The following is a 72,089-nucleotide window of genomic DNA, read 5'->3' as shown; positions in this document are numbered from 1 at the left end:
TAAATACAGTCCCTTCGATAACAAGTCAACCCGCCTCCTTCCATTGCAGTCCCAGACCCGATTCTATCTCCCCACACATCCCCTCGCAGACGGGTTCAGCAGTTTACAAACACCTTATTCCAGCTGATTTGGAGAATCTCGTGTGTTGGTGTTTGAGTTGTGGCGCAGAATTTCTCCGCCAGTGTTACCGTCTCACAGAGACTCTCGCCCTGAATCTGTTAAAAAAAAATGAGCATGAACTGGGACTGGAGCCGAACACATCCCCAGTTACTGTGAGGCCCGGCCCGGACATCTCATTCTCTCTGTTTTATATCAGACGGTCTCCCACCTTCATGTTCAGCACTAGAGAGAGACAAACACACACTGTCAGTCTTACACTTCCAATCAGTGTGTCTATATCACACTTGCCAACAGTATCCAACATACGTATACAGCACCAGAGAGAGAGAGAACGACAGACATATACAGTATTTGTTCCAGACTGATCTGTAAAGTTGCGTTTTCTCCAGAAAGATCCCGTTGGAGAGACAAAAGATGCGGTCTCATCTCTCATTGTTATTGTACCAGAGACAGACACGCTTTTAATCCCACACTCAGGGACAGTGCAGAGAGTGACAAAAACAATGGGCGACATTTAACCCTCTTTTGCCTGTTCTACCATCTGCAGTTATGCAGCTCACGGCCTTTTGGTATAACTCTCATTGACCGAGAGTTTCACTCCGGTTAAGTTAATCTGTGACTTTTACTGTCAGATATGAATCCTATACGGTCCCAACAAACACACCGACTCACTCTTTCCTCGTATGTTTCTCCAGGATTGGTCTGAGAAATCCTCGCATCAGTTTTATCATTAAAGGGGCCACGAATGAACAGAATCCATAGGTTCATTTCAGAACCGCTCACTTTATATCTGAAAGACTCTTTACCATCAGAAGATTCTGAGAGAAACAGCAGGGATGGAAACATCCAGTTTAATAGTTAGAGATTGTAAAGTCAGTCTGATTTCCAGCGTTAGGCACTGGTGGAATCCCATCTGTTTCCCATTCTGGTGCCTGTTCCTGCACTGCCTGTGGACCCCATTCCCTCTGACCTTTCCCCCAGACCCACTTCCTTTGCTCAGACTCGGAAAAATTCCAATTGGGGAAAGTTTCCATCGATTTTTGTATTGGGAATTAAACCAGATATCTGCGCATGCGTGACTCAGCCCCGCCCCCAGCGCTGGTCGTTGGTGAGCAGAAGAGCGCATGCGCGCTGCCCTCCCCCAGCTCGGCCTGTGGGCGCCATTCCCTCAGTGAGCGGAAGAAGATGGTTTAAAACAGCCGGGAATGGAGAGATCACGGCCCCCGGGGGAAGGGAGCAAAGAGCAGCCTCGTTACAGCAGCTCATCGCTTCGGGACCGTGTCCGCAGATGGGCTCAGAGATCGGCATTGAGTCCGGGGGAAGGGCAGGGGGAGTCCGGGGGCTGTTTGTAAGAGGCGGAGTGGATCAGGAACTGGTCCCGGAACATGGAGTGAGCGGGGGAAGGGAGAGGTCATTCTCGGGCTGTGTGTGCACAGGGTGTGTCCAGGGTAAGGGAGACAGAATGGGAAGAACCTGCTATTTAAAATCATTGCTGATTTCTCTCCCCAAACCAGTAGTGAATGTTCCTGGTTTCGTTCCAGTCTCACCCTGTTTATTGTTATTGGACAGTGAAGATTGGAAACAGAGCCGGACAGTAAGGATGTGGGGAGTTATACAAAGAGCGTCTATTGCAGGCATCAGGTGAGAAGTGTGAAGGACACATTTTAAACAGCGGCTGTTTGCTTTCAGTTGAACGGTTAGTCCCATGGGAGAGGGGATTAGAAACCTGACCTGTACAAAGGTCCCTGCCCCATCGGGTAGTCCCATTCATGGATCAGTGCAGGAGTTGAGTTTTGTCTCGATGTCACGAAATTGTTTTAAAATCGCCCAACACACCGGGTGTGCAGAAGCTGAGTGCTGCAGTACTGCAGTGGAGTCAAACACTGACACCGTTTGTATCACTGGTTTTCATTTGTGGATATTCAAAATAATTATTAACAGAGACATTAAACTGATCACTTCTGTATTTTCTACCTCACCTGTTCTTGAGTTACAAGATATATGTTTCTTTTTACAGTCAAACCCTTGAAGGATCCAGAATGAATGTGAAGTTTCCTCCATCCGAGGCAAAGGAACAGTGCAGCCAGCTCCTTCTCACACACAGTAAGTACATTATCACTCACAGAGCACAGAGACACAGACAGGTCATCAGTTCCACAGTCTCAGACAGCAGAAGTATTCAGTCCCACACTGATCCCAAGTTCCAGAGACACATTTTCAATCCAACAGTCAAACAGTGCAGGTGAGGCAGACACTGTTCCATTTCCCCCTCACTCAGTCCCGCTGACAGAGAGATACAAAAATCCCAGTCCAAAATCATGCTTTCAGATTGTCAATTTCAACAAAGGACAACTTTAGCCATGCGTTAAATCTCAGTTACCCCAAGATTCCGATTGTATGCTAGCCCAAAACTCTCTCACACACACGTGAGTTTAATACATGAAGTATCCATTCGAATTGTGTACCATTCGAATACAAATTGCAAGTCCAAAACTCATGTGCAGTATCAGATTGAGAAATGCTGTGACAGTGTAACCTGAGAAACACATTAGATACCAGTTTATAATAAACTCATAGTATGAGATTTAAAGATAAAGTGTCAATTCTGTGAGCGCACATTACACACGAGTCCAAAAATCTTATAATAAAACTTATAGATGCAGTATCAATTCCTTCAGTGCAGACTGATCTACACATTATATACCAATTCAAAAATGTCACCATATCAGGTTGAAAGATATATTATCATTCACAACAATACTGACAGAGATACAGATTTAATAGTAGTCCAAAATCATACAAATTATCTGATTAAAACCTCCAGCATCAAATCCTAAAGTGTATCCATATTTACCAATTAAATAATGAGAAAAACTACTTTAACATTAAGATATTAAAGCTACAGTATTGAATACCATAATGTAATCTGAGAGAATAATTATGGACAGATACAGAATGAATCTCACACTCAGATACAGTACAGAGACACACAAACACAGAATGAATCTCACATACCGTACCAGAGACTGACAGATGCAGAAGGAATCCCAAGCACACATACAGTACTAGAGGTTCCCAGACACAGAGTGAATCCCACACTCAAGTATGGAACCAGAGATGACAGAAACAGAATGAATCCCAAACGGGCTGACAGTACCAAGGACTGACAGATACTGAGTTCATCCCACACTCACATACAATACCAAGGACTGACAGATATGAGTTCATCCCATACTCTCATAAAGCACCAGAGACTGACAGATGCAGAAAGAATCCAACACTCACATACAGTACCAGAGACTGACCAATACAGAATGAATCCCTCACTCACAATCAGTACCAGATGCTGACAGATACAGAATGAATCCCACAGTCACAAAGAGAATCAGGAACTGACAGTCACAGAATGAATCTCACAATCACACTACTGCAGACTGAGTTACATTTTACATACCAGTTCAAAGATATCATCGTGTCAGATTGAAAGATATAGTATAAATTCCATTAGTGCAGACTGAGCTACATATTAGATATATTAGTAAATACTCATAGAGTATTATACTGAAATAAACAGTATCAATACCATTGGTTCAGATTGAGCTACACATTACATACGAGTCCAAAAACCTCATAAATGATCAGACTGGAAGATACCGTATCAATTCTATTAGCACTGCCTGACCTGTACATTACATACCAGACTGAAAATCCCATACAATATTAGACTGAAAGATACATTATCAATTCCATCAGTGCAGACTGAGCCACACATAATATAGCAGTCCAAGCATCTCATACCCTATCAGACTCAAAGATACAATATCAATTCCATAGCACGTACTGAGCTCCATGTTACTCACCAGTCCAAAAATCACAGAGAATATCAGATCGAAAGATTCAGTATCACTTCCATTATTGAAGACTGAGCTACACATCTCATTCCAGTCCAAAAATCTCATACAGTGTCAGACTGATAGATACAGTATTAATTCCTTTAGTGCAGGCTGAGCTACATATTACATACCAGTGCATAAATCTCATACAATAACAGATTGAGATACAGAATTAATCCCATTATTGCAGACTGAGCTAAACATTACATCCCAATCCAATAATTTCACTGTGAACAGATTGAAAGGTACATAATCTCTTAACTCTATTGTGAATGATAAAAATGTAATACTACTCCAAAACTCACACATGTTTGATTAAAGAAAATCGAAAAGTGTATCTATATTTACAAATTAAACACGAGATGAAGAACTGTATATAAATTAAAGTATTAAAGATACAGTTTCAAATTCGATACTGTAAACTGAAATAAGAATACAGAATGAATTCAGACTTGCACATAGTCTCAGAGACTGAATTACAGAATTAATCCCACGCTCAGATAATGTAGCAGAGAATGGCAGATCCAGAATGAATCCCACACACACACGGTACCAGAGACTGACAGATAATGAATCCCACACTCACACACAGGAGCAGAGACTGACAGATACAGAATGAATCCCACACTCACTCACAATACCTGAGACTGACAGATACGGAATGAATCCCACACTCAAACACAGGAGCAGAGACTGACAGATACAGAATGAATCCCACACTCACACACAGTACCAGAGACTGACAGACACAGAATGAATCCCACACTCACACACAGTACCAGAGACTGACAGATACTGAATGAATCCCACACACACACAGTACCAGAGACTGACAGATACAGAATGAATCCCACACTCACAGACTGTACTGGAGACTACAGATACAGTATGAATGTCACAGTCACATTACTGCAGACTGAGTTACACTTTACAGACCAGTCCAAAGATCTCATAGTGGTAGATTTAAAGATACAGTATCAATTCTATTGGTGCAGACTAAGCTACATATTAGATATATTGGTAAATACTCGTGTGATACTGAAATAAACATTATCAATACCATTGGTACAGACTGAGCTATACATTACATACGAGCCCAAAATTCACAAATGACCAGACTGGAAGATATAATTTAAATTCTATTAGCACCGCCTGAGCTCAACATTATATATCAGTCCAACAATCTCACAATTTTAGACTGAAAGATACAGAATCGATTCAATTAGTGCAGACTGAGCCACACATTATACAGCAGTCCAAGAATCTCATCCCGTATCAGACTCAAAGATACAATATCAATTCCAGTAACACAGACTGATCTGTATGTTACTCATCAGTCCAAAAATTTCATACAGTATCAGACTGATAGATACAGTATCAATTCCTTTAGTGCAGGATGAGCTACATATTACATACCAGTCCAAAAATCACCTCCAGTGTTAGACTCAGATACAGAATTATTGCAGAATGAAATACACATTACATACCAGTCCAGTAATTTCACTGTGAACAGATTGAAAGGTACATTATCATTCACAATCGAGTTCAGAGATTAAGATGTAATACTACTCCAAAACTCACACACGTCGTTTGATTAAAGAAAATCGAAAATGTATCCACATTAACAAACTAAATGCTCGATGAAGAACTGTATATAATTTAAAGTGTTAAAGATACAGTATCAAATACGATACTGCAAATTGAAATAAGAATACAGAATGAATCCAGACTTGCACATTGTCTCAGAGACTGAATTACAGAATGAATCCCAAACTGAGATAAAGTAGCAGAGAATGGCAGATACAGAATGTATCCCACAACAGACAGTACCAGAGACTGACAGATACAGAATGAATGCATCAATTATATATAGTACCTGGAGACTGACAGATGCAGAATATACCCCATGCTCACACTCAGTAACAGAGACTGACAGATACAGAATAAATCCCAGTCTCATATACAGTACCAGAGACTGACCTCTACTGGCGGTAAGCGAGAACTGTAATGAGGGAACAAATTCACATGATCTGTCATGGTTGCAGAAACAGGACAATGTGCAATGTGAGGAAAGTTTCTGTCTGTAACTTTTACTCTCGTATTTTTGCACTTTTTGACGGTGAAAAATGAAGACAATTGATTCATAATAAAGTTTTTGTTTCACTCATTCGATAGTTGTGAATTTGCCCCATTATATTTCACTGTATATTGCACAGTGTTTGTCTCTGATTTCTCAGGATGATTTACATTGCTCCTCTACCCCATTTAGACTCTTATTTTCCAAGCAGTATGTGGCCTCCTTATTCCCCCCAGCGAAATGCCCCACCTCACACCTTTCTATATTGAAATTCAATGGCCATTGACACGGCCGTTCTGCAAGCTGATTTTGTCCCAGTCTTCCTCAGTATAGACAGTATCCCCTCAATCAATTACAGAATTTAACACAGCATTACAAGTAGTGTTTGGTCCAACAAAATGTACTTACAGCTCGTCTCCATTCCCAGTTTTTCTAAATCCCACCCGTGCAATATAATGTGAAGAATGAGTTTATCTTCTGTCCCTCTCTCATCTGTAAACTTCAATGACCCGGGGTTTGGGGACATCTACTGGCCGGAAGCAGAACTGCAACAGTTCGGAACAAATTGCTGAAACCGGACAATGTGCAGTGTGAGCGTGTTTGTGATTTGTGGCAGGTATTAAATCTGATTTTTTTTTAAACCCGCCCATTAACATTTCTTGTTTGTTATTGAACAGTAAACAGAGCCGGACAGTAAGGATGTGGGGTGTTATACAAAGAGCATCTATTGCAGGCATCATGTGAGAAGATTGAAGGACACATTTTAAACAGTGGCTGTTTTGTTTCGGTTGAATGGTTCATCCCAAGGGAGAGGGGATTAGAAATCTGATATGTGCAAAGCTCCCCGCCCCATCGGGTCGTCCCATTGATGGATCAGTGCAGGGGGTGGGCCGTGTTTGGATGTCACTAAATTGTTGTAAAACAGCCCAACACACCTGGTGTGCAGAAGCTGAGTGCTGCAGTACTGCAGTGGAGTCAGACACTGACACTGTTTGTATCGCTGGTTTTCATTTGTGGATATTACAATGATTATTAACAGAGAGATTCAATTGATCACTTTTGTATTTTCTACCTCACCTGTTCTTGAATTACAAGAGATACTTTTTCTTCCAGAGGCAAATCCTTGAAGGACCCAGAATCAGTGTGATGTTTCCTCCACTCGAGGCACAAGGAACAGTGCAGCCAGCTCCTTCTCACACACAGTATGTACATTATCACTCACAGAGCACAGAGACACAGACAGGTCATCAGTCCCACAGTCTCAGACAAGCAGAAATATTTAATCCTACACTGATCCCAATCCAACAGTCAAACAGAGCAGGAGAGACAGACGGAATTTCCATTTCACAACAACTCAGTACCGATGACCGGTAGATAAATAATTCCCAGTCCAAAATCACACCCAGTATCAGATTGAAAGGCACTGTGTTAATCTCACATTAGTTCAGCCTTAGCTACAAATTAAATACCAGATAGAACTGACACATGGTACTGATCGATAGATACAGAATGAATTCCAATAGTGTACTCCGAGATTCAAATTAAATACCAGCCCACAACTCACACATTATGAGCTTAAAGATGCAGTATTCATGACAATATTGGACACTAAGATATAAATTAGATATCAGTTCAGATGTTGCCCATATTTGAATCACATATATGTCCAAAAATCTCATAGTGTCTGAATGAAATGTACAGTTTCAATTCCTTTACCGGAGACTGTGTTGCACATTAGATACAAGTCCAAAATTCTCATACAGTATCAGATTGAAAGATACAGTATCAATTCCATTAATGCAGACTGAGCTACACATCACATACCAGTCTAAAAATCTCTGTGTCAGATTGAAAGATACTGTTTCGATTTGATTAGTACAGACTGACCCACACGTTACATACCAGTATACAAATCTCACACAGTAACTGACTGAAAGATACAGTATCAATCCCATTAGTGCAGACTGAGCTGCACATTAGATACCAGTCCAGAAATCACATTCAGGGTCATGCTGAAAGATGCAGTTTGAATTCCATTTGTGCAGACTGAGCTACACAACAGACACCAGCCCAAAAATCTCAGTGTCAGATTGAAAGATACAGTATCAATTCCATTAGTGCAGATTGAGCTTCATATTATATATGGTCCAACATTCGAATACATTATCGTAATGAAAGATACAGTATCAATCCTATTCATGTTGACTAAGCTACACATTGCAAACCAGTCCAATAATCAGATCAACTCATGCTGAAAGGTACGGCATCAATACCATTATTGCAGACTGAGTTATTCCTTACACACAAGTCCAAATACAGCACACAGTGTCAGACTGAAAGATACAGTATCAATCCCATTAATGCAGACTGAACTACACATTAAATACCAGTCCAAAAATCACACAGTGTCAGCTTGAAAGATAAAGTATCAATTCCACTAGCCCAGACTGAGCTACACAATAAATACCCGTCCAATAATTTCACAGTAAGGTATTGAAATGTACATTATCATTTAAAATAGTATTCACAGAAATTAAGATATAATCCTACATCAAAACTCACAAACATTGTTTGATTAAAACAAAATCCAAAAGTGTATCCATAATTACAAATTAACGCTAGACAAAGGACCATGCATTAAAGACACAGTTTCATGCAACATACTGCAAACTGAAATAAAAATACAGAACGAATCCAGACTTGCACTTTGTCCCAGAGATTGAGTTACAGAATGAATCCTATGCTGAGATATAATACCAGAGACTGACTGTCGCAGAATGAATCCCACACTCACAGGCAGCACCAGAGTCTGACAGATTCAGAATGAATCCCACACTCACACACAGCACCTGAGACTGACAGATACAGAGTAAATCCTACATTCACACACAGTACCAAAGACTGACAAATTCAGAATTAATCCCTCACTCACACACAGTACCAGAGACTGACAGATACAGAGTAAATCCCACACTCACATAAAGTACCGGAGACTGACAGATATATTATGAATCTCACACTCACACACAGTACCTGAGTCTGACAGATACAGAGTTAATCCTAAATTCACACAGAGTACCAGAGACTGACAAATTCAGAATTATTCCCACAATCACACACAGTACCAGAGACTGACAGATACAGAGTAAATCCCACACTCACATACAGTACCGGAGACTGACAGATACAGAGTAAATCCCACACTCACATACAGTACTGGTGACTGACAGATATATTATGAATCTCACACTCACACACAGTACCTGAGTCTGACAGATACAGAGTTAATCCTAAATTCACACAGAGTACCAGAGACTGACAAATTCAGAATTATTCCCACAATCACACACAGTACCGGAGACTGACAGATACAGAGTAAATCCCACACTCACATACAGTACTGGAGACTGACAGATATATTATGAATTTCACACTCACACACAGTACCAGAGACTGAAGAGAGAGAATTAATCTCAAACTCAGAGACAGTACTGGAGACTGACAGATAAATAATAAATATACAGTCTGACATCTACTGGCCGGAAGTGAGAACTGTAACAGAGTGGAACAAATTCACATTGTCTGTCGTTGTGACAGATTCAGGACAAAGTGCAATGTGAGGAAATAGTTTCTCTCTGTAACTTCTACTCTCGTATTTTTTCATATTTTGACAGTGAAATATTAAGACAATTGATTCAGAATAAAGTTTTTGTTTCACTCATTCGATAGTTGTGAATTTGCCCCATTATATTTCACTCGACATTCCGCAATATTTCTGTCTGATTTCTCAGGACACGATTTAGATTAATACAAATAAACCGAACTGAAACAGAAATAAAAACTGAGCACAAAGCTGGAAGTTTTAATGGCGACCGTCAAAGGTGAAAGGGATAAAATAGAGAGAAAAAAATACCAAAAATGCTGGAAAGACTCAGCAGGTCCGGCAGCATCTGTGGAGAAGAGAAGCTCGGGTTAACGGGTCAGGACTATGACCCTTCTACAGATCAGAAAGATTAATCCGACATAATTTAAATAAGGAACGGGAATCAGCAGAGGGAAAAACTTCAGAAAATCAATTAATTTCACTGAATCCGGACAATTGTGTCCAATATCCACAGTACAGATCAGGGGAAATAATAATACAAAGGGACAGAGTTAAATTCAACATTATGGGGGAAATAAATGAGCTTTAAAAGTATTTTTTAATATAAATTACACCCGTTTATGTTTTGGAAGCACGATCCCTCTGAACATCATCAAATTCGGTTCCAGTCTTGGTGTTTCTGAATTAAGCGAACTGGGATTCAAACCTGTTGGAATTAACTGTTTGGAAGGCAGCTATACTCACCATTATAGCGCCTTAGTTCACTCAGAGGGAGAAATGGAGTGTTTCTGTGGAGTTTGGGTTTTGAGTTTCTGGTACTTTAATCACAGACAATAAATATTTCCCAAACAACAGCCCCTGAACAGACACAACAAGCTGGTGGAATTTCTCATTCATAAATATTAAATAAGAGGATGACAACAGAGAATAGGAAACGGTCAGGAAGATTTCACAAGAACAATTGGGGAAGCAAAGAGGAACTACGAAATTAAATTATCAAGGAATATCAAAAGAAACAGTAAATTATTCTACAGATGCATAAATAAAACAAGGAAAATCAGAATAGCTTCAGTGCCACAAAGGGATGCACAAAATAAACTCAGTGGTAACGTCAGTGAAATGCCAGAAATATTGAATGATTACTTTTCCTCAGTATTTACCCGGGAGATTAACAGGGTGAACATGATATTAGAGGAAGAGGTCAATAAATATATCAAGACATTTAAGTTAGAAAGGGTGGTTAAACTCCTGGTCCAGATGGATTGCATCTGCACATATTAAATGAAGCAAGGGAAAAGATAGCAGAGGCACTGTTACATATATAGAAAAAATCATCACAAAAAGGAATAGTGCCAGAGGACTGGATGACAGTTAATGTGATTCTTATAATTTAAAACAGGAGATAGAACAATTCCAGGGAACTATGGACCAGTTAACTAAAGGTCGGTGGTAGGAATGATCATGGAATCTTTTACTCAATGAAGCAATAGAAAAACATCTAGAAACCGAAAATATAATAAAGAATAGTCAGCATGGATTTCAGAAAGGGAAGGTTTAACAATTTGGCAGAAGGTTTGACAGTTTAAATTACAGTTCACCATAACTTATCTGCTTATCAATTCTATTCCTCTAGAAATAAACCCCAGTGCTGTGTTTGCTTTCTGTGGCCTCATCAACCTGTGTTGCTACTTTTAACGATTTGTCAATCTGTACCCCTAAATCACTTTGCTCTTCTACACCATTTAGACTCTTATTTTCCAAGCAGTGTTTGGCCTCCTTATTCCCCCGAGCAAAATGCACCAGCTCACAACTCTCTATTTGGTAACTAAATGTCCATTTCCTCCGCCTTTCAGCAAGCTTATTAAATCTTCTTGTATTTTGTTGCATTCTTCCTCAGTTTAGGCTATACCCCCAAAATTAATTACAAGCATTTAATACAGCATTCCAACTCATGTTTGGTCCAACAAAATGTTCTCCATTCCCAGTTTCTCCAAACCCCACCCGTGCAATATAATGTGAAGAATGAGTTTATCTTCTGTCCCTCTCTCATCTGTAAACTTCAATGACCCGGGGTTTGGGGACATCTACTGGCCGGAAGCAGAACTGCAACAGTTCGGAACAAATTGCTGAAACCGGACAATGTGCAGTGTGAGCGTGTTTGTGATTGGTGGCAGGGATTAAATCTGATTGGATATCTGAAGAAACCAATCAGAGAGTGAAAGTAAATGTTTTGTGTCCTCACGCCCAATCGTCCAATCACAATCATTGCCTTCCCCCATCCCTCATTACCATAGGGCTGTGCGGCTGCCCATTTAATCCGAGCTCGGAGCGGATTTGGGTCATTTCTGGGTCTGAAATTGAGTTTGAAAATGCCCGAGGACAAGAAAGCAGCTCCCAAGAAGGGCGCCAAGAAAACCTTGAGTAAAGCACCAGCCAAGGGCGGCAAGAAGCGGAGAAAGTCGAGGAAGGAGAGTTACTCCATCTACGTCTACAAAGTGATGAAGCAGGTTCACCCCGACACCGGCATCTCCTCCAAGGCCATGAGCATCATGAACTCCTTTGTGAACGATATTTTCGAGCGCATCGCGAGTGAGGCTTCCCGCCTGGCCAATTATAATAAACGGCGCACCATCAGCTCCCGGGAGATCCAGACCGCCGTGCGCCTGCTGCTGCCCGGGGAACTGGCCAAGCACGCCGTGTCGGAAGGGACAAAGGCGGTGACCAAGTACACCAGCTCCAAGTAAAGCTCCACAACGTACTGAAAAAAAACAACGGCTCTTTTAAGAGCCACCCACAACCTCTCTGAAGGAGCTGCATTTCCTATATATTTACTTAGGATTGTTTTAATACTGTAATATTATTCCAATCTTATTATGAAGTGATACTGTAACTGACCCGTTGAAATCCCTGACCCATAAACTGATCCGCTTCTTCCCATTTGCTTCGCTCTTAAAGCGTTACTATTCTATCCTCTCCCACTCCCTTCGTGTTTCATTTAAATGTAAGAATCCAATCTCCGAATGTTTCCTCGCTGATGTGAAAATCCTCATATTAACAGCAAACCCACCCCTTGCAGAAACACAGCGGAATAGGGGCAGAATGAGAGCTCCGGCCGGGTCCGTCTTTTCACAGAAACGCTCCCGGCTCTGTGAGAAGGGACCAATCTATAACGTGTCACTTTTATAAAGACTAAATTGAAACGTGTCCCTTCACGGGATGCTGTGAATGGGGATTTAGTCCCGAACGGTACAGTTTGAAAGCGATGTTAGAATGAGCCATAATTTAAAGCAGATTTTAAAATAGCGCCGGCGATTGGTGACGGGTAGCGCTGAATAAGACAAGATAAAAAGAACGGATTTAAAATCTTGTGCTCAGGGCGACATTGATCGAAATCCGGTCCTTTACTACACTGAAATTGGCGGGCTTTTTGAAATTCATCAAATTCCTGGTCTGACCGTTGAGGCCGGTAAATCCCGCCCTCTTCTGATTCCCAGCTATCTGATTGGTTAATGAAATAGGCAAATGAGGTGTATTAAAGAACAACCAATCAGATGATCATTCAGTCTATAAGAAGGGTAAATACGGAAATCATTCTTCATTCTTTGTGAAAGTGTTTGTGAGATTGTGGAAATGTCTGGAAGAGGAAAAACCGGCGGTAAAGCTCGGGCCAAGGCCAAGTCTCGCTCATCCCGGGCCGGACTGCAGTTCCCTGTGGGCCGTGTTCACAGGCACCTGCGAAAGGGGAACTGCGCTGAACGTGTGGGTGCCGGAGCCCCGGTCTATCTGGCTGCTGTGCTCGAGTATCTGACGGCTGAAATCCTCGAGCTGGCCGGCAACGCGGCCCGGGACAACAAGAAGACCCGCTTCATCCCCAGACACCTGCAGCTGGCCATCCGCAACGACGAGGAGCTCAACAAGCTGCTGGGACGGGTGACCATCGCTCAGGGTGGGGTGCTGCCTAATATCCAGGCCGTGCTGCTGCCGAAGAAAACCAGCACTGTGAGCTCCAAGAGCAAGTAAAGCGGCCAAGATTTAATCTGATAACCCAAAGGCTCTTTTCAGAGCCACCCACTGTATTTATGAAAGGGCTGGTTACTGTCTGTCAAACGACTTGATTCCGATTCGCGAAACTAACAATAACTTGTTAAACACAAATGATCCATATCGGTCTGTTGCAGTACTCGCTTCCGGACCGCAGATGTCGCCAACCTCCAATAGATTGAAATTTGCAGTTTGTCTGGTGAATGAGACAAAATACCAGAACCGTCAGAATTGTTAACTGGGTGGGTGGGATACAGAAATACCAGGGACGCTTGTTATTATTTACCGTCCCATCCTCGGACAAGTCTGCCTGGGTTTGTTATTTTACCCAGATGTATACAACAGATGCTGAATGATAAGTTGTTTATAGTGTCAGCGATTACTGAATAAAGAATGCGTGAAATTTGTGTTTGGATGTGAGTGAGGTATTTATTCTGTCCCTGTCCGTCTGACATCTGCTCGCTCCCCTTTATACATTTCCCCTTTAAGCAAATTGCTCACGGCCCTGCCATTTCAACCCAGGAGTTCACAGCTCTTTCCATCGCCGATTTGGTGGCTCTGAAAAGAGCCTTTGTTGCACTTGGTGCTGAAGCCGGGTCGGGTTTAGGCGCGCTCCCCGCGGATGCGGCGGGCCAGCTGGATGTCTTTGGGCATGATGGTGACTCGCTTGGCGTGGATGGCGCACAGGTTGGTGTCCTCAAACAGCCCCACCAGGTAAGCCTCGCTGGCCTCCTGCAGGGCCATGACGGCCGAGCTCTGGAAGCGCAGGTCTGTCTTGAAGTCCTGAGCGATCTCTCGCACCAGGCGCTGGAAGGGCAGTTTGCGGATCAGCAGCTCGGTGGATTTCTGGTAGCGGCGGATCTCCCTCAGAGCCACAGTGCCGGGTCTGTAGCGATGAGGCTTCTTCACTCCGCCCGTGGCTGGAGCGCTCTTCCTCGCCGCTTTGGTAGCCAACTGTTTGCGAGGAGCTTTCCCGCCGGTCGATTTACGCGCCGTCTGCTTGGTCCTGGCCATTTTCTGAACAGATCTCAACACAACCTGAGACACAAAGACTGTTAATACGGAGTGCGCTCTGGGGCCGCCTTATAAAGTGTCTAAGGGGATCCGCCCCTGGCCACTGATTGGCTTCAGTCCCACACCCAGTCAGGGAGGGACTGTGATTCGCAGGTTTGATCCGAGCTCCAACAGTCAGACCGAAACGGCGGGAGGTATTGGGCCCCAATTGGCTGAGCTGAAATTAATCTTCAATTTCAAAAAGCCCGCCAATTTCAGAGCATCAAATAACAGTTTCAAGAAAATCTCATTTCCCTCCAGCAATTTAAGAATCTCTCTCTTTATAATCTCCATTATTTCCTTCTCCTCAGCCCAAATCTCAGGCTGTTTCACATTCCGGTTCATTCTCTGATCTGTCTGTAAACGGGCGGGAATAAAGCCCCGGTCATTGCTTTCCGCAACCGGACAAAGTCCAGCTTCAATTTCAAAAATCCCGGCAGTTCCGGCCCGGTGAACCGCTCCTCAAACAGAAACTTCACATCGAACTGATAATTGAATGAGGGCAGGAAATAAAGAGCGAGCAGAGAGGACACAGCGGGAGAGGGAGTGAGGAGGGATTTTACTCTGAGCGGAGAATGTAATGTCTGATGAAAGACTCTGTATCCCCGCCTGTTCATTTATACCGTGAAACGGGAATTCCGCTCCTTCTCTCGGGATGGCCGAGAACCCCGGCCGTTGTTTCTGATCTCCCTGTACCGAGTGTTGGGGAATCTCCCCATACTAATTAAATATCGGAAACTGATTCCCCATCCCGAGATCTTTCCTCTCCCCGTTCCCAGGTCAGTGCTCTCTCTGTGAGGCGGTGGGCGGCTCTTAGAAGAGCCTTTGTTTTGTGTTCGGTTTGAAAGGGTCGAGTTGTTCAGCCGCCGAATCCATAGAGAGTGCGGCCCTGCCGTTTCAGAGCGTACACCACATCCATGGCAGTGACCGTCTTGCGCTTGGCGTGTTCAGTGTAGGTGACCGCGTCCCTGATCACATTCTCCAGGAAAACCTTCAGCACCCCGCGGGTTTCCTCGTAGATCAGACCCGAGATCCGCTTGACACCGCCACGGCGAGCCAGGCGGCGGATGGCTGGTTTGGTGATCCCCTGGATGTTATCACGAAGCACTTTACGGTGCCGCTTGGCTCCGCCTTTACCCAGTCCTTTGCCTCCTTTACCTCTGCCAGACATGATGATTCTTCACTCAAATCGCTGCTGAATGAAAAACGAACTTCTGCTGCTTCCGTTTTTATGCAGCCTGCCCGACCTGACTGAAACAGACACAGGGAGGGGAGGAGACAGAGTGAGATATTAAACAGAGAGGGGAGGAGACAGAGTGAGATATTAAACAGGGAGGGGAGGAGACAGAGTGAGATATTAAACAGGGAGGGGAGGAGACAGAGTGAGATATTAAACAGGGAGGGGAGGAGAGATTCAGAGTGACGGACAGAGCCGCAAGCGGCCACTGATCTTCCAGCTCCACCTCCAGCTTTCTCCACCCGCCAATTTCAAACCGTTTATCGATAATAGAACCGAAACACAGCGCTCCGCACAAACCCTGACAGACTCGGGCTTCATATTCAAGGATTCCCAGAAACCCGGAGCTTTTAAATGAGCCCCGTTACAATTAACAGTCAGTAATATTCCTGCCTAAATACAGTCCCTTCTATAACAAGTCAACCCGCCTCGTTCCATTTCCGTCCCAGACCCGATTCGATCTCCCCACACATCCCCTCCCAGACGGGTTCAGCAGTTTACAAACACTTTATTCCAGCTGATTTGAAGAATCTCATGTGTTGGGGTTTGAATTGTGATAGCGGCGGATCTCCGCCAGTTTTACGCTGTCACCGACTCTCGCCCTGAATCTGTGAGAATAAATGAACTGGGACTGGAGCCGAACACACGCCAGTTCCAGTGAGGCCCGGCCCGGACATCCCATTCTCTCTATTTTATTTCAGACAGTGGGGGTGTGGCGGGAATAGCGAATGTCAGCGAGTCACCAGGACCCTGGGTTTATTTGAAATGATTTCTATCTGAAATCTGAGCCCGGCCCCGGGACAGGAATCATCTGATTCCGGGATCAGCTCTTTTCTGAGAGACGTGGGTGGCTCTGAGAAGAGCCGTTGGGTTCAGATGGTCACAAGTTGCACTTGATTTTTTACTTCTTTTTGCCCGCTGCTTTCTTAGGCTTTGCTGACTTCGGCTTGGGCTTGGCCCTCGGTTTTTCCACCTTCTTCGCCTTCGCCTTCACTGTCTTGGGGGTCTTGGGCTTCTTCGCCGCCGCTTTCTTCTTAATTGGTGATTTCGCCGCCTTTTTCGTGGTCGATTTCTTGACCGCTGGTTTCTTGGCCGTTAATTTCTTGCCGGCTGTTTTTTTGGCCGCTGGTTTCTTTCCGGGAGATTTCTTGGTCACTTGTTTCTTCACCTTCTTTACCACTTTTGCCTGGGTTTCCTTCTTAGCGACTCTGAAGGAGCCCGAGGCGCCCGTGCCCTTGATCTGCACCAGGGAGCCTTTTTCCACATTTCTCTTGATACTTAATTTGATCTGGGACCGGAGCTTCTCCACATCCAGGCCTTTGGTCGCCAGAACCTTCTTTATCGCGGCCAGGGATATCCCCTTGCGATCCTTGCAATCCCCCACAATCTTAAGGATCTGTTCTCCCAACGGGGGACCGGTGGTCTTGGGTCGGGGAACCGCCTTCTTCTTCTTGGGAACCTTGGGTGGAGCGGCGGCGGCGGCAGGAGGAGCCGCTTCTGCGGCTGCAGTGTCTGTCATGTCCGGGAATCTGTCGAAAATCTCTCTGACAGTCAGAGCTGGGTCAGAAATGAAACGAGAGGCGGCGGCACAGAGCAACTTAAAGGCACAGAGCGGACGGGGCGGAGACACCCTGCTGTCAGCTCCCGACCCCTCCAGCCTCTCTGTGTTTCTCTCTCCTCTTAAACTCCCCGATTCCAATTCAAATCGGGCACTCCAGAGTCCCAGACTAGCCCCTTCCTATCTCTAACACCGGGATGTTTGCTGTCGATAAACTTTCACCGGAATTAAAAGCACCAGTTTCGATTTAAACCCGTTTCATTGCTGCACTGATCGCGCTCTCTCACCCGATCGCTGACATGATCTCCGTTTTTCGGCTGAAATCTTGAATTGATCTGAAACTTTCCCTTAAATTTCCACTTCGGAGCTCGGCAGGGGAGGAGGGCGATCCTTTGACAGGGATTTTTTTAAAAAATTACTCCAAATAGACTTGGAAATCCGGCGATGAGACCGGCCACACAAACACAGTGACATTAATCTAACCCGCCCGCCCCTTTAACACACTCTCTCTGACACAATGTTCACATCTTCACATTCACAGGACAAACTGTTCGCCAGATTGACAATTCCCGGGACAGGCTTTCCTCCCCGCTCGGCCTGTGCTGCAGATTCTCAGGGGTTCGTTGTCGTTTCCCAGCTCAGTAACTGTTAAACACTCTGAGGCCGGCGCTCCTCACAGTGTCTGGTCCCCAGATTCAGGGGCAGGAGCCAATCACAGCTGTGGATGTGATAATCCACACCTGGTTTTACATTATTATATTGTTCGACACAGAAATATGTTTGATTAAGATGAAAATACAAATTATCCGCTCTGGGCTCCTCCAATCTCTCTGTGTCTCTCTCTCCTCCGAAACTGACTGACAGACAATCGTAACTGGTGTCCTATCCGTCCCGTTCTCAATCCCCTGAGACGGCTAGTTACTGAATATATTCAACACTAACAGGCAGTCCAGTGTCAGACAGTTACAGGCTGTTTCTCTCCAACTTTCCTTACTGGACTGGAGACAGGTAAATGCACCGTCAGACCGGCGCATACATAATAGAAGGGACAGTGACCGTCTGACCAACAGAACCGGAGGTCTGTTCACAGACACAGAATGAGTCTTTACCTTACAACAGGGTATCTATATTACGCTCATTAACAGTATCCTGCTTTCATGTACAGCACTGGAGAGAGAGAGAAAGACAGACCGACAGACAAACAGAGAGACATACACACAGACACAGTATCAGTCTCGCACTTCCTATCAGTATGTCCGTTTCACGCTCAGGAACAGTATCCCACCTTCATGTACAGCGCTAGAGACAGCGACACAGAGAGGCACAATATCAGTCTCACATTCCCACCAGTGTGTCCGTTTCACACTCAGAATGGGAAGAACCTGCTATTTAAAATCATTGCTGCTTTCTCCCCCAAAACCAATAGTGAATGTTCCTGGTTTAGTTCCAGTCTCACTCTGTGGTTGGACAGTGAAGAGTGGAAACAGAGCCGGACAGTCAGGATGTGGGGAGTTATACAAAGAGCATCTATTGAAGGCACCAGGTGAGAAGTGTGAAGGATACATTTTAAACAGCGGCTGTTGGGTTTCGGTTGAAAGGTTAGTCCCATGGGAGAGGGGATCAGAAACCTGACCTGTACAAAGGTCCCTGCCCTCTCACACTCACATACAGTTCCACGGACTGAGAAATACAGAATGAATCCCACACTCACACACAGTACCAGAGAGTGAGAGATACAGAATGAATCCCACACTCACACACAGTACCAGAGACTGACAGATACAGAATGAATCCCACACTCATACACAGGACCTGAGACTGACAGATACAGAATGAATCCCACACTCACACACAGTACCAGAGAGTGAGAGATACAGAATGAATCCCACACTCACACACAGGACCAGAGACTGAGATTCAGAATTGCTGCTTTACTCGGTCATCATCCTTTGAATCTATTGGGGAAATTGAAAGAAAGTCAGTGAAACTGCCCCATTTTGATGTTTGTCTCTGTAGAATTTACGACCCAATAAAGTGAACACGGGCCAGGGGTCCGTTCAATTCCCCTTTTGCTTTGCTCTTGCTCTCATTCAGATTTACACCGCCCCCGGTTTTCCCGTTAACCACCACTTTCAGGGCTAAGAATCAGAATTCAGTTCCTTCCTCTTTCTCACTGCGGAGCCAGTCTCTGAAATAATTAATTACTGATGTTAATATCCCGCATATTAGCAGCACGTTCCCCGCAGTGTAACAATCCAGAATGAACGCCTCGGGGAAAAGAATAGGCTCATTTTCAGGCTTCGTCAATGATTCCGTTTTCAGGACACACGGCTCCTGTTCAGTCCCTGCAACGGAATCAATCGATAACCTGTAATTTGTTACTTTTACAGGTAGAAGTGAAATTTGTCCATATCAGCAATCTATGAATGGGGTTTTATTCCGCAAGTTATGGACAATGTGTTTTTAAACAGCGCTAGGAATCTGGGACGTGTAATACGGAATAACATTATTACAAAGAGATTTTAAGTCTTTGTCTGAAAATGACATATCCGGAGTAATTCACTTATTTCATTCACTGAAATTGGCGGCCTTTTTCAAATTTTAAAAAATCGGTCAATTCTGGCCAATAATTTGCTCTGTTTTCGTATTGACGTCTCTCCGATTGGTTAAGGAAATTAGTTTTCAAGCAAAGCAACCAATGAGAAGTAGCCTCAGTTTGGAGTGGGCTTTGAGAGTTGGGCCTGTGGTAATTCCAGGTCCCCAATGACTGAGCTCAAACGGTTCAATTTCACAAACCCTCTCAGTATCAGTGTCAGAAACAACCGTCAGAGTGAAAATCCATATCACAAGCTGGGCCCTTATCACAGCGGATCAGCTTAACCAGTTCTCCAATGGAAACCCCCGGTCCCACATCACAACATCTGACTGATAAATAGAACCAAAACAGAGCGAATGGAGTGAAGGAGCATTTCACTGAGGGGGGAAATGCAGGTCCGGGTAAACTCACTTGTAACGTTCCCTGGACAATTCAGTGCACTCAATAAGGGAAATTTTCCTCTCAGTAACCGGTGCAGCACGCCGCCGATCCCACGTCACCGTACTGTGTGTTCCAGAAAACTCCTTAATTATAAAACTATTCCCCCGCCCCATATATCCCCGCACCACTTCCCAGGTCAGTGCTCTCTCTGTGAGGCGGTGGGTGGCTCTTAGAAGAGCCTTTGTTTTGTGTCCGGTTAGAAAAGGTCGAGTTGTTTAGCCGCCGAATCCATAGAGAGTGCGGCCCTGCCGTTTCAGAGCGTACACCACATCCATGGCAGTGACCGTCTTGCGCTTGGCGTGTTCAGTGTAGGTGACCGCGTCCCTGATCACATTTCCAGGAAAACCTTCAACACCCCGCGGGTTTCCTCGTAGATCAGACCCGAGATCCGCTTGACACCGCCACGGCGAGCCAGGCGGCGGATGGCTGGTTTGGTGATCCCCTGGATGTTATCACGAAGCACTTTCCGGTGCCGCTTGGCTCCACCTTTGCCCAGTCCTTTTCCTCCTTTACCTCTGCCAGACATGATGATTCTTCACTCAGATCGCTGGTGAATGAAAAACTCTCGCCTTTCTTCTCTATTTATAAAGCCCGCCCCGACCTGGTTGAGAAAGGCACATTATCGGAGAGGCCGGGGAGGAGTGTTTGAATGACAGACAGAGCATGAAGTGCGGGAGGGGAGGAGACTGGCTCAGAATGACGGACAAGCGGACGTGTAACTTCGAGCTCCGCCTCCAGGAATCAGTTACCGTCCTTTATAAAATTTTCACCAGCATCAAATGCGAAATACAAATTCAGACACAATCCTTACAGACTCCGGCTTGATATTCAAGGATTGCTGGGAAAAAAGGCGGAAAATACAATTTAAATTCAATAATTGAGGCACACTACAGTTCCAATACAATCACTATCATAACAGAATCAATCAGTGCCGCTCCGGGACCGTTGGAAGAGGGAGGTTTAGTTTTCAGATTTGTAGCTGACAGAAGGCGCCCAAAAGTTCAATCAACATAAATCGGTGTGGAAGGCACCCGATACCTTTCCGTGCTTGGGTCAGTGTGGGAATGGATAGATTCAGGCACCGGGATGGATGGAGACTGGTCCTGTTTGGGGACTGGATAGATTCAGAGACTGGGATGGACAGAGACAGTTCCTGTGTGAGTGCAATGAGTTTCATTAGAGCTGAGGTCATTGGGGACTGGATAGATTCTGGGAACGGAATGGATGGTGACACATCCTATGTGGGACTGGATAGTTTCAGGGACCTGGATGGATGGAGACTGGTCCTGTGTGGGTTTATTGAGTTGAATTCGAGCAGGAGTCAGTGTGAAACTGGATAGATTCAGGGACCGGGATGGAAAGACCCAGATCCTGTGTCGGGACTGGATAGATTCAGGGACCGGGATGGACAGAGACTTGCCCCGGGCCACTGTGTGAGCCGGAATCTTACCTTTCGCAACCTTGGCGTCCAATCTGACCCTGAGACGGGTATCCGACCACATATCGGAATATGGGGAAAGGGCGGGAAAGTGGAGTTGAGGTAAAAGTCAGATCAGCCATGATCTCATTAAATGGCAGAGCAAGCTCGAGCGGCCGAATGGCCTGCTGCTGCTCCTTTCTCTTATGGTCTTTTCCACTCCATCACCAAGGCCGCCTACTTCCACCTCCGAAGCATCGCGCGTCTCCGCCCCTGCCTCAGCTGATCTGGTGCAAAAACCCTCATCCATTCCCTTGTTACCTCCAGACTTGGCTATTCCAATGCTCTCCTGGTCAGCCTCCCATCTTCCGCCCTGTGCAAACTTGAACTCCTCCAAAACACCGTTGCCCTATTCTAATTCCCACCAAGTCCCGTTCACCCATCACCCATGTGCTCGCTGACTGACATTAGCTCCCATTCCTTTAACCGCTGTAGCGATGTAATATATTAACGTAGACCGGGGATAACTGTGGTCAATAGGTCAGTCTCTCCAGACAGTAACCAGCCCATTCATAGATACAGTGGGTGGCTCTGAAAAGAGCCTTTGGGTTGTCAGATTAAATCTTGGCCGCTTTATTTGCTCTTGGAGCTCACAGTGCTGGTTTTCTTCGGCAGCAGCACGGCCTGGATATTAGGCAGCACCCCGCCCTGAGCGATGGTCACCCGTCCCAGCAGCTTGTTGAGCTCCTCGTCGTTGCGGATGGCCAGCTGCAGGTGTCTGGGGATGATGCGGGTCTTCTTGTTGTCCCGGGCCGCGTTGCCGGCCAGCTCGAGGATTTCAGCCGTCAGATACTCGAGCACAGCAGCCAGATAGACCGGGGCTCCGGCACCCACACGTTCAGCGTAGTTGCCCTTTCGCAGGAGCCTGTGAACACGGCCCACAGGGAACTGCAGTCCGGCCCGGGATGAGCGAGACTTGGCCTTGGCCCGAGCTTTACCGCCGGTTTTTCCTCTTCCAGACATTTCCACAATCTCACAAACACTTTCACAAAGAATGAAGAAATCCTCCCGCACTCGCCCTTCTTATACCTTCTGGAGGAGAACAGTGGGGGAAATTGTGATTGGTCCATCTGTTCTCAATCGCATTGGTTGAACGCACAGACCAATCAGAGAGCTGTTTTATTCACCAATCAACAGCCGGCAATGAGAAAAGGCGGAAAATACCGAACTGAACCGTTTTTTTGAAATTTGAAAAGCCCGCCAATATATTTGTAACACAAGAAGCGGATTTAGTAAATAATGTCGCCTTAAGACAAAGGTTGAAGAATTTCTCTCCTTTTACTCTGTTTTTCCACATTTCCCGTCACAACTTCCAGAATCTTTTACAATCCGGTTAAAATCCGGCTTCATTCACCGTTCGCTTTCAATCGGGCGGGAATAAAGTCCCATTTTGTAACGGGACAGATTCCAGCTCAATCTTTGTAAAAGTAACAAACCACATATTGTGGATTGATCCCTGTTCACAGGAGCTGCAGCGCGATCGAAACCGGAGCCGAGACTCCTGGTGTAAGAAGTCGAACAGTGACAGATCCTTTAGACTATTCTGTACTCGGTGTGAAGTCCCTTTCAGGGTTGCTGCTTTACAAAGGATTGCGGTTCTGAAAGTGATATTCCCAAATAATGAACAAACAAACGTGAAAAGGAGAAAGAAATGACTGAAGTCTAATCCACCGCTTGAAAACGGCTCTGAAGGGGCAGATGCGGGGGAAGGGGTGGAAAATGAACGGGAATGAGAGGATCAGGGACACGTTTTTGGTTATTGGGACTAAATAAAAAAGCGACACACAGATTAAACCGGGCTGTGATTATGAGAATCTTCCAGATTTCAAGAGAAACTACAAAAACACAAGAGTTATAGAGAGACAGTTAGTATCAAACTATCTACAGTAAAATGATTCCATACAGAGGTGTCGGTACAGCGTCTTCAGAGAGACTGTGGGTGGCTCTTAAAAGAGCCTTTGTGTTTACTTTTTTTTCAGTACATTGTGGAGTTTTACTTGGAGCTGGTGTACTTGGTCACCGCCTTTGTCCCTTCCGACACGGCGTGCTTGGCCAGTTCCCCGGGCAGCAGCAGGCGCACGGCGGTCTGGATCTCCCGGGAGCTGATGGTGTGCCGTTTATTATAATGGGCCAGGCGGGAAGCCTCACCCGCGATGCGCTCGAAAATATCGTTCACAAAGGAGTTCATGATGCTCATGGCCTTGGAGGAGATGCCGGTGTCGGGGTGAACCTGCTTCATCACTTTGTAGACGTAGATGGAGTAACTCTCCTTCCTCGACTTTCTCCGCTTCTTGCCGCCCTTGGCTGGTGCTTTATTCAAGGTTTTCTTGGCGCCCTTCTTGGGAGCTGCTTTCTTGTCCTCAGGCATTTTCAACTGAATTTCAGACCCAGAAATGACCCAAATCCGCTCCGAGCTCGGATTAAATAGGCAGCCCCACAGCCCAATGGTAATGAGGGATGGGGGAAGGTAATGATTGTGATTGGGACTGATGTCACATTATTTTTCCTTTATCGATCTGATTGGATATCTGAAGAAACCAATCAGATTTAATACCTGCCACCAATCACAAACACGCTCACACTGCACATTGTCCGCTTTCAGCAATTTGTTCCGAACTGTTGCAGTTCTGCTTCCGGCCAGTAGATGTCCCCAAACCCCGGGTCATTGAAGTTTACAGATGAGAGAGGGACAGAAGATAAACTCATTCTTCACATTATATTGCACGAGTGGGATTTTCAAAAACTGGGAATGGAGAACATTTTATAGATAAAACATTAGTTGTAATGCTGTATTAAATGCTTGTAATGAATTTAGGGGGTATTATCTATACTGACTTTAATAAGCTTGCTGAAAGGCGGTGCAAATGGCCTTTGAATTTCCATATAGAAAGGTGTGAGGTGGTGCATTTTGCTCGGGGGAATAAGGAGGCCACATACTGTTTGGAAAATAAGAGTCGAAATGGAGTTGAAGTGTAAAGGGATTTAGGGGTACAGGTTGACAAATCTTTAAAAGTAGCAACACAGGTTGATAAGTCCATAAAAAGCAAACACAGAGGTTTGTTTCTGGAGGAGCAGAATTGAAAAGCAGATAAGTTATGTTGAACTATAATTTAAACTTTCAAACCTTCTGTCAAACTGTTAAACCTTCCCTTTCTGAAATCCGTGCTGACTATTCTTTGTTATATTTTCGGTTTCTCGATGTTTTTCTGTTGCAGTCATGATGTGGAGATGCCGGTGATAGACTGGGGTTGACAATTGTAAACAATTTTACAACACCAAGTTATGGTCCAGCAATTTTATTTCAAATTCACAAGCTTTCGGAGGCTTCCTCCTTCGTCATTTTCACATCGTTCACCTGACGAAGGAGGAAGCCTCCGAAAGCTTGTGAATTTAAAATAAAATTGCTGGACTATTACTTGGTGTTGTAAAATTGTTTACAATTTTTCTATTGCAGCATTGAGTAAAAGATTCCATGATCATTCCTACCACCGGCCTTTAGTTAACTGGTCTATAGTTCCCTGGACTTGTTCTATCTCCTGTTTTAAAATATAAGAATCACATTAACTGTCATCCAGTCCTCTGGCACTATTCCTTTTTGTGATGATTTTTTCTATATATGTAACAGTGCCTCTGCTATCTCTTCCCTTGCTTCATTTAATATGCACGGATGCAATCCATCTGGACCAGGAGTTTAACCACCCTTTCTAACTTAAATGTCTTGATATCTTTATTGACCTCTTCCTCTAATATCATGTTCACCCTGTTAATCTCCCGGGTAAATACTGAGGCAAAGTAATAATTCAATATTTCTGGCATTTCACTGACGTTACCTGTGAGTTTATCTTGTGCATCCCTTAGTGGCCCTCAGATATTCTGATTTTCCTTTTGTTATTTTTGTGCCTGTGGAATAATTTACTATTTCTTTTTGTATTCCTTGATAATTTGATTTCGTAGTTCCTGTTTGCTTCCCTAATTGTTTTTGTGACTTCTTCCTAACCTCTTTCCATTCGCTTTTGCCATCACCTTATTTAATATCAAAGAATGAGAAATTCCATCAGCTTGTTGTGTCTGTTCAGGGGCTGATGTTTGGGAACTATTTATTGTCTGTGATGAAAGTGCCAGAAACCAAAAGGGAGCAATTCAGTCCGAAACTCCACAGAAACACTCTATTTCTCCCTCCGAGTGAACTAAGGCGCTATAATGGTGAGCAGAGCTGCCTTCCAAACAGTTAATTCCAACAGGTTTGAATCACAGTTCGCTGAATTCAGAAACACCAAGACTGGAACCGAATTTGATGATGTTCAGAGCGATAGTGTTTCCAAAACACAAACGGGTCAAATTTACATAAAAATACTTTTAAAATTCATTTATTTCTCCCATAACGTTGAATTTAACTCTGATCCTTTGTATTATTATGTGCCCTGATCTGTACAGTGGATACGGAACACAATTGCCCGGATTCAGTGAAATTAATTGATTTTCTGAAGTCTTTCCCTCTGCTGATTCCCGTTCCTTATTTCAATTATGTCGGATTAACCTTTCTGATCTATAGAAGGGTCATAGTCCTGAACCGTTAACCCGAGCTTCCCTTCTCCACAGATGCTGCCATACCTGCTGAGTCTTTCCAGCATTTTCGGTTTTAATTTTTTCTATATTTTATCCCTTTCACTTTTGACGGTCGCCGTTGAAACTTGCAGATTTGCCCTCAGTTTTTATTTGTGTTTCAGTTCGGTTTATTTGAATTAATATAAATCGAGTCCTGAGAAATCAGACAGAAATCTTGTGCAATCATAGAATCATAGAAGTTACAACATGGAAACAGGCCCTTCGGCCCAACATGTCCATGTCGCCCAGTTTATACCACTAAGCTAGTCCCAATTGCCTGCACTTGGCCCATATCCCTCTATACCCATCTTACCCATGGAACTGTCCAAATGCTTTTTAAAAGACAACATTGTACCCGCCTCTACTACTGCCTCTGGCAGCTCGTTCCAGACACTCACCACCCTTTGAGTGAAAAAATTGCACCTCTGGACCCTTTTGTATCTCTCCCCTCTCACCTTAAATCTGTGCCCCCTCGTTATGTAGAGTGAAACACAATGGGGCAACTTTCGAATGAGCAAAACAAAAACTTTATTATGAATCAATTGTCTAATTTTTCACGGACAAAATATGAAAAAGTACGAGAGTAGAAGTTACAGAGAGAAACTATTTCCTCACATTACACATTGTCCTGAATCTGGAACGACGAAAGATAATGTGAATTTGTTCCACTCTGTCACAGTTCTCACTTATGGCCAGTAGATGTCAGACTGCATGTGAGTGTGGGATTAATTCTCTGTCTGTCAGTCTCTGTTACTGTATGTGAGTGTGATATTCATTCTGTATCCGTCAGTCTCCAGTACAGTCTGTGAGTGTGGGATTCATTCTGTATCTGTCAATCTGTGGTACTGTATGTGAGTTTGATATTCATTCTGTATCCGTCAGTCTCCAGTACAGTCTGTGAGTGTGGGATTCATTCTGTATCTCTCAGTCTCTGGTACTGTATGTGAGTGTGGGATTCATTCTGTGACTGTCAATCTCTGGGAATGTGTGTGAGTGTGGGATTCATTCTGTATCTGTCAATCTCTGGTGCTATCTGTGAGTGTGGGATTCATTCTTTGACTGTCAGTCTCTGGTATTTTATCTCAGTTTGGATTCATTCTGTAACTCAGTCTCTGGTCAAAGTGCAAGTCTGGATTCGTTCTGTATTCTTATTTCAGGCTACAGTATGGTGTTTCAAACTGTATCTTTAAGTCATTAATGTATGCAAATCTTTCATCTAGCATTAATTTGTAAATATGGATACAGTTTCGGATTTTATTTTAATCAAACAACGTGTGTGAGTTTTGTTGTCGGATTACATTTTAATCTCTGTGAAGATAATGTACATTTCAATCTTTTACTGTGAAATTATTGGACTGGTATTTATTGTGTAGCTCAGTCTGGGCTAGTGGAATTGATATTGTATCTTTCAGTCTGACACTATGAGATTTTTCGACTGGTATGAAATGTGTGGTTCAGACTGTACTAATGGAATTGACACTCTAACTTTCAGTCAGACACTGCGAGAGATTTTTGGACTGGTTTCTGATGTGTTGCTGAGTCTACACTAATAGGATTCACACTGTCTGTTTCAGTATGATGATGTATGTGAATTTTGGACGGTATATAATGTGTAGCTCAGTCTGCACTAATGGAATTCATACTGTACCTTTCAGTCTGACACTGCGCAATATATTTAGACTGGTTTGTAAGGTATAGTTCAGTCTGCACTAATGGAATTGATACTGTATCTTCCAGTCTGACACTTTGTGAGATTTTTGTACTGGTATGTAACGTGTCGGTCAGTCTGTACTAATCAAATCGATACTATATATTTCAGTATGATACTGTATGTGATTTTTGGACAGGTATCTAATGTGAACCTCTGTCTGCAGTAAAGGAATTGATATTGTATCTTCCAGTACGATACCTTATGCGAATTTTGGACTGGTATATAATGTGTAGCCCCATCTGCACTAATGGGATTGATAGTGTATCTTTCAACCTGACACTGACATTTTTGGACTGGTATGTGATGTGTAGCTCAGTCTGCAATAATGGGATTGATACAGTGTCTTTCAATCTGATACTGTATGAGAATTTTCGACTGGTATCTAATGTGTACCTCAGCCTGCAGTAAAGGAATTGACACTGTATCTTTCAATCTGACACCATGAGATTTTTGGACTGGTATGTAATGCGCAACTCAGTCTGCAGTAATGTGATTGTGAGATTCATTCTGTATCTGTCAGTCTCTGGTACTGTTTGTGAGTGTGAGATTCATTCTGTATCTGTCAGTCTCTGGTACTGTTTGTGAGTGTGAGATTCATTCTGTATCTGTCAGTCTCTGGTACTGTATGTGAGTGTGAGCTTCATTCGGTATCTGTCAGTCTCTGGTACTGTTTGTGAGTGTGAGATTCATTCTTTATCTGTCAGCCCCTGGTACTGTGCATGAGTGAGATTCATTCTGTTCCTGGTATGGTGTGTGAGTGTGGGATTCATTCGATATCTGTCAGTCCCTGATACTGTGCGTGAGTGAGATTCATTCTGTTCGTGGTACTGTATGTGAGTGTAGGATTCATTCTATATCTGTCAGTCTCTGGTACTGACTGTGAGCTTGGTGTATATTCTGCATCTGTGAGTCTCAGGGGTACTATATATAAGTGATGGATTCATTCTGTATCTGTCAGTCTCTGGTGCTGTATGTGAATGTGGGATTCATTCTGTATCTGCCATTCTCTGCAACTTTATCTCAGTGTGGGATTCATTCTGTAATTCAGCCTCTGAGACAATGTGCAAGTCTGAATTCATTCTGTATTCTTATTTCAGTTTACAGTATCTTATTTGAAACTGTATCTTTAATACTTTAAATTATATATAGTTCTCTGTTGATTATTTAATTTGTAAATATGGATTTCTTTTGATTTTCCTTAATCAAAGAATGTGTGTGAGTTTTGGAGTAGTATTACATATTAATCTCTAAACTCTATTGTGAATGACAATGTACCTTTCAATCTGTTCATGGTGAAATTACTGGACTGGTATGTAATGTGTAGTTCAGTCTGCAATAATGGGACTAATTCTGTATCGGAGTCGAACACTGTGTGAGATTTTTGGACTGGTAAGCAATATGTAGCTCATCCTGAACTGAAGGAATTGATACTCTATCTATCAGTCTGATACTGTATGAGATTTTTGGACTGGAATGTGACGTGTAGCTCAGTCTTCAATAATGGAAGTGATACTGAATCTTTCAATCTGATTCTCTGAGATTTTAGGACTGGTGAGTAACATGTAGCTCAGTCTGTGCTGATGGAATTGATGTTGTATCTTTGAGTCTGATAGGATATGAGATTGTTGGACTGCTATATAATGTGTGGCTCAGTCTGCACTAATGAAATCGATACTGTATCTTTCAGTCTAATGTTGTATGGGATTTTCAGTCTTGTATGTATTGTACAGCTCAGGTGGTACTAATAGAATAGAAACTGTATCTTCCTGTCTGCTGATTTATGAGGTTTTTGGACTGGTATATAATGTGTAGCTCAGTCTGTACCAATGGTATTGATACTATTTATTTCAGTATAATACTGAGTATTTACCAATATATCTAATATGTCGCTCAGTCTGCACTAATGGAATTTATACTGTATCTTTCAATCTGGCACCAGGAGATCTTTGGACTGGTCTGTAAAGTGTAACTCAGTCTGCAGTAATGTGACTGTGATATTCATTCTGTATCTGTCAGTTTCTGCTACTGTATGTGAGTGAAATTCATTCTGTTCCTGGTACTCTATGTGAGTGTGGGAATCATTCTGTATCTGTCAGTCTCTGGTATTGTGTGTGGATGAGGGATTCCTTCTGTATCTGTCAGTCTCTGGTATTGTGTGTGGGTGTGGGATTCATTCTGTATCTGTCAGTCTCTAGTATTGTGTGTGGGTGAGACATTCATTCTGTATCGAACAATTTCTGATGCTGTGGATCAGTGAGAGAAATTCTGTATCTGTCAGTCTGTGCGATAATGTGTGAGTGTGGGATTCATTTTGAATCTGTCAGTCTCTGGTAGATTGTATGAGTTTGGGATTCATTCCATATATCAGTCTCTGGCACTCTATCGGAGTGTGAGATTCATTCTTTATCTGTATCTAATTTGAATCTCCGTTTACAGTATGGTGTTCAAATCTGTATCTTTAAAACCTTAATGTATGAATATTATTTCCCAGTCTTTAATTAGTAGATAATGATATATTTTAAAATGTAATGCTGTCGGATATAATCAGATAATGTGGGCATCTATTTTTGGACTACTATTAAATCTGTATCGATGGGAAAACAATTGTGAATTTGTGCATCTTCCAAACTGATATGGTGACATTTTTGAACTTGTATATAATGTGGAGCTCAGTCTGAATGAATAGAATACTGTATATTTCAGTCTGAATCTGTAACAGTTTTGTTATCGTGGTTTCTAATGTGTAGCTCAGTCTGCACTAATGGAATTGACACTGTATCTTTCAATCTGACACTGTGAGATTTTTGGACTGGTACGTAATGTGCAACCAAGCCTGCATTGATGGAATTGATACGTTATCTTTCAATCTGTGACTGTGAGATTTTTGCTCTGGTAAGTAATTTGTAACTCAGCCTGCACGAATATAGGTGACTGTGAGATTCACTTTGCATCTCTCAGTCTCTGGTACTGCATGTGAGTTTGGGATTCATGCTGTATCTGTCACTCTCTGGTACTGAATTTGAGTGTGGGATTCAGTCTGTATATACATTCTCGAGTACTGTGTGTGGGTGTTGAATTATTTCCATATAAGCAGTTTCTCATAATGTATGTGAGTGCGGGATTGATTCTGTATCTGTCAATCTCTGGTACTGTGTGTGAGTGTGGGATTCATTCTGTATCTTTCATTCTCTGGTGCTGTGTGTGAGTGTGGGATTCATTCTGTATCTGTCATTCTCTGGTGCTGTGTGTGAGTGTGAGATTCATTCTGTATCTGTCACTCTCTGGTACTGTGTGTGAGTGTGGGATTCATTCTGTATCTGCAATTCTCACGTACTGTGTGTGAGTGTGGGATTCATTCTGTATCTGCAGTTCTCAGGTACTGTGTGTGAGTGTGAGATTCATTCTGTATCTGCAGTTCTCAGGTACTGTGTGTGAGTGTGGCATTCATTCTGTATCTGCAGTTCTCAGGTACTGTGTGTGAGTGTGGCATTCATTCTGTATCTGTCAGTCTCTGGTACAGTGTGTGAGTGTGGGATTCATTCTGTATCTGTCAGTCTCTGGTACTGTATGGCCAGTGTGGGATTCATTCTGTATCTGTCATCTCTTGTACCGTACTTCAGTGTGGGATTGAATTTATGTCTGGCAACCTCTCGTACTGTATGTGAGTGTGGGATTCATTCTGTGTCTGTGTGTCTCTGTACTGTATCTGAGTGTGAGATTCATTCTGTATCTGTATGGAATTATTCTCTCAGATTACATTATGGCGTTCAATACTGTAGCTTTAATGTCTTAATGTTTGAATAGTTTTTCACATTATTTAATTGGTCAAAATGGATACACTTTAGGATTTGATGCTGGAGGTTTCAATCAGATAATTTGTGTGCTTTTTGGACTAGTATTAAATGTGTATTTCTGTGATTACTATTGTGAATGATAATGAATCTTTCAAAATGATATTGTGAATTGGTATGTAATGTGTAGATCAGTCTGCACTAAAGGAATTGATACTGTAACTTTAAACTTTGTTTCATAAGATTTTTGGACTCGTGTGTAATGTGTATCTCAGTCTGGATGAACAGAATTGATACTGTATCTTTTAATCTCATACGACCAGTGTATTATAAACTGGTATCTAATTTGTTTCTCAGGTTACACTGTCACAGCATTTCTCAATCTGATACTGTACGTGAGTTTTGCACTAGCAATTTGTATTCGAATGGTACACTATTTGAATGGATACTGCATGTATTAAACTCACATGTGTGTGAGAGTTCTGGGCTCGAATTCAATAGGAATCTCGAGGAACGTTATTGGGATTCATTCTGTACCTTTCAATCGGGTACCATGTGTGATTTCTATCTGGTATTTAATTCATGGCTAATGTTGCCCCTTTTTGAGATAGACAATCTGAGAGTGTGATTTTGGACTTGGATTTTTGTATCTCCCTGTCAGCGGGACTGAGTTCGGGGGAAATGGAACAGTGTCTGCCTCACCTGTTCTGTTTGACTATGGATTGAAAATGTGTCTCTGGAACTTGGGATCATTGTGGGACTGAGTACTTCTGCTGTCTGAGACTGTGGAACTGATGACCTGTCTGTGACTCCGTGCTCTGTGTGTGATAATGCACTTACTGTGTGTGAGAAGGAGCTGACTGCACTGTTCCTTGTGCCTCGGGTGGAGGAAACATCACATTTATTCTGGCTCCTTCAAGGGTTTGCCTGTAGAAAGAAACGTATGTCTGGTAACTCAAGAACAGGTGACGAAGAAAATACAGAAGTGATCAGTTTAATATCTGTTAATAATTATTTTGAATATCCATAAATGTAAATCAGCGATTCAAACAGTGTCAGTGTCTGACTCCACTGTAGTACTGCAGCACCCAGCTTCTGCACACCAGGTGTGTTGGGCTGTTTTACAACAATGTATTGACATCCAGACACAACCCAACACCTCCACTAACAAATGAATGGGACTACCCGATGGGGCTGGGACGTTTGCACAGGTCAGGATTCTAATCCCCTCTCCCATGGGACTAACCGTTCAAATGAAACCAAACAGCCGCTGTTTAAAATGTGTCCTTCACACTTCTCACCTGATGCCTGCAATTGATGCTCTTTGTATAACTCCCCACATCCTTACTGTCCGGCTCTGTTTCCACTGTTCACTGTCCAATAACAATAAACAGGGTGAGACTGGAACTAAACCAGGAACATTCACTACTGGTTTGGGGAGAGAAAGCAGCAATGATTTTAAATAGCAGGTTCTTCCCATTCTCTCTCCCTTACCCTGGACACACCCTGGACACACACAGCCCGAGAATGACCTCTCCCTTCCCCCGCTCACTCCATGTTCCGGGACCAGTTCCTGATCCACTCCGCCTCTTACAAACAGCCCCCGGACTCCCCCTGACCTTCCCCCGGACTCAATGCCGATCTCTGAGCCCATCTGCGGACACGGTCCCGAAGCGATGAGCTGCTGTAACGAGGCTGCTCTTTGCTCCCTTCCCCCGGGGGCCGTGATCTCTCCATTCCCGGCTGTTTTAAACCATCTTCTTCCGCTCACTGAGGGAATGGCGCCCACAGGCCGAGCTGGGGGAGGGCAGCGCGCATGCGCTCTTCTGCTCACCAACAATCAGCGCTGGGGGCGGGGCTGAGTCACGCATGCGCAGATATCTGGTTTAATTCCCAATACAAAAATCGATGGAAACTTTCCCCAATTGGAATTTTTCAGAGTCTGAGCAAAGGAAGTGGGTCTGGGGGAAAGGTCAGAGGGAATGGGGTCCACAGGCAGTGCAGGAACAGGCACCAGAATGGGAAACAGATGGGATTCCACCAGTGCCTAACGCTGGAATCCAGACTGACTTTACAATCTCTAACTATTAAACTGGATGTTTCCATCCCTGCTGTTTCTCTCGGTATCTTTTGATGGTAAAGAGTCTTTCAGAGATAAAGTGGGCGGTTCTGAAATGAACCTATGGATTCTGTTCATTCTTGGCCCCTTTCCTGATAAAACTGATGCGAGGATTTCTCAGACCAATCCTGGAGAAACATCCGAGGTAAGAGTGAGTCGGTGTGTTTGTTGGGACCGTATAGCATTCATATCTGACAGTAAAAGTCACAGATTAACTTAACCGGAGTGAAACTCTCGGTCAATGAGAGTTATACCAAAAGGCCCTGAGCTGCAGAACTGCAGATGGTAGAACAGGCAAAAGAGGGTTAAATGTCGCCCATTGTTTTTGTCACTCTCTGCAATGTCCCTGAGTGTGGGATTAAAAGCGTGTCTGTCTCTGGTACAATGACAGTGAGAGATGAGACCGCATCTTTTGTCTCTCCAACGGGATCTTTCTGGATAAAACGCAACTTTACAGATCAGTCTGGAACAAATACTGTTTATGTCTGTCGTTCTCTCTCTCTCTGGAGCTGTATACGTATGTTGGATACTGTTGGCAAGTGTGATATAGACACACTGATTGGAAGTGTAAGACTGACAGTGTGTGTTTGTCTCTCTCTAGTGCTGAACATGAAGGTGGGAGACCGTCTGATATAAAACAGAGAGAATGAGATGTCCGGGCCGGGCCTCACAGTAACTGGGGATGTGTTCGGCTCCAGTCCCAGTTCATGCTCATTTTTTTTTAACAGATTCAGGGCGAGAGTCTCTGTGAGACGGTAACACTGGCGGAGAAATTCTGCGCCACAACTCAAACACCAACACACGAGATTCTCCAAATCAGCTGGAATAAGGTGTTTGTAAACTGCTGAACCCGTCTGCGAGGGGATGTGTGGGGAGATAGAATCGGGTCTGGGACTGCAATGGAAGGAGGCGGGTTGACTTGTTATCGAAGGGACTGTATTTAGGCAGGAATATTACTGACTGTTAATTGTAACGGGGTTTATTTAAAAGCTCCAGGCTTCTGGGAATCCGTGGAACTAAATTGCTACCGGGTTTGGATGTTCCAGTTTTATTTTTAATCGTCTGTAATGTAATAAGGAAAACACTTCACTAAACAAGCCCACGGGAGGGCTGTTTTGGGAAATAGAAAAGCAATGATCGATACAGTAGTTCTTCTGATGTTTGGGTTGAGGCACTTTGTTGTTACATTTTGCTGCGCCTGAATTTTGGGTGCTTGATGCTGATACCGAGTGCCTGAAGTGGGACACAGTCCCTTCCCAGCAATGGAGATCCTGACCATGATGGGAGCAATCGTTCTAACTGAACACAAATGATTTACGGTGTTGTTCTGGGTAAATGGTCCATTCTAACCCCTTCATCCTATGATCACCGTCTAATAGTCAAAGGCCGCCATATTGGATCATTGCAATGTTCCAAACCACATCTTATTTCAGGTTGCACAAAACTCGGTGCTGTTGCTTTAATTGTGGGGACCAACTCATTCCCATCCATCCTCCATATCCGCTCTCAAGTCTCTCAACCCTTCCGGGTTTGTCCTTCTGTGAGTTGGAGCAAGTGATTCTGTCGCCGTTCCTTGCAGCTCTCATGCCTCAAAGTAGCACTTCTTCGAAAATGGATACAACCGGCTTTTTACTGCTGTTTGGTGAGTCGTGAAACAATTTTATACCAATTCCCGGTCTGAGTGGGCAACTGTAAGCGGGAGAGTGCGACTGAACCCGGCGGTGTCCGAACTCCGGTATCTCATTGGATGAAAGCAACTCATAATTTGGCGTGGAGCCCTCGACATTGGAAAGCATTCAGAGCGGTTGCTTGCTTGTGCTGAATTCTCTGCGGGTAACGGTGAGGGGAGTGTAACGGAGAGGGGACAATCTCTCTTCATATCGGTATTAAAGTATCTCGGATCTAGTTTTTCTTTGACAATTGAATCTTTGAGAATCTGTCTGTTAAAACCTACAGCTTTGACCAACTGTTGGTCACCTGACCTAACATCTCATTTAGCGGCTCGGTGTCACATTTTGTTTGATAACGCTCCCATGAGGCGCCTTGAGACGGGGTGAAAAGGGGAGATATTGGTCTCCCGATTGCCCAGTTACTGTCTACAGTGTAGGAGTAAGATGTATATAAAAGGAAAATTCAACAATCAACATCCACTGAGTTTGCTGATCTCCATCAAGGGGCGGGGAGGGGGGGTGCGGGGTGGGGATGAGTGATAGCAGCGATACCAGTGGGCTCAGTGCCCCAAAGCCATTGAATGAAATATCGGCCAAGTGTCGCCTTATCGCATCTTATTGCATCTCGGACGAGCCCTGCTATTTCTGGCGGGGCAGTGGGACTAGCTGGATTGCTCATGTATGGAGCCGGCGCGGACTCGATGGGCCGAATGACCTCCTGCCGTGCTGTAACCTTCTCTGATTCCATGATTCTATGATACCATATGTTCCATGCTTGGAAGTGAGCATGCGCGTTAGGAGGGTACAGTTATCCAGGGGTCACCACGGCTGACCTCAGGTCAATCAACCCCCTGCACTCAGACATGAGCAGATAATGCGGTGGGGTATTGGAGGGCGGCCCTGAGCAACTCCCTTCGTGAATACACCTCTTTGGGGGAGATAGAGAGAAAAAAGGGAGAAGAAAAATTTGAACACATTCAGTGGATAATCTAGTAAATATATTTTTAGTTATTCCGTTGGTGCTGAGACATTGTTCCTTCTGTCAGAGGTTAAGTTCCTCTTTCTTTGAACGAACCCTCCTCTGAGTTGAAACCGCTGTCTTCCGCCATGAAGCCAACTGCTCTGACTGTTCTCTTCAGTATTGGCCATTTTCAGTTTTCTTGATTATTTTTCATTCTCTATTCCATCTTGCGTCTCGATTTTAGGGGTTTTGTGATATTTATGTTCGTATGTGTACTGTCTGTACGAATAAATGTTTCTGGTGAATAACTCAGGCGGCATTCAGCTCTAGGAATTTATTCTAACTCAACTTCCTCCTTCAGTGTGCTGGATGTCACGAAGATACAGATCTACACAGTGGGTGGAGACTAATGTTCCTCAATAAACACAGTGCTGCAGCTGCAAGTTGTGCTCAGCATTAACCCCTTATCTCCAATTTTTCATGCTGTTTTTTGTAAATAGACCCAAGGGCACCTATTGATAATTACCATGGATTAATGGAATTAGTTACAAATTTACACCTCTCGATAGACCTTATTCAGTTATGGTGGTGAAATGGAGAACAAGGGGGCACAATATAATATGTCCCCTTATTGCTAGCTTAGGAGATATTAGGTGGAATATTAAACATCTCTATCAATTTCAAGTGAATTCAATTCAATTTTATTAATAAATGAATGCCTGATAATCAGTGTGCTCCTGCACCACTATTAGGGGTGGATTTCAAAGAATTAATTAATTACTCGGTTAAAAGCCGATCAGAAAGATTGCCACAATGTATTTTCATTCAATATATTTCAACACATTCTTGGTTCTGCTACAATGTTCTTACTGTCAGGTGTTCCCATTCTGTTTGAGTGCTGTCCCTAAATAGATTCCCTTAATGAAAGCTTCGGAGATGTTAGTTGCAATGTTAAATATTTTTATTCATTTTAAGTTTCTTGAATTATATTTTATTAATAAATGAATGCCTGAGAATATATCCGTTACTGCACCTCTAATAGTGGTTGCTTTCAAAGAATTAATGAATATAACCATCGATTGGAAGAAAATCAGATAGATTGGCACAATGAATTTTCATTCAGTGTGTTTAAACACACTCTTGTTCTGCTGACTGTCCTTACTGTCAGCGGTTAAACTTCCTCTTTGTCCGAGGTGAAGCGCTTCTGAGCTGAAACCATTGGCTTCCGTTCTAAGTATTTGATATCACTGTTAAATTCTGCCTGCAATATTTTCAGATTCTTTACTTATTCATGTTCAATTTACTTCCTCCTTCCATACCGTTCACCTGAATTGTGACATTTGTAACAATGAGTAAACTGTTTGTAAAAGTATCGGTTCCCAGTGAGTTCAAACACCATTCTGTTCTCAATATTTAGACTCCACCTCCTCCTTCAGTATGCTGCAATTGACCACGTCACTGAGATATAGATCTGCACAGTGGGTGGAGACTAATGTCCTTCAACAAACACAGTGCTACTGCTGACCGTTGCTCAGAAAAAAATAATGAAAGGTTTTAATCAAGAAGTTGGGGAGAGACTGTTTCCACTGGCAGGAGGGTCGGCATTTAACGTTTAATCTCCAACTTCCACCTTCAAAGATTTGTGTATGTGAATCCCCAGGTCTCTCTGTTAATGCTCCCGCTGTGAAATTTGATCATTTAGGCTATATTGCCTCTTCTCACTCTTCTTTCCAAAATACATCACTTCACACTTCTCTACATTAAATGTCATCTGCCATGTGTTTCCCCATTTCACCAATCTACCAATGTCCTCCTGAGCTCTGCCAATATCCTTCTCATTGCTTACTAAAATTTCAAGTTGACAAGAATCATAGAATCATAGAATCTTACAACGTGGAAGGAGGCCTTTCGGCCCGTCGAGTCTATGCTGGCTCCTTGAACGAGCTATCCAAATTAGTAACACACCCCAATTATTTTCTCCATAACCCTGCAGATTAGTCCCCTTCAAGCACATGTCCAATTGCCCTTTGAAAGTTCCAATGGAATCTGCTTCAATGCCCCTTTCAGGTAGTGTGTTCCAGATCTTCGCAAACCTCTTTATGTAAACATTTCTCCTCATTTCCCTCTAGTTCTTTTGCCAACTATTTGAAATCTGTGACCTCTGGTTACAGACCTCTTGCCAGGGAAACAATTTCACTCTACTTGCTCTATCAAAGCCCCTCATTATTTTGAATACCTCTATTAGGTCTGCCTTTACACTTACCTGCTCTAAGGAGAACAACCCCAGCTTCTCCAATCTCTCCACATAACTGAAGTCCCTCATCCCTGGTATCATCCGGGTAAATCTCCTCTTTACCCTCTCCAAGACCTTGACATCCTTCCTAAAGTGTGTTGCCCAGAGTCGTACACTGCCAAGGCCTTGGTCACTTGCTTGCAACCATCATAACCCACATCTCCTTACTTACTTCAAATCGAATTACTTCTGCATTCCAACTTTGGAATAAACACTTTCACACTCCCTGTTGCCTGGACTTTGACCCGCCATTTGTCATCATACTTCTGCGGCTGTGTAACTTCTCAACCACTCCCGTTCTTCAACCGTTGATGCCTTTGCCCCGAGTAAAACGTTTACTCTCTTCTATCCTGGTCGTTCCTGCTGGTTTAATTCCAAGGGGTGCAGACTTGAGCATATCTGGATCACCACTGGTTTAGCCATCCATCACCAGATATGGCTGACCCAGAATTAGAACAAGCACGATGTCCTCTCTGAAAACCGCCTGCTGCTCCAGGATGACCCTGGGGACCAAAGATAACCTCCAGCTTCTTTTGCCCACAACACACAATCTCCATAAATCTCTTTCCCAGCCCCCTCCACACTCTCCTCCAACAACAAATACGATGACCGAGTGAACTTCATGAATTCTTACAGCACAGAGGAAGGCCATTTGGCTCGGCATGCATGTGCCAGCTTTGAAATGAGCTGTCAAATTAATCCCACTCCCCTGATCTTTCCCCATCGCTCTGCATTCTTTCCCTTTTCAAGTTTCTATCCAATCCACTTTTGAAAGTTTCTATTGAATCTGCTTCCACCACCATTCCAGATCATAAAAACTTGTGGCATATCAAAATTTATCCTCATCTCCTTCGTATTCTTTTGCCAATTAACATAATTCTGTATCCTCTGATTCCCGACCCTCCTGCCAGTGGAAACATTTTCTCACTACACACTCGAACAAAACCCCTCATAATTTTGAACACCCCTATTAAATCTCCACTTAACCTTCTCTGCTCAAAGGAGAACAATCCCAGTTTCTCTTGTCTCTCCACATAACTGAAGTCACTAAGATTAAGACCATCCATTCAGATGCATCTGCTGCATCCCACAAGTCCCAATATCACCAGGCCCAACCTCTCCTCAGGCTCCTCCATCACCCAGCCCTGATCCTGAGCCTTTTTCGAGTTTCCCTCCGATCTCCACGCATGTACTTTCCGAGCTGAGCTTGCCCATTCGACCCACCTCCTGCTCCCTTGACCTTATTCGGGGTAAACAGCTGACTACCCAACTTCCATTCCGGGCCCCAAACCAGCTGAAATTGTGAATGGTCAGTTTCCTTAGGTACTGTCCTCCTCTTGCTAAACTGTACAGTGGGTGGAGACTAATGTCCTCAATAAACTCAGTGCTGCAGTTGCCCGTTGGGCTCAGCATGAAGCTTTTAATCCCCGATGTTTCCATATCAATTCCCACCGTTAATGCTTCCATCCATCCATCCCATAATAGAGCTCCGACACTTCTATTGCAATTCTGTTTCATGGTGTGGAGATGTGGGAATCTTTAAAAATGCACAATGTTTGGACACACACCCAACCCAGCTGCTTTCCTTTATCTTTCAGTGATGGTTTCACTCAGTCCCAAAACGGGGCTTTTGTGCATTTTGAAGAACTTTTCACGTTGTTTTGTGTCCGTTATGCTCAGCATTAACCCCATCATCTCCAATTTTTAAAATCTCAATTCCCACCGTTAATGCATCCATCTATTCCATATTGGAGCTCCGACGCCTGCATTGCAATTCTGTTTCGTGATGTGGACGCATGTGAAGATCTGTAAAGATACACAGTGTCTGCACACACACTCCACACTAGCTGCTTTCCCTTGTCAATCAGTGACGGTTTCACTCAGCCACAAAATGGGCCCTTCATGTTTTTTGAACAAGTTTTCATCCGGTTTTGTGTCATTAGGCCCAAGGGCACCTTTTGATACTTGTCGTGGGTAATTGGAATGTTTTACAAAGGGACGTCTCGATTGATTTTATTCAGTTATAGAGGGGAATCGAGAACAAGTGGGCATGGTATTAGAATTAGAGCTGGACCAATTGGAGTGAAAGCAGGAAGTACTTTTTCAAACAAAGGGTAGTGGAAATCTGGAACTCTCTCAAGTTCTGGAGTGGGAGTTTAACCGAAACGGACCAAAATGCCACCAATGCAATCACACTGATAAATATCCATAAAACAATTCACGAAAATCAGCTTGTTGTATTGATCGTCTAAAGGTGTTGGTGTTCATTTAACTAATTTATATTTTCTCCTTTTAGTTATCTTTGGGGCTCGGCAGAGTGTTTCTCAAGGTTAGTGTCGACGTTTTTCTCTAAAATAATGAAATTCAATAACTAATTTTCTAGACTGCTGAAGCATTCAGTTGTTTTTTATGTAAATGAATTTGATTACTGTAACCAATCGTGTTTTGTCATTCGTAGCAGTAATACAGGTCTGCATCTCAGCAGCTGTCATTGCGAAGGCAGTATGGGATATGTCCGTGTTATGGACAGTACATCTATACACTTACTCTGTCGTGGGTTACAAAACTGCAAACAGCACTCCAGGTGGAACATAGGGACATCGGAACAGGTGTTGACCATTCGGCCCCTCGAGCTTATTCCTCCATTCCTTTAGACCATGACTGATCTTGCTTAGACCACACTTGGAGTACTGTGAACAGATCTGATCTCCATATTATAAACAGCACATGGAGGGACTGGAGAAAGCGTAAAAAGAATTACTAGGCTGATTCTAGAACTGAGAGGTTATAGCTATTAGTAAAGATTGAGCAGGCTGGGGCGCTTTTCTCTGGAAAAGAGAAGACTGAGGGGTGACCTGATAGAGGTCTTTAAGATTATGAAATGGTTTGATAGGGTGGACGTAGAGATGGTGTTTCCATTTGCGGGGGAGATCAGAACTATTGCTCAGAAATATAAGGTAGTCACTAATAAATCCAATAGGGAATTCAGGAGAACCCAGGGTGTGGTTAGAAGGTGGAACTCGTTACCACCGGGAGTAGTTGAGGCAACTGACATAGATGCATTTCAGAGGAAGCTAGTTGAACACATGAGGAAGAAAGGAATGGAAGGATATGCAGATACGGTTTGATGAAGTGGGGAGGGACAAGGCTCGTGTGGACCACAAAGACCGGCATGGACCTGTAGGGCCGAATGGCATGTTTCTGTGCTGTACATTCTGTGTAATTCTATGTAATTCTATGATCTGAATCTTAACTCCATTTACCCACCTTAGTTCCATATCCCTCAATACCCTTGCCTAATAAAAATCTATCAATCCCAGTTTTGACGAATTCAATTGAGCCCCAGCCTCAACAACATTTTGTGGAGGTATTTCAGATTTCCACTACTCTTTGTGTGAAGGAGTGATTCATGACATTACCCTTGAAAAGCCTAGCTCTAATTTTAAGGTTATACCTCCTTGTTCTGGACTCTTCCCACCAGAAGAAATGGTTTCTCTCTATCTACCCTATCAAATACTTTAATCATCTTAAACATCTCGGTTAGATCATCCTTTAATCTTCCATACTCACCCTAGTCCATGCAACCTGTCCTCATAAATGAACCATTTTTGCCCTGTTATCATTCTGCTTATTCTTCGCTGCAACCCCTCCAAGGCCAGTATATCCTTCCTGAGATGCAGAGCCCAGAATTGAATGCAGTGTCTCCAGATGCAATCTGACCAGAGCTTTATATAACTATAGCATAACTTCCAATACTTTGTATTCCAGCCCCCTTGAGATAAGTGCTAACATTCCATTAGCCATTTAAGTTAATTTTTGTACCTGTCCATTAGCTTTTAGTGATTTCTATACTTGGATCCCTAAATCTCACCATTGCGCCACAGTTCCTAGCTGCTCACCATTTAGAAAATAACCTGATCTTTCTTTCTCAGGTCTTTAGCAATTGTCTTCTCCCATCTACACAACTTACTGTGCCACCTAACTTAATGTCGTCAGCAAACTTGGATATAGGGCTCTTGATTTCTTCATCTGTGCCATTTATACATATAGTGAATTCTAAGGCCCCAGTACAGATCCCTGGGGGACATCACTAGCAATATCCTGCCAATTGGAATGCATACCCATTATCCCTGCTCTCTGTCTCCTACGTTCTAACCAATTCCCTACCCATGTCAATAGGTTGTCTCTAATTCCATGCACTTTCCCGGACAAATGTTCTACTTAATGTTAACATCACTTCTTTTGATCTATCCTGCGTTTCGTTTTGTTAGTAATTCAAATCTCAACACTTTGCATGAGCCAGGCATTGGCTAGATGAGTTGAAGGATAAATCTGTCATCAACCCCAGATCCCTTTCCTGATTCTCTATGATCTGTATTTCCCTCTTGGGTACTTCAACCCTCCCCAATCGTCATTATCCCAACACATCACTGCTTCTCGGCGTTCCAAAACTCCTACTGTCCCAGGCTTGAATTCCTCGTGAATTAGTCCACAGCTGCTCTCTGTGTCACTATTGGCATTCTCCAAAAGCCCATCGAGAGCTCTGTCAATCGTTTCATACGGCCAGCAACACCCCCCTCCTCTGTTGCTGATCTTCCCACCCATCGCTCCCCTGAGGTCTAAACTCTCAATCTTTCTTACTATCACACTCACCCGACCCTCTACTAACAACTTGGTCTCTGCAATTGATCAACCAGCCCCCCTATCAATTTCCATCGAGAATGATGCTTCACTCACGAGCAAGGCCCTGGCCATGCATGTGGATGTTTGTAAGATTGCGTTGACCAACTGTCTTTGACTGAGTCTTGGCTCACAATGGCAACATCTTATCACTTACTAAAGCCTCCCTAGCGGCTTGTACATTCCAACACATGTCCCTCCAACACATGTCCCTCCAACATGTCCCTCCAACACATGTTCCACCAACACATGTCCCACCAACACATGTCCCACCACGTATCCCACCGACGTTTTTCCTAACAACATGTGTCCCATCACATATGACAGCACCACCACATGCCCCAACAACACATGTCCCACCATATATCCCACCACCACGTATCCCACCACCACACGTCTCACCAACGCCGCTGTGATAGCACTGTGATCCTAATCGTAAATGGCACCTTAGGCTTTTCTCCTGCTCCTCTGGAACCTTCTCTTGCTTCCATCACCTCATCGTGATCCACCCTTCTGACCGCTCCATAATTTGTATTTGTCTACCGACCCCTACCCTCCCACCCCCTCCACCCAGTTTCCCCCGATTACCTTACCAAGCTTTCCTTCCTCAGCCTGTTCATTGAGCGACTCCTCGTCCTCGGTGGTTTCAATCTCCATGTCAGCCTCTATGTCCCTCTCCCGCCTTTTTTAACTGCCCACCTGTACTTTCTAAACTTCTCTCTCCATATAAACACTGTTACCCAAATTCACGACCACATCACCACCACCACCACCCCAACTCCGCCCCCACCCAACCATCACCTGCCGATCTCTGGTGACCTCTCTACTCCTATGGTCATCTGCTCAGCTGCCTATGCTGCTTCAACTCCTTCCCAGTGCCCAACAAACCTTACCTCTAATCCCCCTAGCCCTAGTCTTGAATTTCATCTTTATTTCTCTCCTATTTCCCGCCATGTCCTCTCTGAACTCGGCTTGTCCATGAGATCCGGTTCCTTCGCCCTTAACCCAAGAGAACGCAAAGACTTTTCTTTTCATTCATAAAAGGGTGAGACTACCGAGTGGTCCCTCCAATCGTTTTGCGTGTTTATCCAACATTAGTTTGCAGGGTGACCATCGCGTGAAACTAAATATTCCGGGGTACTTGATTTTTAGAAATGATTGTCAAAATGGAAAAGTTTTTGGTGAGGGGTGGTGTGTGGGGTAGCCTTGATAATGAAGGATGCGATGAAGACAGTAGTGAGAGAGGAAGTTAGCTCAGAAAATCAGGATGTACAGTATGGGAGCTAAGAAAGAACAAGAGACAGAAAATACTGGTGGGAGTAGTTTTCGGCCTCCTGACAGTACTTATAGTGTTGGACAAAGTATGAATCAGGAAATTAAGAGGAGCATGTAACAAGGGTAATGCAATAATCGTGTGCGACTCATACAGACTGGGCAAACCAAATTGGCAAAAGACGTTTGGAGGAAGAGTTCATGGAATGCATTCGAGGCAATTTTCTGGAACAATATGTCGAAGAACCAACTAGGGAACAGGTTATTTTAGATCTAGTATTTTTTAATGAGACAGGGTTAATTCGTAATGTTATCGTTAAGGATCCTCTGGGGTAGAGTGATCAAGATAGGATAGAATTTCATATTGAGGTTGAGAGTAATGTATTTAAGTCTGAAACTAGGGGCTTAAATTTAAGCAAAGCCAATCACGTAAGTACGAGGGGCAAGTTGCCTAAGGTAGATTGGGAAATTAGATTAAAAGATGTGATGGTAGATAAGCAATGACGAACATTTAAATAAATAATTCATAATCCTAAGCGAATATACATTGCCTTGAGGAATAAAGCTCCATGGGAGAAGTGATTGAACCGTGGCTAACTAGAGACGTTAAGGTTAGTGGAAAACAAAGAGGCTTACAATGTTGCCAAAGTTAGTAAGCCTGAGAATTAGCAGGGTTTTAGAAATCAGAAAAGGATGACCAAAAATTGATAAAGAGGGAGAAAGTTGAGTATGAGAGTAAACTATCAAGAAATGTAAAAACATATTGTAAGAGCTTCTGCAAGTATATGAAAAGGAAGGGATTAGCGAATGTAAACGTGGGTCCCTTAGAGGCAGAGACAGGAGAAATTATAATGGGGAATAAGGAAATAGCAGAGACGTTAAATTAATACTTTGTATCTGTCTTCATAGTAGAAGACACAAAAAGTATACCAGAAATAGTGTGGAACCAAGGGTCTAATGAGAGTGTGGAACTTAAAGCAATTAAGATTAGTACAGAAAAAGTACTCGACAAATTAATGAGGCTAAACGCCAGCAAATCCGCTGTACCTGATGGCCTACATCCTAGGGTTTTAAAAGAGGTGGCTGTGGAGATAGTAGATGCATTGGTTTTGATCTTCCAGAATTCCCTAGTTTCTAGAACGGTCCCTGTGGATTGGAAGGTAGCAAATGTAAACCCACTATTCAAGAAAGGAGGGAGAGAGAAAAAACAGAGAACTATAGATCAGTTAGCCTGACATCAGTAGTAGGGAAAATGCTGGAATCTCTTATTAAGGACATAGTAACAGGGCACTTAAAAAAATCATAATATGATTAGGCAGAGTCAACATGTTTTTATGAAAGGGAAATCGTATATAACCAGTCTATTAGAGTTTATTGAGGATGTAACTTGCAGGGTAGATAAAGGAGAACCAGTGGATGTTGTATATTTGGATTTTCAAAAGGCATCCGATAAGGTGCCACACAAGAGGCTGTTACACAAGGTTAGGGCTCATGGGATTGGTGTAATTTTTTAGCGTGGATTGAGCATTGGTTGACAGAGAGCAAACAGAGAGTAGGGATAAACATTTCATTATTAGTTTGGCGGGCTGTAACTAGTGTGCTGCCACAAGGATCGGTGCTTGGGCATTAGTTATTTACAATCTATATTAAAGACTTAGATGAAGGGACCCAATGTAATTTATCCAAGTTTGCTGACGATAAAAAGCTAGGTGGGAAAGTAAGCTGTGAGGAGGTCGCGAAGATGCTGCAAAGTGATATAAACAGGTTAAGTGAATGGGCAAGAAGATGGCAGATCGAGTACAATGTGGGGAAATGTGAGGTTATTTACTTTGATAGGTAGAATAGAAAAACAGAATATTTTAAACGGTGAGAGCCTAAGAAACGTTGGTAGTCAGAAGGATTTGGGTGTCCTTGTACATGAATCACAGAAAGTTAACATGCAGGTGCAGCAAGCAATTAGGAAGGCAAATGGTATGATAGCCTTTATTGCAAAGGGGTTGGAGTATAAGAGTAAGGAGGCCTTGTTGCAATTTTATAGGGCTCTGGTAGACCACACCTGGATTACTGTGCACAGTTTTTGTCTCCTTCCCTAAGGAAGAATGTAAGCAATCTTACAACACCAGGTTATAGTCCAACAGTTTTATTTGAAAATCACAAGCTTTCGGAGCTTTCCTCCTCCGTCAGGTGAGTGAATGAGTTTACACTCACCTGACGAAGGAGGAAAGCTCCGAACGCTTGTGATTTCAAATAAAGCTTTTGGACTATAACCTGGTGTTGTAAGACTCCTTACATTTGTCCACCCCAGTCCATCACCGGCATCTCCACATCACGAGTATATTCAATTGTAAACAATTTTACAACACCAAGTTATAGTCCAGCAATTGTATTTTAAATTCACAAGCTTTCGGAGATTTCCTCCTTCCTCAGGCAAATGTTTCAAGAGCTCCTTGAAGCCTACGCATTTATACATATAGAACAATACATGGTGTTTACAGACTGCCCCTGCAACTGCCCGTTGCCAAGGCAATCACCGTGTTCAGACAGAGAGGTGTCACCTGCAGAACCCCCGAATACACATTCAACAAAAAAACAAACAGGGAAAAAAACAGAGAAAAAAAACAGAGAGAGGCAGAAACATCCGGAAGGCAGAGAGAGCCAGCAAATGACCCATTATATTAAAAACAGATAACATGAGTATATTCAAGGCCGAGATCGATAGATTTGTATATTCTAGGGGAATCGAGGAACATGGGGAGCTGGCGGAAAAGTGGAGTTGAGGTTGAAGATCAGCCATGATCTTATTGAATGTCGGAGCAGGCTCGAGGGGCCATATGGCCTACTTCTGCTCCTATTTCTTATGGTCTTATATTCTTATTCGCTTTCAACTTCAGATGCCCGAAAAAACGTGCAGTACCGCCATCTGTCGGTCAGTAATGCTAATACAAAAGATGATCACTGTTCTCAATCCCTTTTGGGCTTGGGCAGAACTTTTGTGTTGCGGGCCGAATCACATAAAATCGACACTGAAAAGTGATAAGCAACTAAATATTTTGAAAATGACAATCTAACATCGATGGTTTTCCTTCTTTATTGTAGTGTGGAGACAATGTTATATTTCCCTTTCGTCAGAAAAGCTTCACTCCCAGACAGGCAGGCGGGGGAAATTGGTTGGAGTTCCAGTCATCTCAGAAATGTGCATTTTCACACATCACATTACTTTCAAACAATGGGAGTTCGGCCGAAACTTTCCAAAGATATTCACAGCTTTAATATTACTCTGGCTTTCATTTCGAAGCGCTCTGTAGGGGGCTGATTACATAGAATTAGATAGAATGTACAGCACAGAATCGGACCATTCGTTCCTGCTGGTCGATGCCAGGGTTTATATCCCACATTTTAATGACCGCTTCCCCACCCTGCCCCCACAGCCCTCTATTCCCTTCTCCCTCGTGTATGTATCTAGCCCCCCTTAGATGCATCAGTGCCACCTGCTTCAACCACTCCGCCTGCCAGCGACTTTCACATTCTCTGTGAGAAGAATTTCCTCCTAAATTCTCAGTTAAAGGGACAACCGGCTTGTCGTAGCTCCAAAACCAAGTTGGGTGAGGTTTCTTGTGCAAGGCAGTTTGTTAGCTCGGCGAGCCAATCAGCGACAGAGGGAGGGGTCAAAGGCCCAGCTTCTCTCTCTCTTTCTCCCTCTCACTTCCTCTTTCCATTTCTTTTTCATTCCAGTTACCTCTCCTATTTCACTACACCCCCTCTCTCTCATTGCTCTTTGCTTATTTGCTGCCTCTCTTTTTCATACTCTCTCTTTCGTCCCACTGTCTCATTGCACTTGTCACTCATTCCCGCCCGCTCTCTCTTTTTATCTTCCTATCCAGTCTCGCTGATAACCCTCTTTCACTTTCTCCTTGATTCTCTCGCATTGTTTCTCACTGTTTCTCTTCTACTCCTATGTTTCATTCCTCTCTGTCACTCTGTTCCATTTGGATAACATCGCCACAACTGCAAATTAAAAGTTGGATAATTGATTTTAGAGTGTGAATATCAATTAATTATTTTAAAGGCAAACACCTGGGAATGAATCTTTAAACAGGGTTAACCACGGTACCAGAAGAATGCTGTAACCAAGAGCCAATGGGAAGACTTAAAAAAATTGGATACAGAAACAGGCCATTTGACTCAACAGGTCCGTGTCGGCGTTTATGCTCCACAAGAGCCTCCTGCACCCTATTCCTTTCTCGCTCATATATTAATCCAGCTTCCCCTTAATTGCATCAATACTATTCGCCTAAACTACTACTTGTGGTAACGAGTTCCACATTCTCACTGCTCTCTGGGTAAAGAAGTTTCTCCTGAATCCCCTATTGGGTTTATTGGTGACGATATTATATTTATAACCCCTAATTTCTGTCTCCCCTACAAGTGGAAACATTTTCTCTACGTCTACCCTATCAAATCGCTTCATAATTTTAAAGACCTCTATCAGGTCACCCCTAAACCTTCTGTTTTCTGGAGAAAAGAGTCCCAGACAGTTCAATCTTTCCTGATAAGTATATCTCTCAGCTTTCGAATCATCCTACTAAATCGTTTTGCACCTGTCCAGTGTAATATGGATACCCTATTTGTAATATGGAGATCAGAACTGTACACAGTACTCAAAGTGTGGTCTAACTAACGTTCTATGCACGTTTAACATATTTCCCTTCGCAGAGATTCTTAAACTAAAATGTGCAAGACAGCTGCAATTCTGCTTTTCTGATTCCAGTCGGTTGCTGGAGGAATACGAGGATAGAATTATGGAGAAATTATAACACGCAAACAGGCCGTTCGGCCCAACCACTTCGTGTTGGTGTTTATCCTCCACACGAGCAATAGCCCTAATCCCATGTGCGTGCTCTGCTCCCAATTCCCTTCAACCGTCGATCGAACCTATTCTTAAATGTTGACATGGTCTCTGCTTCATTCCACAGCCTCGCAACACTTGCTTTAAAATGTCCCTCCTGCTCCCTGCCCGAAATACCATTTATATCTGATCAATCTCCACTCGTTCGGACTCCCGGAAACCTCCTGTGTCTCTATACTCGGTTCCAACCCTTCTGAAATTTAAAGACGGCCACTAAATTACCCCCATTCTCCTTTGTTACAAGGAAAACAGCCACAGTTTTTGAATAAAAGAAGGAAGTACCATTTAGTTGGCGCCTTTTATGACCTCTGGACGTCCAAAGCGCTTTACAGCCAATGAAGTACATTTGAAGTACAGTCACTGTTATAATGCAGGAACCGCGACGGTCAAATTGCACTCGGCAAGGCCCCACAAACAGTAATGTGATAATGATCAGATAATCTGTTTTAGTGGTGTTGATTGAGGGATAAATATTTGGCTCAGGACACCAGGGAAAACTTTCCTGCTCTCCTTCGAAATAGTGGCGTGGGATCTTTTACATTCACTTGAGACGGCAGCCGGGGCCTCGGTTTAACGTCTCATCTGAAAGACGGGACATGTGACGGTGCAGCAGGCTCTCAGCCCAATATTCAGTCCCAGTGAGGTCATTGATTCTCATCCCCAAGAATGATAATGATGAAATCGAGCCCACCATCACTTACCTCCTTTATTTGAGATTCTAATCTCCACGGTTTAACAGAGACGTTCACTCTTTTTAATCCGGTTTGCACCACAGGCTAAATGACCAGAAATTTGAATTTCAAATCCACGCATTTCCATGTGCCCCTCGTATCGCAGAAGGCAATTTCAGGGCTAAAATCTGATTTTGGAAACAGAACCACAAACTGATTTCTCTTCTCTCTCACCTCAGTTTGATTCCACGAATGACTGGTCAATTCCCGTTTTGTGGAACTTCAGCCCCCGATTCCAACTGTTCTCGAAAACACAGCGCAATCGTTATTGAGTTCCTAAACTTCGACAGTACACGTAATCCACAGATCCATTTTTAATTGTTCTTTGCATTAATTTCACTACAGGTCCGCTTACAACGCCAGGGATATCCCCTGATCAATCGACTGGTGTTTATTTGAAAGGAGAGACGGCTACCATTACCTGCACCGTGACCGGAGACTATCCCAATAAAAACTTCTATTTTTACAGAGATAGACGACTGCTGTCCACTGATCAGATCATCACAAATGACAACGTTGGAACATTCCCGGTTACCAGAGCAGACCAAGGAGGGCGGTACCAGTGCAAATATGAAACATTCATCAATAGCATGTGGTTATCGTCTCAGATCAGCGAGGCTGTGACGGTCACTATAGCAGGTGAGTGAAGGGGGCTGAGATTGTTAATATTTCAACGCCCTTGATAAGTACAAAAATTCCTACTTGATTAAATATAACTGAGTTTAATATTCACAGGGAGCGTCTCTGCGCTCAGCTCCTGACATGGTCTTTGTAACAATGTTTACTATTCACAGAGAGAGTCTCTTCGCTCAGCTTCTGACAGGGTCTCTGTAACAGTGTTTAATATTCACAGAGAGGGTCTCTGCACTCAGCTCCTGACATGGTCTATGTAGCAGCGTTTAATATTCACAAAGAGGGTCTCTGCGCTCATCTTCTGACAGGGTGTCCGCAACAATGTTTACTATTCACCGAGAGCTTCTCCGCGCTCAGCTCCAGACAGGGTCTCTGTAACAGTGTTTAATATTCAGAGAGAGGCCATCGGCGCTCAGCTCCTGACAGGGTCTTTGTAAAAGTTTAATATTCACAGAGGGGGTCTCTGCGCTCAGCACCTGACAGGGTCTCTGTAACTATATTTAATGTTCACAGAGAGGGCCTCTGCACTCAGATCCTGACAGAGTCTATGTAACAGTGTTTAATGTTCACAGAGAGGGTCTGTGCGCTCAGCTCCTGACAGGGTCTCTGTAACAATGGGGTAGATTTCCGCCACGGCAGTTGTGTAAAACGGGCAGGATTGGGCATAGAACCACAATCTGATTTATTTTCTCTCGTACCTCAGTTTGATTCCACGAATGAATGGCCAATTCCAGTTTTGTCGAATTTCAGTCCTGATGCAAACTGTTCCCGACAACACAGCACAATCGGTATTGAGTTCCCAACCTTCCACCGTACACATAATCCACAGATCCATTTCTAATTGTTCTTTCCATTCATTTTGCCACAGATCCGATAACAACGCCAAGGATATCCCCTGATAAACCGACTGGGGTGTATTTGAAAGGAGAGACGGTTACCATTACCTGCATCGTGACCGGATACTATCGCGATAAAACCTTCCATTTTTACAGAGGTAGCCCACCGGTGTACTCTCATCAAGTCCTCGCAAAGGACAACATTGCAACATTCAAGGTCAGCAGAGCAGATCAAGGAGGGCGGTACCAATGTCAATATGGAACCACCGTCAATAGAAGGCAGTTATTGTCCCAGATCAGCGAGGCTGTGACGGTCACTATAGCAGGTGAGTGAAGGGGTGCAGAGATTATTAAAATGTTTATTCAACACCATTAGAGGTAGATTTTGACTGTGCGCTCGCGTAGAATGGGTGATAGTGAATCGGCAGGCTGTTTCACATATCTCCCGATTTTTATTTCCATTGACTTCAATGTAGATGATAATTGGGTGGTGTATAAAACGGGTGGAGTATAAAATGTGCTGCTGAAGCTCGAGCGCCCGTTCTTCAGTAAAAATGGAGTAGAAATCCGCCACCGGCAGTTGTGTAAGACGGGCGGGATCGGATCGGCCGCCTGATATCAGCCCGATCCGATATTCAGTTCCAGTGATGTCATTGATTCACATCCCCAAGAATGATAAATAAATAAATCGACCATCACTTCTCTCCTTTATTTGAGGTTCCAATCTCCACGGTTCAGCAGAGAAGTTCACTCTTTGATATCCGGTTTGTACCATAGCCTAAATGACAAAGAATGGGAATTTCAAATCAGCGCATTGTCCATGTTCCCCTCGTATCGCAGGGTGCAATTTCAGGACTAAAACCTAATTTTGGAAATAGAACCACAAACTGATTTCTTTTCTCTCGCACCTCAGTTTGATTCCACTAATGAATGGTCAATTCCTGTTTTGTCGAATCTCAGCCGCCGATACAAACATTTCCCCTCAACACCGCACAATCGGTATGGAGTTCCCAAACTTCCACCGTAACTTAATCCACAGATTCATTTCCAATTGTTCTTTCTGTTTATTTTACCACAGATAGGCTGAAAAAGCCACGGATATCCCCTGATCAACCAAGTGGCGTGTATTTGAAAGGAGAGACGGTTACAATTACCTGCACCGTGGCCGGAGACTATCGCGATCAAACTTTCCATTTTTACAGAGATCGCCGACTTCTGAACTCTCATCAAATCATCACAAAGGACAACATTGGAAAATTCAGAGTCACCGGAACAGACCAAGGAGGGAGCTACCACTGTCAATATGGAACCTCCGTCAATAGAAGGCAGTTTTGGTCCCAGCTCAGCGAGGCTGTGACGGTCACTATCGCAGGTGAGTGAAAGGGGCGGGAGGAGCAGAGATTGTTGAAATATCTATTCAACAGCATTAGGGGTAGATTATGACTAGGCGTTATCGTAGAATGGAGGATAGTGAATCGGCAGAGCGTTTCTCATCTCTTCCGGTTTTTCTTTACATTGACTTCAATGGAAATGATAATTGGGTGGTGTTTAAAATCTGTGGAGTATAAAATGTGCTCGATCGCCCGTTTCAGGCCTCCGCCTCAGACGGATTTATATTCCACTGTCAGAAATTTATGATATCAATCCCGACTAAAACTTTACCTCACAACCCAGGGTGATAGTTGGAGAATAACTTTAAACGAACACGCCCGGCGGAAAGGGGAGGGTTCGGGCGCTAAATTGGGCTGTGTTGCGCCCATTGTTTCGGCCCGTGTTGCGCCCATTGTTTCGGCCCGACACGGCCTCTTCGCTATCCAAGATGGCGTCTTGGATGCTCACGCACGTTTCCAGCGTGATGTGCGCCAGACACTATTTTAGTATAGGAGTTAGCGCAGGCTAACAAATCACTGGTCACACACACTGGCAGCTATTCAACCATGACAGGCACATCATCCAAACACGCGTCGCACTTTCTTGCAGGAGAAGATGTTGCATATCAGGAAGCAGCAAGTGGCAGTGGCATTTAGCCCATCGAGCCTGTTCTGCCGTTCAATGAGATCACGGTGGACCTGTGACCTAACTCCATATACCTGCCTTAGCCCAATATCCCATAATAGCCTTGGTTCACAGAAATCTATCAATCTCAGAATTAACTTTCACAAGTGAGCCAGCATCAACTGCCATCTGCAGAATACCATTCGAACTGTTTCCCACCCTTTGCATGTAGAAGCATTTCCTAAATTCACTCCAACACGTCCTTGCTCTAAATGTTAGGCCATGTCCCTGCATCCTAGTATTCAAGAGTGGGAGAGTCTCCAAGAACAGTTACAAATGTCTCGGCAGCCAGTAACAATAATCCAGCCACTAATTTGTATATCCTGCATGGTCGCTTTAAATAGCGCCGGTGAGTGTCCTCCAGGCAATCTTAGACACGTTCAGATGGTCGGGGTTAAGACTGTGCGTTGAGTTGCGCGTTAAGTCCCAAAATGGTGTTTATCACTCTAAATCAGCGTTGCACACTGATTGAAGCCATTTTCTCCCTACTTTACATGATTCCGGCTTCATAATCTTCGCCCACTGCTAACTCCAATACCAAGATGGCATCTGGTGCACATCACACTGCAAATGTGCGTTCGCATGCAAGACGCCATCTTAGATGTTGGAGAGGCCACATAGCGCCGAATGAACGGGCGCGACACGGCCTAATTTAGCGTCCTCAGTTTCTCCAGTCTTTCCACATATCTGAAGTCTTTCATCCCTTTTACTTTTCTAGTAAATCTCCTCTGTACCTTTCTAAGGTCTTGACATCCCTCCTAAAGTGTGGTGCGCAGATTTCGCCGCAATACTACAGCAGGGGCCTAACCAGTGTTTTGTAAATGTTTAGCACAACTTCCTTGCTTTTGTATCCTGTAAATCTGTTTATAAAGAATTCAGTATCCCCTTTAGCGGCCTTCTCAATTTGTCCTGCCACCTTGAAAGTTTAATGAATGTACACCCCCAGGTCTCTTTGTTCCCCCACCCCCTTTAAATTTGTACCATTTAGTTTCTATTGCCTCGCCTCAATCTTCCTACCAAAATGAATTAATTCGCACTTCGCTGTGTTAACTTTCATCTGCCATGTGTCTGCCCATTTCACCAGTCTGTCTATGTCCTCCTTGAGTTTGTGACCATCCTCCTCACTTCTTTCTATGTTTCGTATCTCCTGCAAAATTTGAAATTATGCCCTCTGTATCCAAGTGCAGGTCATTACCATATATCAAAAAGAGCAGCGGTCCCAACCGCGACCCATGGGTGACACGACTGCACACTTCATTCGAGTTTGAAAATCAACCATTCACCACTACTCTCTGCTTTCTGTCTCTTTGCTAATTACGTATCCACGCATCCACTGCCCTTTAATCCAATGGGCTTCAATTTTGCCAACAAGTCTATTGTATGGCACTTTTTGAAACGCCCTTTGAAGGTCTTTATATAAAACATCAACTACATTACCCTTATCAATCTTCTCCACTACTTCATCAAAGAACTCAATCAAATTAGTCCAACACGATTTACCTTTAACAAATCCGTGCTGGCTTTCATTTATTAACCCATATTTTCCCAAGTGCCAATTAATTTTGTCCCGGGTTATTGTCTCTAAAAGTTTCACCACCATCGACGTTAGTCTGACTGGCCTGTCGTTGCCGGGTTCATCCCTCCACAATTTCCACCCGTACTTTTCTCAGCAAGCTGGGATGCATCCCATCCGAACCCGGTGACTTTTCTACTCTGAGCTTTGCTAACATTTTCCGTGCCTCGTCTTTATCTATTCTCATCCTATCCAGTTTCTCCGCCTTTACTGGAACATTGGCAGCATCCGCTTCCTCAGTGAAGACAGATGCAAAGTACTCATAAGGTATCTCAGACATGCCCTCTGCCTCCACAAGAAGATCGCCTTTTTGGTCCCTAATCGGCCCCACCCTTCCCTTGACTTCCTTTTTACTATTAACTCCACTGAGTGTAGTGTCACCTCACGAGGCACCTCCAAACTGGCTGGACTTGTCACATTACAGGTTTCTCTGTCAGATAACCGAAACTGCATGCCGAGATTTTCAAAATAACCATGTAACTCGGAGTACTTTAATGAATTACATTCTGGTTTTCCATATCATCTCACTGGGTTGGATTTCGACAGTAACGCCCAAACCTGCGACCTCCAACACCGAGAAGGACAAAGATAGCAGCTGGATGGGAACAGCATTACCTCCAAATTTCCCCCAAGTTACAAATCATATCGACTGAGACATATATCGCTTTTCTTTCATCGTCACTGTGTAAAAATCCTGGAACTCCCTACCTAGCAGCATCGATGGAGCACTTTCACCACATGGACTGCAGCTGTTCAACAAGGAGGCGGCTCACCACCACTTTCTCAAGGGGCAATTAGGGACGGGCAACAAATGATGGCCTGCCCAGCATCGCGCTCATCCCAGAGCCCGCTAACACTTAACTCCTTTATTTGAAATGGGAATCTCCACTGTTTAGATTGGGTTTGTTTTCCTTGGAGCAGAGGAGGCTGAGGGGGGACATGATTGAGGTGTACAAAATTATGAGGGGCACAGATAGGATGGATACTAAGGAGCTTTTTCCCTTCGTTGAGGGTTCTATAACAAGGGGACATAGATTCAAGGTAAAAGGCGGGAGGTTTAGAGGGGATTTGAGAAAGAACTTTTTCACCCAGAGGGTGGTTGGAGTCTGGAACTCACTGCCTGAAAGGGTTGTGGAGGCAGGAACCCTCACAACATTCAAGAAGCATTTGGATGAGCACTTGAAATGCCATAGCATACAAGGCTACGGACCAAATGCTGGAATATGGGATTAGAGTAGACAGGGCTGATGGCCGGCGCGGACACGATGGGCCGAAGGGCCTCTATCCGTGCTGTATAACTCTATGACTCTTTTTAATCAGGTTATGGCTCGGCTAAGTTACCACAAATGCGAATTTAAAATCAATGCCTTCCCTCTGTTCCTCTGGTATCCCAGAGGGAAATTTGAGGGATAAACGCTGATTTTGAAAATAGAACCCCAACTGATTTATTTTCTTCCGTTTGATCCCACTAATGAATGGCCAATTCCCCCTTTGTATATATTATCCTCCTCAGTGCTTACAACGATGTTACGTGTCATCTGCAAACTTTGAAATTATGCCCTGAATACCTAAGTCCAGGATATTAATATTTTGGTTCACAAAAATAAATCTCTATTGCGTTTGAATCGTTCGTCACTACTTTTTCCTTTCGTATTACAGGTCTACCCAAACCAAATATATCAGTGGATTCTCGTCTTGTTTTGAAGGGAGGAAAAGTTACCTTTAATTGTACAACTCCCGGGGTCCTTCCTGGCTTCACATTTTACTTATACAGACACGGAGAAGCGAATTACTCGGATGTCCAGACTGCTGCACGGGACAATTCTGTCACTTTCACCATCACGAATATAGATCACACCGATGGAGGAAATTACACCTGTCTGTATAAAGGGGATGTGTGGGGAAGGCTGCTAACGTCGGCTGAGAGTGACCCTGTACATATAACTGTAAGAGGTGAGTGAGATTCACACGGTGACTGTGTTCATCCGACCGCAGTACAAGGTGTTCTTGTTACATTTCAGTCTGTATTCCGTGTTGTATTTAACGATCAAAACTGGCGTGGAAATGACATCCGGGGGTAATATTTGGTCTTCGGCGGTATCGGATCATGCATTCGTTTTACTCCCCGCCCGATATTCAACCCCATTGGCTTAAATAGAACTTGAATATCGGCCGCAGCGTAAAACAGGCGGCCGATGCGAAACCGTCCAGTTTGCGCTATCGCCCAATGGCCTCTTAACGCTTATTTCACGAACTGTTCGCTATTTATCCTGTTACTGGGGAAAGGTTAAATCACCAAACGTCGAACGGTTTTATTTCTCCAACTCTGATGAAAAGTTTGATTCACTAGTTGTGTCCTTTAGTTCCTCTCCGATCCCCTAATAGTCCAAGGTCGACTCCCAGAGAAGCTGAGAAAAAATAACACCCATTCCAGCAACTTTAACACAAGGTAATTTGAAACTAGTAAGCAAAATGCACAAAACAGATGCTGTAAACAGAGAGCCCGTCAGTGAGCTTCTGTGGAGAGAGCAGGTGAGTTCTGATCAAGGTCCCCACCTGAACCGTCACCACATCTGTTCACTCTGTCAATGTGCAATTTTGACCCAGTGATCATTCAGAATGAAACTTACAGAATGAAACTGATTCATTCCCACACTGTCGCTATTATACTTTTGACACCAGCTGGTAATAATTAAACATTCACCTTGTTCCAGGTCCACGGTTAATATCCAATGAATGAATCAATGAATTAATGAGGCAATTAATTAATCGACCAATGACAATTGAGCTTTGTGCCGAGTCGTTTTTAACAGGTGCATCGTGATGTCATCAAGGTCCCAATCCACTCACGGCCCCATTACTGATTCACTGACTTTGAAGCATTGAATCAATGGGGGGGGGGAGATTTATGGGGGGTAAAGAGAGGAGGTGATACAGACTTAGAGTATCAGAGACTGAGGTACGTTATCAAAACAGTGCAAAGCTCGGTACAGTGCAGGAGAGTGGTATTAATTGGACAGCTCCTTAAAAGAGCCAGCACAGTCACAATGGGCAGAATGGCCTCCTTCTGCGCTCTAAGATTCTGTGTGAATATTTTAATGCCTTATGTTTTTCTGTTAGGCGGCCCCCTCCGGATTCTACACCGCCCCAGTACCTATTTTACTTCTGTCAAGCAGCATATTATTTATTCCGTGTAGATAATGTGGGTTAACTTGATTCCACTGTGTCCCTTTATCTCATTTAGATAGATTCGTTGCGCTGGAGGTTGGTGTTGGCTCTGCTGTGATTCTGATTCTTATCCTTGCTCTGTTGGGTGTGTGTTTCTGGAAGAAAGGTGGGTTAAACAGTATGTAATATCCGTTCATTACCAACACACGGACCAAGCTAACTGTCGTCTCCTTTCTTCCCCACCACTAACCATCCACCATCTGACCCCTAACCTCGGACAGTAAATATAAGGAGATCATGAACTGAAAGGTGAAATCGCTGGTGGCGAAGCTGAAAGATACCTGGTCTGAAATCTGTCTCTGGAGCTGGCGCAAAACGGGCGGTATCACGATTGCCGCCTGTTATTCACCCCACCCGATATTCAGTCCCATTGATGTGAATTGAACTGAACGTCAGGTGGAGCGTATAAAGGGCGCCCAATGCCTTACCGCCCGTTTTGCGCTACTGCCCAAAGACCAATTTAGATCCCATAGTGTCACATTATGAAGAATGACGAGAAAAACTCGGGCTTCTCAGTCTGGAAGGAAACATCTGAGAGGTGATTGTATGGAGTTTCTTAAGATAGTAAATGTTATGGAAGAGATAAATCTAAAACATGACATGAAATGAAGTTATATGTTTGGGCAAAGAGAGACAGGTACAAACTGGTAAAAGATCATCTAAGTTGGATATAAGGAAGTTCTTCATCACGCAGTGATCATGCTAGGGATGGACTCCCAGTTACAGTTCTGGAAGCGAATACCTTGGAATCATTGACAGCATATTGAGATACAGCAACGGGGGTGGGGGCTGTACGTTCTTTCTGGGGGGAGCGGGTGAATTAAGATGCAATGAATGCCCTTCCTCATCTGTAAATACTTTGTGATCCAAAGTTGAAAACAACCCTCTTCTGCCTGGGCCTCTTCTGACCACTCTACTTCCTAACCCTTCCCACTCACCCTTGTGTGAACCTCTCCAACCTGATTCTATATATTTTTATATCTCCTCATCCATCACCATTAAATTCATCTCTTCCATAAAACCCACGAACTGCTCACATGACACTTTCCCTTCTGAGCTTCTCGCCACCCAAATTCCTCACCTCAGTTGCCTGAGTACCAATCCACTGATCTTGTCCCTCCCTTTTGCCTCAGTAGTCATATCCTGCAGAACTGCTGTCATCACACAATTCCCAGGAAATCCATCTCTCAATCCTCCCTGCTCTCCAGCTCCCCATATCCAAAGGCCGCTTTTTCTATGAAGTGTTTAAAGGTGAGGTTCTGTTACAAGTATGCTCCGATTTCTCCCACCACTTCCTGTTCAAGGCCTACCCATCAAGCTTCCATCCATCCATCCATAATACCAGTCACTTCCTGTGTGACTGCTTACGTGGCTTGTTATCATTCCTCTTCTTCCTCGACTCCTCCACTCCTTTAAAATATCGGTCATTCCTCAAGTGTCTGTCCTCCATACACCGCCTCTCTGGAACTGCCCCGTTTATTTCCACTCCTACCTCTCACATCATAGTCCTAACATTTCATCCATTGACATCGCCTCCCTTGGCTGCACAATCACCTCTGCCGTGCCCAGGATTATCTCCTTTGACCCACTCATCTTCATCATCCATACCCTACAGCTTAACTACATCGTTGAGCAGTATGGGGTCCACTCTCCTCGGTACACTTACTCTCTATCTCTCAGCGTCCTCCATGGCCACCACAGCGGTGACCACTCGCTCCAACTGATTAACAAACATTGAGACATTTGCAGCCAACACGTTGTCCAGATTAACATATGTAAACACCAAAGCCATCTTCTTCAGCTCCTCAAATCCTTGATGTACTTCTGGCCTGTCAATGGAGAGTGAAATTAGGCGGCTTCTGGAATGGGAACCCTGTCCGTACCCGCCCGGTTCCCACTCGGCGGGTTAGGTTAAAATTATACCATACCGGGTTTGTCCATAATAGAGTTGGATGTGGTAACGGGAGGGAGATGGTTCTGGAGAATAAGTTTCAGTGGCCCAAAGACCTTTACTGCTCCTTGACCTTTCTCATGTTCCCATTTTGTTAGCCAGTAATTGGATCTGTATTTCTAATACTTATGTTTTCTTCTCAGGGACGTGTAAACGCAACAGAGAAATGAGGTGAGGCATTAAGTGTTGAATTTTAAATTTCAACCGTACGCAACCGAAATAAAACCCACCAGCAAGCATTCGGAACAATTTGTCTGTATTCTGCATTTTAAATTTTAGAATCGAGCTCTCCCACTCGCAGTCACACTTACACTCACACTCAAACACACAATCACACACACATACACACACAAACACAAGCACAAACACACAATCACACACACGTACACACACACACAATCACACATACATACACGAACACAAACACATATCAAACACAATCACACGCATACACACGCGCACACACTCACCCAAGCATGTGCAGGTTTCATTTACTTGAATAATTTTCATTTTATCTCCCTTTCATTTCTTTAAATGTCTTTTCAGCCACGTTGTTATTATGCTATGGCCTTTCTCATCTGGGGATCCCTCATTACCCACCGCTCAATGAGATCAGAAATTCCTCTGTTTGCTCTGTGTAATGACATCGTGAATACATTTGTGACGATGTCGTGAAACAGAGCAAACAGAGTAATTGTGAAGCAGTGTGGGAGAACCTTCACCACACGGACTGCAGCGGTTCAAGAAGGCGGGTCACCATCATCTTTTCAAGGGCAATTAGGGATGGGCAATAAATGCTGGCCTCGCCAGCGACGCCCACATCCAGTGAACGAATTAAAAAAATGTCGTTCCTTAGTTATTTCTCGCCAAGTGGATTCTGCGCTTGTAAAAAGGACTGTCCAACGGGAGGAAATATTCTCAAACGATTTAATGATGTCGCTACATATAGTGAAAGCAGGACACGGTTCCTCAATAATCGCCCTACACGTCAAACAAATTGTTAGTTTTCGGGCAAGAAAAAAAAATTCTCAGGAATATACTTGGTTTTGCAACAGCTGGATAAAACCATTCTCCTGACCATGCACCGAGGGTCATTAATACATATAAGGCGGGATCCATTCACTACCTGTCCAAACATATGAGCTGTGCCATGCAAAATAAAATGATTGAATTGACGATTTCTATTCTTTTAAGGACCACGGCGCCTCCTAGCGACCAAACCAACGAAGCCCTGACATGTAAGTTCTTTTTTGTATTCGTGCATCCGGAATTACCTTTGGCGTTTAATGTTTTCTTTTACATTTAACGAACAAGACTAAACAAAAACCTATTAACAGTAATAGTTTGTAGACTTTGTATTGTATTTAGCAAACCTGCTGTGAATCACAGAGTGTCAATCATTTCTGAACTATTTTGTGAACCTGACCAAGAAGCAATATAAACATTGATTTTATATTTTCACCATTCAATCCACTGTGGAGTGAAAATCCAGTGTAGCCCATAGTTGAAGGGGAATAGCCGGAAAAAGATCAAAGGAGCCGGGCGCACAGACGTAATTCAGTTCCCCTTTTAAAATTCGATGTTACGTGCCTGTTTGTATATAATAGGAAGTTTGCGCATGCATTGTTTAAATTGTTATAGATTTACAGTAAAGTACTCAAATATTAGTCAAGTTCTGAAGCAATGAGAGTTAAGAGGTTTTTGCAAACAGATTGAGCAGGTGGGAGATGCAAAATCGAGGTCCTACAGCGCCACTGCTGGCCGGCGGGTGCAATTACACGATGGCAAATTTCCATCGGCAGATTTTTATTGAAAAAATGAATACAGTACCGGAATTTATAGTGGAAAAAGTGACGCAAAAGTGTGACAAAAGTAACAACCGGAAGTACGTTTTGGTAAATAGGAAGTGGATGTAGGCATAGGACTTTTAACATATTGCTAATTTAACTCGCAGGGCAATGTGCACTCAGACTCAAGGCTAAGTATAGTCTGCAGGTGAAATGTAGCTGGAGGGTTGGGGATTACCGGACGAGGTGGTGTAGATGTAATTCAATCATCATTTTTAAGACATTCTGATCTTTTAAAAAACACTTCACTTTTTATTACAATTTATTATTAGGTGTCAGTCCTGGCTCAGTGGGGAGCAATCTCATCTGAGTCCAAGGTTGTGGGTTCAAATCCCACTCGGTGAGAATTAAGCACAAATCCAAGGCAGTGCAGCACTAATGAAATTCAGCACTGTCAGGGGTGTCGTCTTTCGAATGAAACGTTAAATCAAGGTCATGTTTTCCCTCTGAGGTAGATGTAAAGTATTGTACAGTACTATTCTAAGAAAAGTAGGGGAGTTCTCCCCGGCGTCCTGGCGAATAGTTTTCCCTCAACCAACATCACTAAAGCAGCTGATTTGTCCATTATCGTATTGCTGTTTGTGGAATTTTGCTATGCTCAAATTGGCCGCTGTGTTTCCTATGTTACAACAGTGACTACACTTTAAAATAGTACTTCATTGGCTGTAAAGTACTTTCGGACGTCCTGAGGCAGTGAAAGGGACTATATAAATGGAAATCCTTCCTTCTTAATAGTTAGATGTAAAAACCTTTCCCATTTTGTGAAGCAACGAAGTAGGGTTGGTTGGAGCATAGATCTTCCTCTGCAGTACAGGCTGATGTGCTATAGCGCCGCCAGTGGTGAGACGGTGTAAGTACCGTGTGACAAGTTTACATAGACAGTTTCCAGTATAAAGGTGGCGGCAGGGTTTTGTAATGGTAAAAGATTGACACGAAGTTCTGAGAAAAACAATGACAACAAAAAAGTAGGACTTTGTTGCCACATTGCGAGATGAAAGTATGATCATAATTCATTCAATATATGCAACTATTTCAGAACAAATTCCTTCCTTATCCAAATACACAAAGCTATAAAACTATGTTTATGTATTAATGGTCGAAAGTGTAAATTGATACAATTTGGCAATCATTGCGACCATAGGACAACTCAAGACACAGCGTAAATTAGCTTCCTATTCCAAGAGAAACCTTGGAAATCGCATCCATTTCCTGGATGAAGAGAGGAAATGGGATTGGAACCCAGCAGAGGAAGTCCATTCGCTTACCAGTGGACAGCCGGAGGCCCATTGGTACTCTCCACTCTTGGCAGCGGAGATGGTCCATTCATACGATGATTTCGTAAAAAATCATTTGGAGGAGCGACTAACCATAGAAAACACATTTATTAAAAAAAATTCTAAGTATTTGCACATCAATGCATTCTTTTATTTGTTCTATTTTATTTAGACGCTGTCCTTAACCTACAAACACTGCCGAGGAAAGACGGTGTAAGTTACAAATGGCCTGAGGATTTATTTATTTTGTTTGATGTTGTTATTTATCTCTGTCATTCATGCTCCTGCAAAATGAGTCCAAGTATTTGACTGCATTCTCTCAAGATGTCTTTGTTCTTTATTGAACATCACAATCGTCGTCTCCAACATTAATATTCATAAGACCAAATACATTTGCATCGTATTTCCATATGTCCTAAAAGGACGACAGAAATGTTTGCAAGAGGGAGAAGTAAACGGATCTGTGTTTGTTTAAAAGGGTTTTCATCAGAATACGAACCTTTGAGGGGTGAGATGAAGCGTTGCTCCCCCTATAGGAAGTGTTTCGTTGCCAATATGGCATCTGTATACGTGTAAACTTACTTCTGCACACCTGAATCCAGACTGTATACAGCAGTGAAGGGTTCGCTGTTGGTTTATGTGTGGAATATGCAGAAGATTGTTACGTAAACGAGACAATTTTCTATTCCCCCCACTGAACCAGCATGCAGTTTCCGTGTTTTACACCCACCATCTTTGAATCATGCCTGGAATGATAAGTTATCCCTTCTCTTTTCCGACGCTGTCAAAAAAGCCGCTGGAACTTTCGACTTGGAGCGGGCGTAGAACAGGCGATTCGGGATCGGCCGCCCATTGTTAGCTGCTCCCTTTCCATCGATGCCGATCCCGCCAAATTCGAAAGGTCCTCCTTTCGTTTCCAGATTTCCTGTTTTGCTGATGGTGCTCACAAGAGCGCCTTATTTTTACACAAACAGCATTACGTTGAACTGATAAATTCATTTGAAAATAGAAAAGTAGCGAAGCAGGTTAATAAGGCCATAAAAAGGCAAACCAAGCAATGGTGTTCATTACAAGACAGATAGAATTAAAAAGCAGAGAAATTTTGTTAAATCTGTATAGAATCTTGATTAGACCAAACTTAAAGAACTGTGCACAATTCTGGTCTACATATTATCAAAAGAGTATCGAGGTATTGGAGAAGGTGCAAGAAAGATTCACAAGGCTGATTCCCAGAACTGAGTGGGTCTACTCATCAGGAAAGGCTGAACGGGCTGGGGTTATTTTCTCTAGTAAAGTAAAGGCTAAGGGATGATCTGATCGAGGTCTTTAAGATGATGATAAGGTAGCTATAGAGATAATGTCTCCAATTGTGAGGAGTCCAAAACTAGAGGTCATAAATAGAAGATATTCACCAATGAATCCAACAGGAAATTCAGGAGAACGTCTTTACACAGAGTGGTGAGAATGTGGAACTCGCTACCACAAGGAGTTGTTCAGGCGAATAGCACAGATGCATTTAAAGGGAAGCTAGATGTGCACACGAGGGAGAAAGTAATAGAAGAATATCCTGATAGAGTTAGATGAAGTAGAGAGTGAGGAGGCTCGTGTGGAGCATCGATCAGCAGGGCCGAATGACCTGTTTCTGTGCTGTCGACTCTATGTAACCGTTAGTAGGTCCTTTCGAGAGGCACAATATTTCCCCTTAACGACCGTCCAGTCCAACAACGCCCCAGTGTCATTTTGCCGCCTTCTGCGGACGTTCATCTGCTGATATAATTTCGTTGAACTGTTACCATATTTTAAGTTATCAATTGCATATCTGACCAATTGCACCGTTCATTTCAGGGTCAGCGAAACATCATCCAATCCTTCGGTGAGGAATCCAGCACCTACGCTGTGGTGAAACGGTAGAAAATGAGCAGGTCTCCCGGGCACAATGTGCACCCCCCCCCCCTCAACAAGAGGACCAGTGCGGGCTCACATGATGGTCATTAGCATTTGACCCATTTCAATATCATCCAGAGAGACTTGGTATTTGTAGAAAGCAATATAGAGAAATGTAATCTACAGGAGATGTCCTACCTCTTGCCCAGTACATAGTTTACTTTAAGTGTCATATAAACGGCACTTTTGAAATATAGCAAACAGAATTACGCCATTCAGCCCCTCGAGCCTGCTTCCCTGTTCCATTAGCTCATGGCTGTTCTGTACCGCAACTCCATTGACCTGCCTTTGTTCCATATCCCTTGATACACTTATCTAACAAAAGCTTACTGGGGGAAAGAGTTCCTGACGTCCACTAACCTTTGTGTGAAAAAGAGCGTCCAGATTTTGCTCCTGAATGGCCTGGCTCTCATTTTAAGTTTATGTCCCCTTGTCTTGAATCCCCCCACCTGAGGAAATACTTTCTCCCTATCTACACTATCAAACCTTTAAACATTTTTAAACACAGATAATTGCGACTGAATCGCTGTTTCCGCGCAGCCCGGGCGCAAATCACAAACTTGGCCCCAAGTCCATGAATTTTACTGGTCGATTAATCACGCTATAGGGGGATGCCCAATTGCGCGAAGGTTTTCGGCTCCCGCCATCCGCTAGGAGGGTAAAAACAACATTTTTAGTAAAATAAATCTTCTTTGTAACCCAGAAGTTTAAAGAAGAGATCTCGCCATGAGAAACTTAAATTAGGTTAAAAACATGCATGAGCATCTTTGCTCCCTCCTTTACTGCTATTTTATTTCCGAAAGAAAGTGAAATCTGCGCAGAATAAATTGGTGTAAAAGTGAGCAGATTGATGCTTTTACCGACTGGGCTTTAACTATCACCTGAGTGGAGCAACGAGAGGAAAATCTGGCGCGACTGTTCTTCTTTCCATTGCAATTAAATGTGCTCTATTCCCTTCAAGCTGTGAGAATCCCCGCCCCCGCGCCAGATTTTCCTCTCTGTGCTCCGCCCGGGCGAAGCTTAACGCCCAGAGAATAAAGATGAAAATTAATTGCGGTATCACAGTGGGATCTTGATTATCTTTGTAGCAGGGGGTACATTGTTGCTGTTACCGGCATTTAAGACGTTTTTAAAAGCTTTATAAAGTCATGTGTGTTTGTTTGTACAGTAATAGTAAGCTTTCAGTTTCTAAATAAATGCAATGGTTTCACTGAAGTCTATTGACACAGCACTTGTGTTTGTGTAGTTAGTGCAGGCCTTTTTGAATTGGATGGTTCAATAAACTCAAAAGCTCCGCATCCCAAGAGAAAGGAAAGAACTTAAATTATATTTAACTGTTGGCTCTCTTATATCGTCTACTCCTTGTCCTTCGTTTACAAACAGGACATGACTCTCCTAATCTCTGCCAAGCGTTTGTGACCCCAGTTCCCCGATGTGCGCACTCACGTGAGCACAATGGCTGTCACTCCGACCCAAGCCCATTATTACCAACTCTTTTTGTTCTTGAACCCTTCTCTCCATCTTCTCCCCTTCCTGTCATCCAGTCATGCCACTTTTCATTTCTCCCATCTCGTGTACTTCCTCCCACCCCACAGTCCCTACGCCAACCCATCACTGCCCCTCTCCCTTCCTACTGCCGCCATCCCAGGCTTCAATTCCCTCTTGGATAAGCTCACAGTTGCCGTCTTTGCCTCACTGGGCAGTCTCCAAATGGTCCACCGAAGCGCTCATCACTACCTCCTCAGGAGCAGCGACCTCAACTGCCTCATCCTCATCTCTTGCTAATCTTCCCTCCCAGTGCATCCACTGGGGTTATAATCTTGCTAAACACCTTACCCGCTCGATCACCTCAGACACGCCCCCACTGCTCATTTAGACTCTGCCAGTGGATCAGCAATCATCACCCTCTCCGACTTTCCCCTCCGAAATGACCGTTCACTCACCAACCAGGACCTCCGCATCAAAGACCTGATTGTGGGCGATTACATTGGCATCATGGCTTTGACTGAAACTTGGCTCCAAGCTCGCGACATCTTGCCCCTGACTGAAGCCTCCCCACCTAACCATGCTTTCCACCACCTGCCCGGTACAATCCGCCGGGGTGTCGGTGTATCCCTCATTAACAAATCCCACCTTGGTCTCCCCCCTACTCCTCTAGTCGAATCATATAATCATAGAAAGGTTACAGCACGGAAGGAGGCCATTCAGCCTATCGACTCCGCGCCGGCAACATTCAGAGCAATCCAGCTAGTCCCACTCCCCCGCCCTTTCCCTGTACTTTCCCAAGTACATTGCCCTCTTTCAAGCATCTCACCCTATTCCACCTTTTCCACCTATCCTTTAAAATCCTTGTTCCCTTACGCTCCTAAGACCGATCCCGATTTTCTCCCCGAGTTTTTCTCGCTTCTTTCCTCTCTCAGGATCAGCTTTGCGCGACTCCTCGTCCTCGGTGATTCCAATTATCACCTCAAATCACTTTGCCCCTCTCTCCTCTGATTTCACTGATTTTGCTGCCCTTATACACGCCATAAACCTCTCCCTCCATATTAACTCTCCTACCCATATTGTCGAACGTTCTATCTACATCTTTACTCCCATGGTCCAAATCACAGATTAGTTAATCACCGACCTTTCCCTTTTATCCCGCACCACCTACACCCTCATACCCCCTACCAACCCCATTGTTTTCCATATCCGCCGATAAGGGGAGAAACTCTCTGCAATTCACTTGCAACTGCTTGGTCAAGCTCCTGTCTTCCTTCCTTTCCATTCACTAAAATGCTTCTGTTGCTGTCAATCTCCCAACCATCCTCCCACCGACAACTTTGATTCCCTTCACCCCAGTGAAACCTATACTCTCACCAACCCTGTTATGGCCCCATCTTCACTCCCTCAAGACCAAAGTGCACAGCCCTTGATCGTATCTGGTGCACAATTGGCTGGACCAAATCAAGCACTGTTAGGCACTGTTAGGCAGAACTCTCCTCTGCAAAAACTAAGATGACTCTGGAGAGCCAATTTATATTCAGTGGATCCTTCTGTCCACTACCAATCGTCTCCTTTAACCCTTATGCCCTACACCCTCCCGCAACCTTCAACTCACCTCCAAAAACGAGTGAGGAACTCATGGAATTCTTTGTCACTAAGATTGAGACCATCCGTTCAGATGCGTCTGCCGTATTCCCCGTTCCCCTTTCCCACTAAACCAAACCTGCTCCCAGACTCCTCCTGCCCGAGCCCTGATGCCACGCCCTTCTCTACTGTCTTCTCCTACGCTCTCTACGGGCTTATCTTGTATGTGGTTCCCACCACCAGCTCCCATTAAACTTCTGACCACCCAAATTCCCTAGCTCCCCCATTCTAGCTGACATTGTAAAGGGTTCCCTCTCCTCGGGTGCTGTTCTATTCCCTTTCAAAACAACAGCATTACCCCCTCCTCACAAAAATCCAGTCTCGACCATTTCCAACACCTCATTTCCAATTCCGCTCCCCTCTCAAAAGTCCGAGTATATGCTGTCACCAAACATACCTCTGCCCATCTCTCCAGCAATTCCATATTTGAATCCGTCCTATTAGATTTCTGCACATGCCACAGTCCTGAAGTTGGGATGGGTTGAAACCATCGTTCCTGTTTCAGGTCGCCGTTCTTCGAACTCTCCCGTTATCAGTCACGTGGCTGTCGGTTGGACGGGACGAGAAATGCTCAGGCACATTGTAGCAGTGGCCGGCAAGAAATATTGCGAATCCTTGAGATTCAGAGGAAGGTCACGTGTTGCATAGAGAATTGAGTCTCATTTCACTAAAACACCTTGAGGAGCTGCGGGTGGGAGCCGTTGAATTATAACCAGTGAAGACCGTTAGCTTTTTCTCGAGGTAAAGAAAGTCTTGCCTGTCCTGGTGTGTAACAATCCCCCATTATCACTACTCTATAGTTCCTGCATCTTTCTGTAATTTACCTGCAAATGTTCTCCTATATCTCCTTCCCACTATTTGGTGGCCTAAAGTATACACCCAATAGCGTAAATAGCTCCTACTATTCCTTAATTCCAACCAAATAGATTTTGTCTTTCACCCTTTCCATCATACCTTTCCAGTCCTCTAATAGTTTCGTTGATCAATACTGCCCCCCACCCCCACTTCATTCTTTCCTCCTCTAGCTTTCCTGAATACCTTCTTGCCAGGAATATTATCCTCCCCTTCTTTGAAGCACGTCTCTGTTATTGCCACTAGATCATAGTCCCATGTGGCGACTTGAGCCTGCATCTCACCAACTTTATTTACAACGCTCCCTGTGTTTTTTTTATTTATTCGCTCATGGGATGTGGGCGACGCTGGCGAGGCAGGCATTTATTGCCCATCCCTAATTGCCCTTGAGAAGGTGGTGGTGAACCGCCATCTTGAAACACTGCAGTCCGTCTGGTGGAGGTTCCCCCACAGTGCTGTTAGGAAGGGAGTTCCAGGATTTCGACCCAGCGACGATGAAGGAACGGCGATATATTTCCAAGTCGGGGTGGTGTGTGACTTGGAGGGAAACGTGCAGGTGGTGTTATTCCCATGTACCTGCTGCTCTTGTCTTTCTAGTTGCTAGAGGTCGTGGGTTTGGGTGGTGCTGTCGAAGAAGCCTTGACGAGTTGCTGCAGTGCATCCTGTGGATGGTACACACTGCAGCCACTGTGCGCCGGTGGTGAAGGGAGTGAATGTTGAGGATGGTGGATGGGGTGCCAATCAAGCGGGCTGCTTTGTCCTGGATGGTGTCGAGCTTCGTGAGTGTTGTTGGAGCTGCACTCATCCAGGCAAGTGGAGAGTATTCCATCACACTCATGACTTGTGCCTTGTAGATGGTGGAAAGGCTATGGGGAGTCAGGAGGTTAGTCACCCGCTGCAGAATACCCAGTCTCTGACCTGCTCTTGTAGCCACAGTATTTATGTGGCTGGTCCATTTAAGTTTCTGGTCAATGGTGACCCCCAGGATGTTGATGGTGGGGGATTCGGCGATGGTAATGCCGTTGAATATCAAGGGGAGGTGGTTAGACTCTCTCTTGTTGGAGATGGTCATTGCCTGGCACTTGTCTGGCGTGAATGTTACTTGCCACTTATGAGTCCAAGCATGGATGTTGTCCACGTCTTGCTGCATACGGTCTCGGACTGTTTCATTATTTGAGGGGTTGCCAATGGAACTGAACACTGTGCAATCATCAGCGAACATCCCCATTTCTGACCTAATGATGGAAGGAAGATCATTGATGAAGCAGCTGAAGATGGTTGGGCCTAGCACACATCCCTGATGAACTCCTGCAGGAATGCCCTGGGGCTGAGACGACTCGCCTCCAACAACCACTACCATCTTCCTTTGTGCTCGGTATGACTGCAGCCACTGGAGAGTTTTCCCCCTGATTCCCATTTACTTCAATTTTACTCGGGCTCCTTGGTGCCACACTCAGTCAAATGCTGCCTTGATGTCAAGGGCAGTCACTCTCACCTCACCTCAGGAATTCAGCTCTTATGTCCATGTTTGGGCCAAGGCTGTAATGAGGTCTGGAGCCGAGTGGTCCTGGCAGAACCAAAACTGAGCATCGGTGAGCAGGTTATTGGTGAGTAAGTGCCGCTTGATAGCACTGTCGACGACACCTTCCATCACTTTGCTGATGATTGAGAGTGGACTGATGGGGCAGTAATTGACCGGATTTGATTTGGCCTGCTTTTTGTGGACAGGACATACCTGGGCAATTTTCCACATTGTGGGGTAGATGCCAGTGTTGTAGCTGTACTGGAACAGCTTGGCTAGAGACGCAGCTAGTTCTGGAACACAAGTCTTCAGCGCTACAGCCGGGATGTTGTCGGGGCCCATAGCCTTTGCTGTATCCAGTGCACTCAGCCGTTTCTTAATATCACGTGGAGTGAATCGAGTTGGC

The 72,089-nt window shown here is 43.9% G+C and overlaps 1 protein-coding gene and 1 long non-coding RNA gene across 2 annotated transcripts; both read left to right on the top strand.

Moving 5' to 3' along the window:
* The first annotated feature begins 1,261 nt into the window (after window positions 1-1,261).
* LOC137318442 (uncharacterized) lies at window positions 1,262-9,786 on the top strand. Its single transcript, XR_010961907.1, has 3 exons — window positions 1,262-1,761; window positions 2,138-2,223; window positions 7,204-9,786. It is a non-coding gene; the product is annotated as an uncharacterized lncRNA (long non-coding RNA).
* Window positions 9,787-35,864: 26,078 nt separating this feature from the next.
* LOC137318328 (immunoglobulin superfamily member 1-like) lies at window positions 35,865-67,377 on the top strand. Its single transcript, XM_067981214.1, has 11 exons — window positions 35,865-35,965; window positions 41,544-41,576; window positions 51,182-51,475; window positions 52,338-52,631; window positions 53,384-53,677; window positions 57,593-57,886; window positions 59,178-59,267; window positions 61,256-61,283; window positions 62,307-62,350; window positions 64,406-64,446; window positions 66,079-67,377. Exons 1-11 carry the CDS (start codon window positions 35,908-35,910, stop codon window positions 66,142-66,144), a joined length of 1,536 nt encoding a protein of 511 aa, XP_067837315.1. The 5' UTR covers window positions 35,865-35,907; the 3' UTR covers window positions 66,145-67,377.
* The last annotated feature ends 4,712 nt before the right edge of the window (window positions 67,378-72,089 follow it).

This window comes from Heptranchias perlo, unplaced genomic scaffold, assembly GCF_035084215.1.
Source record: "Heptranchias perlo isolate sHepPer1 unplaced genomic scaffold, sHepPer1.hap1 HAP1_SCAFFOLD_70, whole genome shotgun sequence".
In the NCBI taxonomy this organism is placed as follows: Eukaryota; Metazoa; Chordata; class Chondrichthyes; order Hexanchiformes; family Hexanchidae; genus Heptranchias; species Heptranchias perlo.
Note: the sequence above shows the minus strand (reverse complement) of the source record. Positions and strands in the feature narration are given on the sequence as shown.

Bases quoted from the DNA above. Each gene is read 5' to 3' on its own strand.
- LOC137318328 (XM_067981214.1), top strand. From the start codon at position 35,908: ATGCCTCAAAGTAGCACTTCTTCGAAAATGGATACAACCGGCTTTTTA. The intron at 53,678-57,592 runs GTGAGTGAAAGG...TTCGTATTACAG, and splicing joins TGTGACGGTCACTATCGCAG to GTCTACCCAAACCAAATATA. The intron at 61,284-62,306 runs GTGAGGCATTAA...TATTCTTTTAAG, and splicing joins AAACGCAACAGAGAAATGAG to GACCACGGCGCCTCCTAGCG.